Raw genomic sequence first — 67,975 nt, 5'->3', positions numbered from 1 at the left:
TTAGTAGCCCCCAGGACTGTTGTGTGTGGTCCATCTTTCTACTTACTGAGCTAGTGAGCTCATCCCACGTGTACACCCCCTTTTTAGATGATTTTGCAGGTCATACATCTGAGGAGCATGGGGTGGGTCCCACGGTTGAGTTTCCTGAAGAGGACTGGTGGACCCCTGAGGAGTTAGAGCACGCGCGACTGCTCGTGGGCCGTGCTGAGCTCCACTTCTGAGGCCGAGCTGAGCTCTTCTTATGATGCCTTGAGCTGAGCTCCAGCCTTGATACCGAGCCGAGCTGCGTACTCTGATGGTTTTGATGATTTTCTGTATATACTTGGTATTTGAATCATATTCTTTTTGTGTATATATCATGCCTTCGGGCCCAAATGTATATAATTATTGTATCACAATTTGGGTATCAAGTATATGGGACTTATTCACAGGTAAAACTTAGTCTTCCGCTGATCTGATGAACTTATGTTAGTGTGTGTATGCTGTGGTGGAATACAGTATCTGATGATCCTGGCAGGTTTGGGTTAACCGGTGTTAACTCGTCACCCTCCGGTTCATGTGAACGGGGTGTGACTTTGATCCTATAAATTCTACTTATTCTCTCTAGTTCTCTGTCTCCCTGTACCTCAAAGTAATCTTTGACATCAGTCCTTTGCTTAAAAAAAAAGTAAGTTAATTTTTAACCTCCTACACTATTTAAGGATTGCATGTTTAGATGTGAACATAATGCATTGGATATATCTGCACATCTTTTTTTTTTTTTTCTTTTTTTTAAACACAACTTTTATTTATATCATTGATAGAAGTTATATTGATGCAAGTATGATTCTTTATGTTCATCAAGTTTGTTTTGGATAAGCACAATTTATGTGAATACAACTAATTTACATATTTGGAATGTTTGCTAAATTACTTATGCATCTTCAGCGTTATGAGATCTCCAAGAACCCCCACCCCCAAAAGCAGTACTATTATATGGAATGAGGCTGAGATTAGAGCATTCATCAACCATATGGTTGAGAATGTCCAGAAATGTCAAAAGACCAATTCCACCTTCACAAAGGTGAGATGGGATAATATTACGAAAGGATTAAAACAGGAATTCAGTCGCCCGTTTGTGAGGGAGCAGCAGGGTAACAAAATGAACAAGTTACGAAGGTAGTACAACAGCTTCAGGCATTTGCTAGAAACGATGGGATTTGTTTGGGATGCAAATGCAAGGACTGCTACAGCGGAAGACTCTGTGAGGAAATTTGCAATTAATATATGAATACTTTATTTGATTTATAGATGTATGAAAATGTACTACTGATATTTTTCATGTTGATTACTTATACAAACCTCTTTGGATTGTAGGAAAACAAAGAGTGGGCGAAATACAGGAGAGATGGTCTACCATGGTGGCCAGAGTTGTTAGAGATATTCTCTGACTCCAGTGTCCGTGGGGATAGAGGGTTATCACAGACTACAGCAGTTACTCCTAGGTCCACTAATGTTGTTGTTGATGATGATGAATTTCAGGACACTAAACCAGATGTAAGTGAAGGTTGTAGTGGCAAATCCAACAATTCAGCTCCTCCTAAGCGGCACATTGACAGGACTCCTACGGATCGTAGGAGGAAGAGTCAGACAAGCACAGTCGCGAACTCTGCACAAGACTTCAGGGAGTTTATGAGATGGAGGATAGAGAAGGAAAACTTCTCTGCCACTTCAATCGTTGTCCGACCTCCAGATCCAATGTATGACAGGACATATAATATTATGAGTTGTCAGAAGCTCCTTGACACTTTAGAAGAGCTTCCATCAGATTTGTGTGTTGGCTCAGTGTAAGATACCTAGTGATGCTGGTTGGCGCTTGTCATTCGTGGAAGTTAGGCCTGACAGGAGGTTGTGGATGATCCAGCACTTGAAGGATATCTCATGAGCTGCTTGAGTTGGTTTTATTTCATAGTCTTTTCAGAAATTGAGCTGGTTGGGTTGGTGATTGTATGGATTTTTCAGAACTGATTTGAGCTGGTTGAGTTGGTTTTATTTCTGGGATTGTTATATTCCTCTTTCATACTGACATACGTTTGTTATGTTTGACTTGGATGTTGATACTTGCCTTATGTTGCTTGTGTTTTATGGTTTTATGTTAGATTGGTGCATGTTTTTTATTAACTTTTTAATATAGGATGTTACATATAACAGATTATGGACAGGTAATGATTATGGTTCATATTTATGATCATTTTCCATATTTGTTTGATGATATCATGTAACTACTTAATGCATGTTAATATTTATATTTTTGCATATATACATGAAAGGTAATGTGTGTGACTTATTAGGCATTTAGTATTGGAAGATGGTGTCTTTTAACTCATTAGTACATGATGGTAGGTATCTCAGCATATGGACATTAATGTGACTTATTAGGCTTTTAGTATTGTAGGATGTTATTTTATTTTATTTTTTTCAAGTAATACTAGTCATAGTACATATAGCCTAGTTAAGATTGTGGCACACTGAATTTGGTCATAATTACAGGGATGTCAAATGACCCTGAAACCAATGACATGTGGTCATCTAGTGATGATGACGACATGGTTATATTATATCAATTCCAAAATCTGCTAAGTACATATAGGATAAGAGAACCTTTGAATGATAGTAGTCACACTGGTGTTGTAATGGTAGCTGAGGTTACCGCAGGACATGCAGAAGTGTGCTACTGTGAGTTTAGAGTTGAAAGACATGTCTTCCTCAATCTACAAGATAGAATGGTAAATAGAGATTGGTTAAAAGACACCCATTACATTCGAGTAGATGAGCAGCTTGCAATGTTTCTCATGGTAGTAGACCAAAGATTGAGTAACATACAAACACAATGAAGATTTCAGAGGTTGGGACAAACGATTAGTACTATCTTTCACACAGTATTAGAAGCTATGCTTCATCTATCGCATGAAACAATTTGGCCACCAAATTTCCAAGTGGTGCCTCCAGAGATTGCCCAATCCAAAGTTCTATCCATATTTCAAAGTAACTTACTATATGGATTTAACAAATTTATTCTTGTGTGTTCCCTAAAATTTCATTGCACTTTAGGTGGATTTATTGGACTAACATATATGGACTGAAAACTAAAATTGCATTAGAACTATTGATGGCACCCATATCAATGCCATCATAGCTAGGTCGAAGGAAACACGGTATCGAAATCATAAGGGTCTGATCAAACAGAACGTTATATGTATATGTTCATTCGACATGCGATTAGCGTTTTTGTATGCGGGTAGGGAAGGTAGTGCACATGACGCCCGGGTTTTTGAAGAAGCAAGAACGAATGTTACTTTAGGGTTCCCTCATCCGCCACTAGGTACAAGTATATTATGAATTTATGTTTATCATTTTATAGATGTACGATATGGAGTATTATCTAATCCTGTACATGTTTCCATACTAATACAAGGCAAGAATTATGCGATTGACTAGGGGTACGCAAATCAACTGGGATATTTGGTGCCATTTCAAGGAGAAAGGTATCACTTACAGGATCACGATGAGGGTAGAAATGAGCCTAGAACAACAAATGAATTGTTCAATCATAGACACTCGTCACTGCAAAATGTTATTGAAAGAATGTTCAGTGTCTTGAAAAATAGATTCTATATTTTAAGGAATATGAAGGCCTACGATATAGAAGATCAGATAAAGATCATAGTTGCCTGTTGTGGGCTTCACAATTACATCAAGGAACAAGTAATTCAAGATCAATTATTTAATGGCTTTGGAAGTGAACAAGCTATTGATGACCCTATGAATCCTGATCCTGTGGTGTACCATGCTTCAATTTCTGATACGACCCAGAGACGCTCAACAAGAGAAATGTCATTAGTACGCCTCAATATAGCTAATTAATTAGTTAGATCGAGGAGAATGGCTACGATTCCGTTAGGTGGATTGTAAATTTTGTCGATAATAGTCGGGATGTGACATAATATCCATTTGTAAAAGTTGTTGATTAATGTAACATGCAAGTTATTGTGATTTCATACTTGATAATGTTGTTGTTTTTCACAATATTATTTATATTGAATGGGTGGTGTGCTGTCATATGTGTTGTTGAATGTAATTGTGAGATGCCTTTACTAATACTGTTTTTTTCATACACGATACTTTGATTTGATAAGTATAATTTGTGCTCTATAGATGTCTTCAAATGACACCATACTGGCTAGATGTGAATATTGTAATGGTTTGTGCGATAAATTCACAACAAAATAAGGGCCTAATAGTGGTAGAGCGTATTTCAAATGTCCAAGGCATAATGAATTTTTTATGTGGATAGATGAATTTCAATTATGTGAATGTCTTGAAGGACAGTGTAAGGTACACATCACGAAGACCTCAGCGAAATTTAATAGTCAATTCTGGTGTTGTCCTAAATCTACTGGGGTATAACTATTTTTCATATTTTAAACAACCTATTATATATGTTCTGCAAATTATTATTGTAATTCAATGCAATATAATTATAGGCCCAAGATCGAGGATGCACGTTTTTTCGATGGATTTATAGTGACTGCAATTCATCAACTGCAAGATCATCCGGATGTGGAACAAGAAATTCGACGGTTGAAGGCCACTCTTCTCCATCATCATCATCCTTTGAGTTTGTGCGGGGGTACTTGGAAAGAGCAATCAAAGTTGAAGAGGAGAAATATAAGTATTGAAAAACGAGATGGATGTTTCTGAGGAAAATAGTAGGATATATATTGATATTCTGGATGCAGTTAAGAATTTGGACATAAACAAAGATGGTAGTTAGATCATAACAAGATAACAAGCTGCTGAACTTGAAGTTAGACATTTGATATATTTTGACTAATTGCACTGTATAATATCTTGTTGGGTTAGGAGTATCTTTTAAAATTAACTTTCTTGGGTTAAGCATGATTAATGGGGAAAAAATTAAATGAAAAATAAAATAAAATAAAAGCGGGAAACGTTTCCAGAAACAAGATTTATCAAATACCTTTAAATCCATTTCTGTTCTTAAAAACAGGAATTTCTGTTACCGTTATCAAACGGTGCCTAAGTTATTCCACTTTAGCACTTATCCTCCTCTTCTTAGCGTAGAACTAGCCATTTTTCTTCCAAAATCATCGAGTCTTGGCCTCATAGGCCAAGACGATCACATTCTTAGCCTTGGGGTTATGTTGGAAGCCATCCTTTTGACATGAGTAGTTCTTGAAGAAGACTCAAAAGCGACAAGCATTACTCCAACTCAACAATGTAATTTTAGACAAGGTTACATCAACTAAAAGCTAGATTCAAACAAAGACCTTTCGACTAGATTACCTTTTGACTGAGAGTCACATTTTATTCGAGTCAATATCAATGGGACTTGATTCCCAAGCCACCCCCCCTCCAAAAAAAAAAAAAAGAAGGTTCATATGTGACAAAGTTTTCTTTCATCGGTGGCTGAAAAATGAGATGGTTCAAATGTGACCCTATCACTCCCCACCTCCCCCCTATACCATTACAGTGATTACACCTATACAAGATTAGCTAGATCTAGATACCAAAATGGACCGATCGACCCGGTAACAATTTATGATAGGGAAGTAGGAAAAGTTCCTAAGGCTGTGTTTGGTAGCCAAGAGAAGAAAAGCAAAAAGTATATAGGAAAATTATATTTTTTTCTTAGTCTATGAATTTTTCTTTGTGCTTAGCATGTCCTGATCTAAGAGAAGATTCAGTTTTAAAATTTCAAAATTCCCCTTAGGAGTTGTGTTGTTTTCTTTTGCTAAAAATAAAAAAAATAAAAAATCTTACCAAGTACACAAGAAAACATGTGAAAATACAAAAATTTTTCTTTTCATGATAAATATGCAGGAAAAGCTCCTTGATGAATGACCCTTGGATTGCTCTATTTCGACACTTTCTTATGTGTTGTGTGAAAAGAAGACTTTGAAATCTATTTGTCCACATCAGTTGCCAGATAATAATACTTAATAGCGATTTGAAGTTTAGACTTTAGAGTTTAGACAAATCTATGAGAAATAAAATAATAGGATGCTATATTAGAAACACCAGTTCCAAAAGGAAATCCCAAAGAAATACATAAAAAATATAACAATAATATCTTTTCTTTTTGGAGGTATGCCGTGATATCAAGTATGCTACGATAGCACCAATAGGAACACATGATAGAGCGTCACACCCTTTGTACATCTTCTATTAATCTAGCCCATGATTTGTGGATGGGACCTGGGACCTGGGATTGGGTGAGGAAGTGAGGAAAAAATGCGATGGAAAATCTGTTACTCCAAAATTGTAATAGGAAAGCCAAATTACGTTTGTTTTTTCAATGGGTCCCCGTAACTGTTGACTTGACGTCCACAGGACCCCACTCCTCCTCTCGACCCTCTAGGGTCTCAACTCCACTCAACTTAACAAACCCAATGGCCTAAGGCTAACAAGATTGCGACACTACCCGACCTGGCAGGCTGCGTCGTCAGCTCGTCCAGGTTAACTACTAATTTATAGGGGCGGCGTCGTCAATTGTCACATCAAAACTCAAACCCCAAAACCCCCACCATGGCTGCGGCTAACGTCACTCGTGATTTGATCTGCTCAACTCCGTTCTTTTGGGATACCAAATGGCTGCTGGCTTTACCTTACCGAAACGCACTCAAACCACTCAAGTGCGGATGAAGTCTTCGTATGAAAATCATTTTCTTTACCGTGTTTAGTCTATATTTTGACTCCATTTAAAATAAAAATCAATTAGAAGAAGAGAAAGATTAAGTAAAATTTAAATATAAATCAAAACACGGTAAATTAGGTAAACTCCAAGGACCAAGAAGAAGACCTCCCAACATCCTATTCTCTCTTAACCTCTCTTTTCTTATGTTTCCTTACCCTACAATTCTTCATATATATACTTTCTGTATAGCAGATTAGAATACACTCTAACTGTTACTGTACTCTGACCTACTCTACTCTTCAGATGGTCCACTATATTGTCTTCCGACTTAATTTTCTGGGTCTAGAGGTCCACCATTTGATATTATAACCCATCAACGACATTTACTTTTCTCTACAAGAGAGATTGGGTATGCCTCTCTCTCTCTCTCTCTCTCTCTCTCTCTCTCTCTCTTCAATAACTGACAGAATTGTAAGCCATTCATTGTGATCCTATTCTGTATTTATGCATATCGTGTTATACATTCACCTAATTTTGTCGAATATGGGTGCAAAATTTTATTCAAAGAAAAAAGGAGCCAAAATGCTCAGGCATGCAAGAATACGATAGTCAAACTAGCACTGCATGAACAATGAAGACCCAGATAAATTCTTTTACCAAGATAAGCATTTCAACACCAAAATAAGACAACAAATTCAAAGCAATAAGGATAAGATGAAACAAGCATAACAAAGATTGCTGCTAAATTCCACCACCATGCCCTTAGTTAATTCATAATCAACCCACCAAATTTAGATGTCTGTAAAGAGTGAACAGTCCTAGGGAAGAAGCTTTGCTTCCACACAAACTTATATTCCATTACGTGTTCAAGAAAGTAATTAATGAGTTCATAAGTTGGTTTCAACCATCTTGTAACTGTTGGGATGAATTTAGGCCTCAAGGAAGAGAAAGACAAGTTCATGATAGTGTAGAGTCATGGGAAAATCAAAAAATTGCCCCTTCTATCTGTCTTTGAGCTCCTGTTCAAACTGAAGCAATTTCGCACGTATGGGCTCTAGAAAACGCCTCAATTCCCCAGAAATTTGTGTCTTATCTTGCGGAACAAGATCCGTACTTTCACCAACTCTGACTTCCATCTGCACAAAAGGGAAAGATGATTTAATGTAACTGTAGTCAATAAAAGAATGTCTCTAGCACCATATACAGAAATGGCTGAAGAAGCCAAAAACTCAACATCTAGATTGTCAACCAGGATTTTACATCTAGTCCTAGGGCACATGCATTAGGATATCAAGAAATGATAAATGATGAACAGAATATCCAGTCCTTGACAGCCAGACCATCAGCCATACAGGTCACCCTGGAGAGACCAATACATTCCAACTTTCAGGGATTAACGAGGTCTGAATCTGCTCTGCTGCAGCAAAGACTACCACCAGAGACTAGATTGGCCAGATCCAGATCAGCTGGCTAATACAGTCAAATCCAGATTGAGATTGTGAGGAATGATCAGAACCTGGATCTCGATCTTTGAATCCATGACCTAGTATGGGTAAGAAAGCTTTGGCCTCAAATCCATTTTTAAGTGACTACATTATAAAGCAAATTGAACATGCACACCAAATTGGCTGATTGCCTGATCCAGACTGTCACAAAATATGATTCGGGTCCAAACAACAAAAAAAAAGCTTTAAATCCTTGTTAGCCATAGCTCCAACAACTTTGTTAATTGTTGACATCATTTGTTTGTGTACATGTGAGAGTGTGTTTTAGGGTAGGGTAGGGTAGGGTGGGGTGGGGTGGAAGGTTGCTACAACTTTGTAGGCATCACAAAAGAAACCACCTTCCGTAATCAACTAAGCCTTCAAAAATAATAAACTTATTGAAGATATCCATGCCAGCATGCTCTACAACCTTTGAGAACCATCACAAGTTCTATTTGAAAGGGGGGCACAAAATTCTGAATCTGAACCTTAAGCTTTTCCATCTTTATTACTTATTCACACCCACACCTTGATGCAGTTGCATCAGACAGTAATCCTGCATGGATGGCTATATCCAATCTTGGGAGGCTTATAAGGTGCTTATGGCAGTCACCCTCCTGCCCACTGCAACTCCCCTCCCAGGCGGCCACCACCCCTATCTCTTCATCCCTCCCCCTCCCCCTCCGCTGCTTGAAGATGACTTCAACACCAGGCTTCAATCAAAACAGACATGGAATCTCAGAAAAAGCTCGAAGATGACTTCAACGCCTTCACCACCACTAATGCTACCGATCATGATCTCAAACTTAAAGATGTACATCAGTGTCAATTGCCCTCCTACAACATGATCCAGCCATGATCCGGTTTCCCTACCACATCCTAAAAAAAAAAAGTGGAAAGTTTGTGATCAGCTAATCAGCAACCTAAGGACAAAATTGGCAAGTGCACGTCTCTTCTGCCATGTGGAAGAGTCGAAGAGTGATATGGCAGTTCTGATGATTGGATTCATGCACCCCCTTGTAATTCTTACATCCTGATTTTTTCCATACTTTGTTTTGACATGCGACCAACTTTGATTGGGTGAAACTTGATAATGAAAAACATGAAACCTTGAGGTCTACCTGTACATAAAATTTCAGCCCCCGATAATCTTCGAAATGAAAAATTTAGGCACCCACCCAACATATTATAGGTAATCATCCACCAAAACCATCAACCCCCCCCCCCCCCCTTCTCCCAAAAGATAAATAAATAAATAAATGAGAGAGGCTACAGAGTGTACCTGCAAATCATCCAGTTCACCAAAGGAGAACTCTGGTATGTCTATATCGCCCTTTATCTTCTTTTTCTCCTCTCTTACTAACCACTCACCTGAATCATTGTCAAGCATTCATAAAAATAATTAAGGCCAAATGGGAAATAATTTAAATATCTTCAAGATGAAACAAATAAAGAACCTTTTAAGCCAGCATAACTTGCCTTTGAATTTCAATGTTAATTCATAAGTATAGCCAGCACATTTCTTGTTCCGGACAGTAACCAAGAATGCCTGCTCAAAATTTGGGCAATCAAAATCAACCAGTTGTCAAAACCAAGGTCACTACTACTACTACCACCAGTGCCTTTTTTGGATGAATAAAATATATATTAACCCAAGAAGAAAAATATACAAGGTAAAAAGGCGAGAGGGGGGGGGGGGAAGAAGGCACACAGCCAGCTGTAGGAACAAGCCCAAACAAAAAAAGGAGAAAACCTCTAATGGATACAAGCCCTCAAGGGGAAAGGGGAGGAGAATAGAAGATGAAAGATTCTAAGTGTCAATAATAAGCCTGTTCCTAGGGGAGTCAGGGACCGGGTGGGGCAGGGCGGGAGGGTAGCAATTTTGGTGAGACCTCAAATGAGATGGCACTCCAAATCCTTTCAAATGAGCGGGAGCTGGACGTCCATCTACGAAGGTTCCTCTCCATCCAAATATGGTTGATGGTGGCACAAAAGGCAAGCTTCCCAACAGTGTCACAAATGGTGGGAGGTCATATCAATCCAAAGCCATTCCCTACTAAGAGGGAGAACTCTTCTACTAGAGGGCCAACAATGAGAAAGAACTTTCTTCCAGATTGAAGAGGAGAAAGTGCACTTCAATCTGAAAGAAAGGAAGATCACAGGACCACACACTCAAGTTCTATTCAATTCTTCATTCACTTCTCAGCTATAATCAATATTGTCTGTTGGTTACATATAAATAAGACAAAATACATCTCAAAAAGGGAAACTTGCTCTATAAGAAATAAACTGAAATTAAAAACTAAAATACCACTTCTACGTATCTACTCAAACTTAATAAATTAAATATTGCATCCCTCAACTACCAACCCCCTTCAGACCAGAAAACCGGTTTGGTCTGATTGCATCCCAGCTTAGTCCTCCAAAGAGGGTCTGCTCGGTCCGGGCGGTCCGGCCAAGCCAAGGCATCTGCATCAACACCCCCCCCCACACACACACATATCAATTAAGGATAAAATGAGCACAGAAATTTGAGCTTTTTCAAGAGTTGTGTTGTTGAGCAGTGCTTGTAGGATTGGTATCCCAAACTGGATTTCTTCTTTCTACTTCTGCTTTCATCAGGTGTGATCTTACCTCTCTTCTACCATTCTTGTTCTTCATACTTCTTATTTCTCTTGATTCCACTCCAAGTGGAACCCCTGTTTTTAGTTCAATTTTCAGATTGCTAGATTTGGTCATCTCCCGCATTCTGATTTTGTTTTATCCAATATCTATCCTTTGCTCTGTCCAACTGATTCTACATAGATCCTGTTATAATTGTAAATTTGTAGTACTTGCTTTTAGAATCTTTTCCTGAACCTGGAACTGCATTAACAGCACAACAGGTTCAAACCTAAAGAATTGAACCCATCATGCACAACAGAAAAAGGACACATCCACATGTACTACAATGAAGAAATTATAATTACTGCAGACAAATGTATGTCAAAAGAACTCACATCGCCTACACACTTGGTTACTTCTGAAATTTCAGCATTGCCACAAGAAAATTCTAAGGAACTCATAGAAGTAAGCAATTCCTGCAATTCAGGTCCATTGTTAGAATGCAAAAGCCAAGATAATAAAAGCATAAACAAACAAGAAGCAAACCATGATTCTTGCAGTCCCAAATCCTGCGATTCAGGTCCATTGTTAGAATGCAAAATCCAAGATGGTTAAAGCATAAACAAACAAGAGTCAAACCATGATTCTCGCAGTCCCAACAGAGTGGGCTCCATAGTTTGCAGTGCTTAAATTATGTTGACATGAGCAATAAGACACTATTGACTGCTTCCGTCAGTTCAATCACTGAACCCATGAAACCAATTAATAAAATGGTTACCAAGCTGTTTGATCCTCCACAGAAAATTAATTATACATCCTGCTCGAGCATGAGATCAATGAAAACCAATCTGAGCATCAGATCACCAAGAGTTCACAACACAAACCTTTATCCTATTGCTTGCCCATGTATTAAGATTTTTCTCTTCCCACGTTCCCGCCTGCATAAAAAATAAGAGCAGTTACTCAAGGAAAATGCAATCATGGAAAATTAGTGACAACCACAGAAGGACTTCAACCCAAAAGTCGAAAAATATTCCAATCGACCAAACTTTCCTATTCAAATTGGGTGAAATAGTTTCATATTCTATGTTTCAATATTAATGAAGATGCATCACACCTAGGTCCTCAAGCTGTTGCTTGATGAGTACATTGTATAACCTAATCCAAAAGCTTTCAGCTTTCAGGGAAGCACCACATAATGGGCTATAGCTTGGGACATAAACAGTACCCATGAACGGTAATCAAGACTACAAACACTGAAAACAGGTTAGGGTCAGTAAAACATAAGGAAAGGAAGAAAGAATTAGTTTAGATAGAAAATTTATAGGTGACACAACCAAAAGAAACAAAACAATAGAAGAGCAGAAAACAATTATAAAATAAAAAGAGAAAGAAAGGGAGAGAAGATACCCAAGCAAATTCTAGGAATTTTTTTATGCATAATATACAAAAAAAAAAAAAACCCAGGATCTTTTACTCCCAATCCACTCTTCATTCAACCTCTCGAAAACTGTTTCCACGTTAGGAAATTCAATAAAAACTCAAATACCTGGCTTGGAACCAGCGGGATTAACAACTAAGTTTTGCAATAATAAAGATAAAAAAGATCATACAGGACCTCTTCGCTTTCTTATTTTCCTTATCCAACTGGCAGTTACTAAGATACATGACATGGATACCCTAATCCAACACCATGGCCCCGTGGTCTTTTGGCTATCAGATAAGTGACTGATCCTTGAGTTCCAATGCTGTTGAATGGAGTCTAGCTGCAAGAAAGAAAATGGGCTGCGAGGCCAACGGGCCTTGAGGATCCATAAGTAATCTTGGAAAATTTCTTTTGACTGTGGACTATAATCATAGTTGCATGGGTTTCTGTTATATTTGCACTGTTGGCTAGGAGTAGGTCAGTTGTGATTCCACTTCGGCAGTCTTCTTTTTTCTTCATTTAATTTCATATTTTGATCAGAACTGCTGTTAGCAATAGAGCTGGACACCAGTTGTTTTAACTCAGTTTTCGCTCAACTTATAAAAATGTGAGATGCAAGATAGAGGTACTCGGTAGATTCTGTTTTGGATTAGGATAAATGTTCTATATTCCATATTTTTCCAAGAACCCTAGGCTATTCCACACAATCTTTAGTACTACTAGAACACGCATAATTCAAGTAAAACAACTTAGATAAGCATTAAGAATTAAAAGACAGACAAATTATAAACCATTAATAAATTAAGCATCATACATTGCTTTGTTAGTAATTGTTTATTAGAAAGAGTCACATATATTAAAGTAAACAATAGTTATATTATAGAATACAAGTGGATGACTCACTTTATACATCATATATTTTTGAAAAATAAAAATTTGAGAAGTTGGGCAGAAAATCTCCTTCAAATGTTGTTGAGAAACAAATCCACTTGTTTCAAGCTTCTCTGGGTAAGATTTGGCCAAAAGATGCAACAAAAAGCCAATTTGGGAGATAACAAGTCAAAACAGATCGAGATAACCGAGACTGAGTCGAAACAGATCAAGATAACTAAGACTGAATTGAAACAGGTCGAGATAACAGACCCAGTTTCGTCGAGTTAGGGTATTCATATAAAGGCCCATGTGACATTGACCAAGTGGCTGACTGGCTAACGAAACCAAGAAATTTTCAAGATCTTGTACTATAGATGTAAGGGTTAGCAACACCAAACATGGGACGAAATTTCGTGAGGTTTAATTTCAATTTCGATAGGTATTGACTATTGAGATGAAACGCATTGTGACATATAAAGTGTACAATGTTTCGACAGAAATTTCAGCATAACGCCCAAATTTCAGTAACATTTTTCATTTCGCCAAAGTTTCGGTCGAAATGCTACAAAACCTATGTTATAAATACATCGTTTCATTAGTTTCGCCTAGTTTTGACAGAATACCTCCAAAATCCATTTTTCTTCCTCTTTCTGCCAAATCAATGCCGTACAAGCTTGGAACAATGCTTGGGCGGTAGAGGAAACGACTATTTGCTGCCCAACAACAAGATTTGTGCAAGATCCAAAGTTGGAGGTAATTCACTTTTCCCCAAAACTATTTTTTGTGAAAAAAAAAAAAATAAGGCTAGATCCTTGGTTGTTCGTATTCAATAATTTATATGTTAAACATCGTAGCTCAATCTATGACTTCACAAAGCCAGATTTCATTTTCAATTTTCATAATATTTTTAAAATTTTCTGGAAAAAAAAAATTTCTTGTAACAAAATTGTTAAAAAAAATAGGGTTAATACTTAGTTTTGGAGGTCAATTTTATATATGTTGGACACAGTTGGGCCACAAACAACTGGAGCAATTGATGTGTGTGCATTATAACATAAGATTGAGGATGCAACACATACACCAAGGCATGGATAGTGGTGATCAAAATCCGATGAGCTTGCCACTTCTTTTCCCTCAGTGTCATGTGTGGGCACGCGCGTTTGTGTCACGTGCACGGTGCTAAAATGGCATGCAAATGTGGGGGAGTGTTGATGTATAAATTTATACTTCCCTTCCTTACAAGTTTGAGCTTTTAGGTGAAAGGATAGCAAACAAATCCCACAAAGGCAGCAAAGGATGGGGAGTGCATAGGGAGGTAGCAGGTGAAAACCCTCTAGGCAGTGAAGCTATGGTGAGGGATGTGGCTCTTCAACTAAACCAAACTGCACCAGACTTTAATGCAACCACGAGGCAAGAGCCCTGATGAGGCCCCAAGCAGACTTGGCATTGAAGGGACCCGATGATGTAGCAGACCAAGAGACAACGTCATCAGTAGGTCTCCTAGTGATGCTCGACAAGGTACTCCAAATGGAAGACAATGTGGTGGAGGGTGGGGCAGGCCAACCATCCTATTAAATAATGTCAGAAACCATGTCCAATCTGCTGAAACCTGATCTACAAATAGCTCCATCACCCACTGAGTGAAGGAGAACTCCATGAGGGTGCCAGTGCCAGTGGTTAAACCAAAATCTAGTAGTAGACCCGTCATCAATATGAGATCTAATGATCCCATAAGCAACGGGTTTGAGCTTATGGACCCTTCCCCACACCCAAAAAGCATCAAAAAATGATAGAGCTGTCCGGACAGAGTCATTGTGCAGGAGGTGAGAGAAGACCCAATCTACCCAAATACTCTTTTGCTTTGACACTAGCTTCCAAATTAACTTGAGGATACAAGCATGATTGACATTTTTTATTCTTCTCAAGCCAAGGCCCCCCTCCTCTTTAGGGAGATAGACTGATGCCCAACTGACAGGGTGGAGAAACCTAGCTAAATCACAGCCCTTCCAAAGAAACACTCACATGAGGGACTCCAAACTTGAAATAGTAGGTTAAGGGAGCCCAAAAATACCGGACCAATAAATGTAAGAAGAATGAACAAATTTTATTTAACTCTAAACATAATTTACTTACTTCATCTGGTATTAGCATAAAAAGAACTATTAAGGGTGAGAAATCTTCCAAATTGTCACACCAGAGAATAAGTCACTTCGCATCCAATAGACTCAAGAGGTTAGTAAATGACAGAATATTTGAGACTATGGACTTTAATAATTTGGTACTTGTGTGGAAAGGAAAGTAGACCAATAAGGTCAAAAGGGGTGCCAGAAGAAGTTCTAAGTCGCTATAGATCATACCTATGGATATTTGTTGGCTGTTTGCCACGCCCTGTATGAATGGCCAGATACATTCTATCTCATTCATAGATGATCATACGAGATTTAAGTATTTTCATCTTCTAGTACATAAAAATGATGCACTTGATGCTTTCAAGAACTATAAAACAGAAGAAGAGAAACAAGCTGGTAAAATAATAAAGATTGTCAGTTCAAACAGAGGAGCTAATATAATGGAAGGTACACAGAATCTGGACAAAAACTTGGCCCCAAGGCTTAAAGTATCAGCATCAGTATCGAGTATCGTATTGAAAGGGTGATTTTAAGAGATATATCATATCAAAGCGACACAAAAGACACTAAACATACATGTGAAAATGGTCAAGAAATGTATGGAGCTTAGCATGTATGCAAAATATAGTTTTGGCGCATAAAACACTATAAATGATATGTAAAATATATCACGTATAAAAAGGGGGGGAAAAAGTACAAAGAGACAAGTGCATTCAATTAAATATATATAAGGATGAGGTTTCTAATATGTACTAAATACTAACTTTTTTTGGGTGTCGTATTGGTACCATATTGTATCGTTACCTTAAAGATACAATACATATTGACCATTCGCTCAGTTCCCAACAAAGCAAGGTATTGTACCACATTAAACCATGCCTAGGTCACCACACCAAAATGGTGTTGCTAAAAGAAGGAACCAAACTCTTATGGACATGGTCAAGAGTACGATTAACAACTCTAGTCTTCCTTCGACCAACTGGAATAAAGCCCTAAATAATACAGTGTATATACTGAATAGAGTTCCATCAATGCTATTCCAAAAACCATTAACGCTATTCCAAAAACTCCATTTGAACTTTGGAATGATGGAAACCTAGCTAAAAAAATGCGTGTACGGTGCTGTCCAGCCTAAGCAAGGGTATACAATCCATAAGAGAGGAAGTTAGACCTTAGAATAGTGAATGAATATTTCACTGGTTGTCCTAATACTCCATTTAAACTGTGGAAAGGATGGAAACCTAGTTTAAAAAACACACGCATATGGGGTTGTCCAACCGAAGTAAGGGCATACAATAAGAAAGGAAGTTGGACCTTAGAACAGAGAGTAGATATTTCATTAGCCATTTGGTTAGGCCTGAGGGTTACAAGTTTTATGGTCCATCTCAAACACTTCCCATTGTGGAATCTAAGAATGCTAAATTCCAGGAGGAGGATGGCAGCAACAGAGGAAGTTTATGGTCACAGAACATAGAGTTCGATGAACAACTTGTTCCAAATACTCCTACCACATTTGGAAGTGAAGGGTTTGTTCCCTTACCTGTCCTTGGTGAGGGGTCATTAGACTCATTACATGAACTGTTACTTTACGAGAATGAAGTTGTTGTTGAACCGACTGTTCAGCATCAGTACATCGTTGATGAACAAATAGGTATAAGGAGATCCTTGAGAATCAGAAAGTTGACAATACCTTCAAACTACCATTTTACCTCCAAAATTGTGACGATGATATTGGAAATTAGTCGGATCCAACATCCGCACATGCCATCGCTTGCCAAGATTCTATTTTGTGGCATAACACCATGAAGGATGAAATGGTGTCTATGTTAAAGAATCAAGTACGGGAGCTTGTTGAACTACCAACGGGGGGCTACAAGCCTACAACTATTGGTTGTAGATGGGTTTTTAAAGCCAAAAAGGAACCTAGTGGCAAGATAAAGAAATACAAAGCCCAACTTAAGGCAAAGTGGAAAGGATTCCTTGAAAATCGTTATAGCCCTTTTAGCCCACTTTGATCTAGAGTAACATCAATAGATGTTAAAATGGCATTCCTAAATGGTGACATTATAGAGGACGTGTGCATGGATCAACCTGAAGATTTTTCATCAAGCAAAAGGAATCATTTGGTTTGTATGCTAAAAATATCCATATATGGATTGAAACATGTTCTTAGAACTGTACTCGAAATTTGACCACATCATATCTTTCAGCTTTGTGGAGAATTGTATGCCAAAAGAAGCAATTTCATCACCTTGGTTTTATGTGTGGATGATATTCTCTTAGCAAGCAATTATTTAAGGTTGTTGTATGAGACAAAACAATTTCAGACTCGTAAATTTGAGTGTGTCAAAACAAAACCAAAACCGTGAAACTATTTAGTAAATGGTTCAATTTTGGTTTTAAAACTGAGATTGTTTAGTTAAATGGATTAAACCAATAGTAAAGCATTTAAAACCGATTGATATATACATAGTACGTTAAGTCATTCAACATTATGTTTACATTCATTTCAATAAAAAAATTAAGTTCACATTAATCAATTATTTAAAAAAAAAAAAAAAAAAAAGACCTTAGGGTTGTCCTAAAGAGGTTATTTTGACAAAGTATTGGAACATTTGAAGATGAAGCATTGTTCGTCAAGCACACATAGTGAAAGGTGACAAATTTAGTCCAGAACATGCTTGGTGAATGGCTCCAAGAAACAAGAAATGCAGAAGATCCCATATGAACATGTTGTAGGCAGCTTGATGTATGCTTAGATCTACACAAGGCCTAACAACCTTCACAGTGGGGTTTTTGCCAAAGGTTTCGGAAGAATCTTGGTGATGAGGCAAAAGGTAGAAACCACCAATCAGGAGACTACACATGGCAGCACAGTCAAGGTGACCAGACATAAAGTCAAATCATGTCCTTGGACCTAAATTAGCAAATTACCCTTCTAAGGCACCAACCCGTGAGGTCGGTAGATGAACGATCATCATATTCAATACTGTACCGATCACAAAGCTCCAAACTTGGCAGATCAGTGCGCCACCATATCCTAACCAAGCACAGTACTGAATCTCCCTTCCAAGATTCCCTCCTCGCCAGCTGAACAAATCTTATCTGTTAATGCCCATGAAGGAAATTCGCAGAAGATCTGTCCAAACATTGATTCCTAACAGATCAAGGCAGCACTTGTCTAATAGGACTCCCATAAGGGATTTCCTACTAAAACTAGAAACCTAACAAATCAGGTGATGCAGATCCGGGTTCCAAAAGTCAAAATCGGATCGCTTATGGGCCCACAATTACAACTAAAACAGTTTACAAAGAAGTAGGGGCATTATTGTAATTTCTGGTACAATTTGAACCCCTTTTAGAGTGAAATAAGTGAATAGGGACTTAACAGGGATTAAATCTAAAGAGAAGGACCAATTCTGGAAATAAAGGAAGTAGTGGGGTTAACCTGAAATAACAATTGGAAGAGAAGGAGTATTCTGAAATTACCAAAGATAAAGGAAATATTAGAACACAGGTTTAAGAAAAGAAGGGGTTTACTGTAAATATAATTAACTAGGGAACTAAAGAATAAAAGGAGAAGGTCATCTTCTACCTTAGGTCACGTTAGGGAGCAAAAAACCAGCAGTAAGGCGAGGTTTCAGATTGATGGAGCTCCTTCAACAAGTCTCGGTTTGGGCTGATCTTCCAAATGAAGGCTTCCAACCCTGTGCCCTCTTGATTCCGGCGGACAAGTACCTCAAACCAGCAATCGACAAGGAACCATGGCACCTGCAACTCAGATCTACCGCAAGAACAAAATCAGGTCTTGAAAATCTGGTTAGAAACTTTCAATGGAGATCATGTCTTGACTGAATCTGTGTAGGTGGAGGCAGTTCTACCACATGAATGTCTTCTCACAATCTGCAACTGTTCCGAAGAGTAACCGTAGAGATCGACGACAAAACAAGAGCTGGAAATACCGCCCAGAACAGGGTATTCTCAAGTTTGAGAAGTAATCAACAAAGAAATAGGGAGTATATCAGAGAAAAGAAGAAGATAAAGAAGGAAAAAAGAGAAGAGTTCAGGGAGAGAACTTCAAAGTGGGAGAACAAGCTTCTCGGCAGCCATACCATTCATTCAAATCTAATTTCAGTTTCATTCAATTCTCAAAAACTGAGTTCTTCTCTATTACATGACTAATATAAAGGAAAAATCAAATAATTAATGGAAACTACTTGAAAATGGAAATTATTCTAAAATTAGAAACTAACTAATACAAAAGAAATTGTTTCTAAATCCAAAGAGAATCAAATCAAAAGATTTTTTTTTTCTCTAAGTCCATCGTGCAACTGCATCATCGGGACTCTCTCCAACTACCGCCATCCATCCATCACCTATAAATCCCAAGGTAAGACTCAATAAAAGGAGTTGAACACTTACACTCATATTCTTGAGTATCTATTGCGAAGGAGATCTTACTTAGGCATCGGAGAATCCCCCGCCAAGATAGTTCGACACTCTTCCCTATCTGTCTCTTTCTGCAGGTCATTTAAAGTGCCTATGACGGTTTCTTGCCCTATCATTGGGGGAGAAGGATCCTGGCCCGACGAACCAGCTAGCACAGGCTCCTCAGGGTTTAACCCCTTGGGAGCATAGTCCCCAAGACAGACCATTTTCAAGGTGATAGATTGCTCACTTAAGAACTCCACGAAGGGAGACTTAGGTTCCTTCGGAGGACTGTGCTCCCCCGAAAGCTCTGAGGCCTAGGACTCTATAAACGATGATGAACAATAATTGATTGTCTCGGTACTGCCTGAGCTACAACTGGACTCTTCCCTCATAGGGGCGACTTCAAGTTCTCCGACTCGAGAAGGACAGTACTCAAGGTCACTATCAGAAGGCATACCTAACAACTTATTAGGCCGAACTGAAGCGTGTTTTCCGAACCAAAGTCGAGGGTCGTGATCACTGAAGCTCAAGGCCGATTTGAGGCGTAGAGCAAACTTGACGAATGATGGAAATGAAAGAGACTTTCCAAATAGAAAATGACGACTAAGATTAAACCACTACAACAGTCTACATGATGCAACGATTATCGTTCCCGAAGCATAATTATGACGCCAGCGCCATGTGTCGTTTGGTGCGGAATTCCTGTCTAGTGGTTGGCGGACATTAAATGCGCTCAGAAGTCATGTCAAAGCCGATCCAAGTAACATGGGAATCGATCCGCCCATTAGTCAAGGCCGAATCAAACTCCCACAGACCAATCAATAGTCCTCGGCCTACAGGAGTGGGGGGCCTATGATGAGGCACAAGTAGCAACCACCAATTAGGAAACTGCATGTGGCAGCATAGTCAAGGTGACCGGACATACAGCCAGGTCATGCCCCCGGACCTAAATTAACTTTCTAAGGCACCGACATGTGAGTTCAATATATGAACAATCATCAAAGTTGGTATTCTACCGATCATGGAGCTCAGAACCTAGCTGATTAGTGAGAGACCATATCCTGACCGAGCACAAGACCGAATCTCCCTTTTGAGATTCCCTCCTTGCCAGCTCAGCAAATCTTATCTCTTGATGCCCACGAAGGCAATCTGCAGGAGATCTGTCCAAACATGGACTCTTAACCGAACAAGGCAGCACTTGCCTAATAGGACTCTCATAAGGGATTTCCTATTACAACTAGAACACCTACCAAATCGGGACTCTCTCCAACTGCCTCCATCCATCCCCTATAAATACTAAGGTAAGACTCCAAAAAAGGGGTTGAAAACCCTTACACTTGTATTCTTAAGTATATGTTGCGAAGGAGATCTGACTTAGGCATCAGAGAGTCCCTCACCGAGACAGTTCGACACTCCTCCCTATCTGTCTTTTTATGCAGGTCATGCAAAGCCCCTGTGACGCTTTCTAGACACAACACTTGGTATACCACACTGGAAAATAACAAAGAAAGTGTTGAGATATCTTCCAGGCACTGAGGATCACATGCTCACATATAAGCTTGTTGATAAATTGAAGCTCATTGGACAGTCAAATTCAGACTATGTTAGATGTGGAGATACAAGGAAATATACCTTAAGGAACAATTTTTCTGCTTGTTGAAGGAGCAATATCCTAGAGGATTATTAAGCAATCTAACATTGCATCCTCCACTATGGAAGCAAAAGTTGTGGCGAGTTGTGAGTTTGTCTCTCAGGCATCATGGTTACGGAATTTTGTCCCAGATCTTAAGGTTGTTCAGTCCATGGAGAAACCAATACAGATCTTCTATGACAATACTATTACAGTTCATTCTCTAACAACATGTGCTCTTTGAGTCGGTGTAGACACGTAAAGATAAAGCATTATGTTGTTAAAGAGGATGTTCGGGATCGTCGAATAGCAATTGAACATATTGGTATTTGAGGAAATGATTGCAAACCCTTTCACAACAGAGCTTCCACCCAAGGTATTTGTGGATCATATGGGTCATATCGGATTATGTAAATCACTTTGGAACTAATGTTTTATCATATATATTGTAATAAATAGTTTGAATCGTGAATTTAAGTTTTCTGTCATTTGTTGTATTTTACAAACAAAGTAAAAATGACAAACACTTGGTAAAAGTTTAACCCAAAAGTGACCATGGTTTTGGTTCTATAAGGATAAAAGCTGCCACGTAAGGATTCATTTTAAAAAAAGAACACTTACTGTAATACATGGAAAGGGGTGTTACAAATTATTAAACAAGAACCGCAATGATCAATAAGTAGGTTCATTTTGAACATAAAGGTTGCCCATAAGTTTTGAGCCTGGTTGCTATAGTATCGTCATACATCAAGTTTGCAACTCAGGAAAATTCTCCTCCTTGACATGTAGCAATATGGGCCAAGTGGGAGAACGTAAGATAATGTGCATAGATTGCCACATCAAGAGGGGCATATGTTCTCTGATCTGTTACCGTCCCCCTCCACCTCCATTGATGGTAGTAAGGGGAGGGTGGCAACATAAGAGCAAGGGGTCCTAGTCTGGGCAAGCATTGAGAGACAACGGTTCAACCTAATTGAGAGATTTGTCACAACCTCTGTGGAGCTATAGAACCACTACAGACCAGAAACAGGGTGCTCCCCAATCTTCAGTAGCAGCAGCTGTCATGGCACCACAGGAGACCTTCAAGAAGTTGATGAGGGCGTCTAATACCAGTGGTAGAGTTGAGCGAGACAATGGCCGGACTCTTGGCACCTAACAGAGGTAATACCTCTATCCAGTTTGTTTTTCAGCATTTGGTTCTGAAGTTTTCTTTCATTTCACTTATTAATTCTTTAGAGAACTGAATGCAGAAAAATATCAACCAACAATTGATAAAATCTAATAGAATACAAAGAAATCCAATAAATAAAATCAAAGCCTGAACTGCAACCACTTTTAGAAAATGTGTGTGCCAACCAAACCCGACCAAATCACTCCACCCTCTGTAAGCTACCATGTTCTGTTGTCAAGCTGCTCTAGAAGCTATGACTTGACCAGTGTCATCTATCGAAAAATAATAATTTTGGTAAAATTTGGAGCATTTTTTTCTCAGGAGAATAAAAACACTGACGCCATAGTTGTTGTGGAAACTATTACGACAGCAAAAGCAATTGCTTTGGTTTGATAGATCACGTCGACTAAGACAATGAGAGCACTTATATTGAGTAGCAATCAACTATGCCTCAATCGCTCGAAATTTCAACTGTAGCAACATCATAACCGCAACAAGAAAGGACTAGCTGCTAGTGCATTGATATTCAAACATGTGGAAGAACATAGAAAAACTTACAAACCCAAGGGAAAAATAATAAAAAAAAAAACAAGGAGACAGAGAAGGATGGCACCTACTCGATTCCATACAGATCCTAATGCGTTGGGCTGTGATTGCATAGATATGTCATTAGCAGAAAGCCTGCGTGGGACTGGTGGTGGAGCAGCGTCTTCTTTCGCTTGCCTGACCCAATACGTGTACGAAGACTGCTTCTCCGCAACCTCACTCTCCATTCCTGCCTAAACCTTCAAAAGCTGATCGAAAGCTCCAACCACAACAGACTGCGCCTTCCTATATCTATATAGATAGATCAAAAGGGCGTCTGTGCTGATGACAGTAAGGACCTTATCGATATAACAAATTCACAAGCCAGAGGAAAGAAGAGCTAAGATTTGCGAAGGACTTGGAAAATTGGTTCCTAGAGGGATCTCTGCGGCAGAGAGAGGGAAAGAGGTTGTGAGATCTGAATGGGCGAAAACCAGAGAGTTGAACTGCTTTTCTTCCGACTTTCGTGGCGAAGAAGGCCGAATGTGGTCGCGGAGACTTTGACTCTAATATATCGAAACTAGGGTCTATTAGACATTGGATGATGGAAGTCATGGAACCATGGATATGCTTCGCCAACATTCACACCAGGCAAAACCTAAAATTACAAACTACAAACTCCTAGTTTTAATTAATAAAAGGGTAATTTATAACGCCACCCTCTGGAGAATGTCACAATTATAAAAACACCTCATCTGTTTTATCAAATTAGACTCAGACCCCCTACCGTTAATCACTATTAAGTTAAAAGTTAAAATGACCATTATACCTTTTTCACTAAAACTCATTTTAACTCAATTCTTCTTCACTCCTACCTATTCTCACCTTCCCTACTCCCTCCAATCACCTCCACCTGTCCCATTCTTCCCATCTCCCTTTATGTATTCCCATTTCAACAACAAAAAAAAAGGGCCACTTTCATCTTTCTACATTATCCACCATTGCCATTTCCTCCTACTTTGTATGAATAGGAAGAGGACTTGCAAAAGCAATAAATGAATCAAATTGACAAAATGGTAGAAAGTGAGAGAAAGATTATTGTGATTCTGTGGATTTACCTTGTCGAGAGCTCTGAGGCACTTTGTGCAGCTAGAATAGGAAGAGTTTTGGCAATTCCACTCCAAGTTCTTCGCGGTAGCGGTAAGTGTCACGTTATGGTGAGAACAAAGGTTGAATGCAACGGGACAATTTTTTTTTTGTTTTTACCAAAAGATGCAAAACTCAAAAAAATATATCAATTGAGCATCCACTGCTTTCTGGTCGTCCTTCTTCTCCTCTGGAAGTGTCTTTTTTTCCTCTTTTTCTGCTTCAAAGAATTCAGCTTCCACCTTCTTTTTCTTTTTTTCACCTTCATTTCCAAAATAGTTATCATCATATTTCTCTGCATTTATACCGGAAATGTCTACCTTGGTGGAGATCCTAATCACATATGATTGGTTAACACAGTGTAGAGGAACACCATTGACCTTGAATGGCCCCATAACGAGAAGTAATCCAGACGGAAGTTGCTTAAGGAAAACACCTCTTTTCCCCTTAAACCTCCCAGCAAGGATAATCAAAATCGTTCTAGTAGTAATACTCTACCTGAGCTTAGTGGGCTTTGGCTTGCACTTGTTAACAAGCAGCTTCTTGACATCATCGCCGAGATAGAACTTGGGAGGCTTTTCTTCAGGTTTTGGTGCCATTGGTTTGGTGTCGTGTCGAGGGAAGACACCACCGTTATTGGCCTTGATGGGAGTCCCTTTTTGTATAAGTTCCTCAAACCCTTGACGTCCCACAGAAACACATATTACATCGTAAGTCGCATTTAGTTGAGGAATGTAGATGTTATGGCTCTCAAGCGACGTCTGTAGCGAATTCACACGTCTGTTCCGCCTGGTCACCGCAAGGTCCTGTGGGTTTCGTCCTTGTCGTCCGTTGTCGATGCCACTGCCGCTGCTTTGAATGATCGCCGGTGGTCCAAAAATTACAATTTGGGTGAAAGAAATATTAACTTATTGCAAGGGTATTTTAGGTACTTCATATTTAATAAGGGTATTTTGATATTTAAAATAAAATATAGTTGTTGACATCAACATATAATGTATATTCTTTAACAGTGACTAACGGTAGGGGGTTTAAGTCTAATTTGGTGAAATATAGGGGGTGTTCTTATAATTGTGGCATTCTCCAAGGGGTGGCGCTGTAAATTACCCTTAATAAAAATAAGGTGAGTGGTAGCTGGACGTGGATATTGTAATCTTATTTTCATTTTCTTTTAATATTAATCGTCTATTTAATATTAAATTAATCTAAATCATTGTTAGGATTTAAAATATAACCGCAAGCCTACGGATCAGTGTAGCTATGGGTCGAACACAGGGAGAGTAGCCACTTTATTTTTGGCTTCTTTTAATAATGCGAAAGTGAACCGATTAATGGTTGTGATCTAATTCTAACTGTCGTCCTAAACATATGTATCTAAAATAACGTCCTAACCATTCGTCATCTAAGAATTTAAATACATAAGCCACGTAATTAAAATTAAATAAATAAATAACTAAAAATAAACAACCCATATAATTAAAAAACAATGAAGGAAAAAAATGCTGAAATAAAAATAAAGTAAAATAAAGAGAATAAAGCTAGAGAGAGGCTCATAAGTAGGTTTCTCTACTTAGCCCGAGGGATGCATTATAATATGAGCTTCCCTACTTGACCAGAGAGTCACTCTTACAAGGGTTACTCTACTTGGCTTTAGGGAAAGGGAGGTAATTAAAATAAAAACAACAAAATTATGGTTCTATGGCTAGGAGGGGCAAAGCCAACACATACACTAGCCATGAACCTTGGGGGAAAGGGAAAGCAATAATGTAACGACTGAAATTAAAATCCTAAATTAAGAAAGAAAGGGTAGTCTGAAAAGGAAATGAGAGGGGGGGAGAGAAGACTATTAAAGAAGCCTCCCTACCTGAATCAATACTTGAACTTGAAAGCTTGGGTGATTTGAGATACTACCAACCCTAAAAACTAGATCTGGAATTAATCAAATCTGAAATTTCTAGATCTGGAGAAAACAAATCTTGAAAAAAAAAAAAAAAAAAAAACTAAACTTAAAAAAGAGATGCTTCACGGCTCGTGATCTTATCACCTAGATCTAAGCCTAGAACTATAACTTAAAAATTACAACTTAATTGCATAAATCATAAACATAAAAGCCTGAATAAAAATAAAAAAGTACTTGTATTAATTGAAATAAAAAAAAAAATATTACATAAGTGATTAAAACAAAAACAAAGAAGAACTAAAACTAAAGAGAGTGAGAGAGGGACAAAGAGAGCAACTAAAAAAAAACCTAGAAGAAGAATGAAGTGTCCCCCCTCCTCTTACATGAGTTATATTTATAGAGAATAGAGAGGTAGGGTAACAAATTTATCTTTCCTAAAAGGGGAAAACCCACAATTGGTAGATGAGATATTTTGAGACCAAAAGTGCTAAGGTAGAGGAGAGAGAAGAGAGAAATAAACTTAGAGAATTTTCTATAATTTTTTTGCTTATTTTCTTTCCTTTTTTATTTATTTTTCTCTTTTTTTTTCTCTCTCTTCAAATCTTGTGCACAATCTTGTTGGCCGATTTTTTTTTTCCCTTGGACGATTTTCCTTTTTGCTTTGTGTGATTTGGACAATATTTTGGTGATGATGTGGAGGAGAGAGAAGATTTGGACAAGATTTATTTTTTCCTTATTTTTTTTTCTTGCGCAAGAGACCCCTCCCACGATTTTCCTTGCTTTGAAGATTTGAACAATCTTCTAATTTGATGTGGAAATCCCCTCCATACCCTTAGTGTTTTAAGTGAGTGAAAAGCTCACCAACTACACTAGGTAGTTGTTGTTGGAGAGATATGACACCTGATAATTCTTAAGGCCTTTAAAATACAAAACCTACAAAAAGAGAGTAAAACTCAAAGTAGCTATATTCTATATATGTAAAAATGCATGCTTTACTACTTAGATTTCACACGTAAATGTGCTTATCAATCATCTATTAGTTTTTTATATTGTAATTGATTCCCAGTTGTTAGGGTGGAGAGATGACTGTCACTTATCTTTACCTTATTATGATGGTCACTAACTGTTCCAACTTCTTCCCTTCCAAAGGGCGATCAGGGAGAGTAAGATAATGATAACCTATTTCTCTCTCTCTCTCTCTCTCTCTCTCTATAGAATTTTCTCTTTCTTTACATCATTCTTGTACAGTTAAATAGGAAAACATCTACAAGACTCCAACCCTCTAAAGAAGAAGTGAAAACAGAATTTCGTTGTGCGAGAGGTTTTGTAGAGGATGAATCCTTGTGTGACAAAGGATTTCAGTTAAACGGAGAGGAAAAAGATTAACACTTAAATCTCACCTGGCAATATCGACAGTTATTAATAAAGAACGTTATTCATTCCTATTTTCCTGCACGTACCGCAACCATTTAACTAAAAAAATATATTATTTTGGGTTGAAATTTACAAAACTATCCAAAACAATATTACTCCCTCAATTAATAATTGTTTTTTACAGTTATACCCTCACCCCCCCTTTCTCATTCGTCCCCTACACGGCCTCCCTGGCCACACCTTGATTACCCTGATCACCACGCTTGACATCTTCACCCATATTGTCGATCAACTCTCCGATTCTATTAATGGGGATGAACTCTATTCCATCATCGGCCACTGCCTCGAAGGTCTCAACCTCTAGACCCTCAATCCTTAAACCACGCATGGAATTGAATGAATGATCCAACAAAGCCTTATTCCAAACAGAGGATTGAATGAATGATCCAACAAACCCTTATCAGGCATAGAATTAAAGGAATGATCCAACAAACTACTTTCAAGTCTAAATAATCATTTCCTCCCACGCCATTTCATCTCCAAACTAGCAAAGCAAGATCCTTACTTTGATTTCGATTTCTTTTCACTCTAATCCAAACCGAGGAATTTTCCCCATGAAAACTCCATGGATGAGATAGGCACATTATAATGGGTAGTTTTGTAAATCCAAACCCAAACAGTTAGTGGGTAGTTTAGTAAAAGGAAACCCAATAGTGATTAATCTTATAGTTTTCCCAAAAAAATTTATGGACATAGTTGTCTCCAGTGACTCTCCACTCTCCACTCCCCACTCCATCCTAAGGTTCACAAACCCCCTATAGGATTTTTTAGTATTTTTCTCAAAAATCCCTCATGATACCCCATGTGTGCATTTAAATAAGCATGGCCTTATTATAGACTATTTAAATTTATTATTACTACATTTTCAAACATAAAGATGGAAACTTTTGTATTCATTACTAAGCATTTTTCCTAATCTAAAGGCCAAAAAGCCGCTAGCATTCCTAATTCCATTGTAACCCCCTAGCATTCCTGTCTTTTTCCCCCATTAGTATAAACTACTTAAATTTCTTATCATATTTAGTTTTGATATATTTATATATAATTTTTAGGTAAAAGATTGGGTATGGTCTCTGCATACGTAAACTAGTACCATTGTGTCTATCTCTCTCTCTTCACCTTTTGATATAACCCCCTACCCCTCTTGTATGATACCTCATCCGGCATATACTAGCAGCATACCTCTCCCTCTCTCTAATTTTTATTTTACTTTTTAAACCCAAGGGATTTGAATAAAAAATGAAATGATTTTCGATAACAATGTGGAATGATTCGGAATTAGTGATAATCATGTGGGATAATTATATCAAAAGCTTATTTTTTAGATTTGAAAATTTCACTTCGTTGTACTATAACTTCCTTTATGGTTCCGTTTGGTTGGAAAAGGAATCAAAAGGAAGAAAAATGAAATTTTCAAACTTAAAAAATAAATTTTTGTAATCATTATTATATTCTATTTGTTGGCAAAACACAATTTTATTGCATAAAAGAGGACCTATTGAAACACAAGTCGGATACAAGAGAAATGGTTACAATGAAGACGGTGGGATTAACCACCAAACATGGGAAAGCTTTAGCTTTTAGAGCTCTAGAGGCTAAAAAATCCGACAATGAGTTTTGCTCTCGTTAGATTTAGCGAAACATTACAGATTGAAAGGACTGTGAAAGGTGCAAGATATCCAATGCAATGGCGAGAGCCGCCCAATCGGGTGAGGAAGCTTGTGCATGTCTATTCAGGAAGCCTATTGTTGGGAGGCAGTCCAAATTGATGATAATTTGTTGTAATCCAAGGGTGCGGGTAAGAAACATACTGCCATGGACAGCTTTCAACTCAGTAGCACAAGCATAGAAAGAAAAAGTCTATTTGCACTTCCACGGCCCATCAGTGGAGTTGTTGAAGTGAGAAACCATGGATGAATGCCTGCTTTCCAAAGGTTGAGGGATTGGATCATATGGGATTGAAGATGTGGTATGAGTCGACAAACCTTCAGCAATCATGAGGTAGGAAGTTGTAAATTAAGGAAGAGCTAATGCAATGGAGGGTGAACTAAAAAGTTGTTGCCCTGTTTCCAGCATTCCAAATTCGCCAAATGATAGAACTCTATATGAGATCCAACGAGGGGGCGACTGTAGAACCCTTGAAACGGGTGTGGATGAAAGAGTACCGTCAATCAGGAGTCAACGTCTCTTGAAAAATCTGATTCACAGATGCGTGAAGGTAAAATCTTCCAGCAGGTTGCTGCATGCTCGCTCGCTCGCTCGCTCGCATTTGACAAGGGCATGGATGGGATCTTCCGCTTCCAAACGACATAGAGGGAACAAAGAATTGAGCCCAATACACCTCTCTTTGCCAAGCGTGCATTAGTCATTGAACTTTTGGTTTGATATTCATTTTCCAGATTGCACTCCAATGAGACTGTGAGAGACAGATGTCGATGAGGAAGAAGAGGCAATGAAGCTCAGCAAAGCTATAAAGCTAGCGTAGTATGCAAATCGAAAAGGGAAAGAGCCCACTTCAATTGCATGAGTTTCAGTTGGCCTGAACAGAGAAAGAAGCAAGTTGGTCTTTGTCTTACGATTGCACTACGTACCCAAGTGTCTATATCACTAATCGCGATATTTGGTAATTAACTGTCTACTTTGCATCCTAAATTTATTGTTTAAATTTTTTTTTTTTCATTCTTAAATTATCATTTTTTTATATTTAAATAAAAAAAAAATTCCTTCCCTTTAAATTTCCCATGCAATCAAACGGGCTCATCAATGGTAGGCCCGGCCTATGACAACATAAGAAGCTTTTTTGAAACGTCTCCTAAGTACTACCCCAATAGGAATTTAAAAAGGGAATCTTTAAACCATTTACCACCGTTTTAGCATATATCATTACTGGTTGAGACCAAACAACCACGTGGTACATTTCACATCCGAACATAAATGTATTAAGCTATTTATTATTAATCTAGTTTTTTTCTTTCGTTTCTATTAAAAATAAATAAATAAATAAATACCAACCCCAAAAGGCTATACGACAACAAGTCAATAAGGCGTACGAGTTTATACATCGAATGAGAAGGCAAAATGACTCCTAAATCGTAATCATCCTCTATTATTATTATTATTTTGTCTTGTCGCCTGGTCGTTCCTGCAACAACTTCTTCTTCGTCGTTTCCCCTCTTCTTTCATCTTCAATCAATTCCTAAGGAATTCTTCCGATCAGGTTGGTACTTAAATCTTATATACGTTTCTATCGCCCTATCTGTTCCTTTATGATCGTAGCGTTAAAGAAGTCCATACTCCATATAGTTGCCATTCTGTTACTATTATATAATTCATGGGTTCTAAACTTCAAATTCTTTTGAGCTTTGGGCACTTAATTGCTGCTGATGATGCCAAGGAAGGGGCTTGTCTCATATATTATTACTTTAAAAAGTCTTAAAACTCCCTTTTTCTATGGTGAATTTCTGTGTTTTGGGTTCGGATTTCTTCAGCTACTGTGAGGGTTGGGATGGCGTGGTTGAGGAAGTGTTTTGCATCTCTAGTTGTCGCTTATTTAATTTCATGAGTTCTTAAAATCTTGTTGCACAGCAGAGAGCACCTAACTGACTTGCAGGTACTAAAAAAGTGGTGGAATATCCTAATGGTGATGTTACATAAATTTGTGGCTGAACAGAGCCATATGCTTTTCAAGCAATACTATTATTGAATTAAGGGTATCCCATGGTGTACTCCCTCTCTCTCTAAAAGGGAATACATTCGATGGTAACTATTATGATCAACACTGCTGCTTTCCACACTAAATTGCAGTAACTTGATCTCTATTAACAAAACGTGAACATTATAATCCTATGTTTTTTAAGTATCAATAGTGTGTCACATCCATAATAGGAATCTCTTCACAACAAGAAACCATGAATTATTGTTTAACTACTATGCCAAGACAATTGAGCAAACTGTCTATAAAATGAATAAATTTACAGTATGGGACTAAAAGTTCAGGAAATAACTATTTCTTTTCAGTTTACATTCAATATATAATCTCAAAGAAGTGAGGTTGCGTATTTAGAATTAACCTAATAATTTCTATGGATTTATAAGAAGAATATTGACACCAAAACAAATATATTTCCTTTTGGTGGGAAATTGGGGCGTAGTTTCCTGCTAAATAGGTGGGTGAATACAGGTTTTGAACCAATTCTGGGTTTCTATCAATGTGCACATTTACCAAATCAGCAAGCTGGCATCTTCCAATGCACTTACAGAATATACAACCATTGTCATCAAACCAAGTGTCTCAAAGTTGGCCATGACAGATCTGATGCAAAACTAATCCTGAACCAGGAGAATTCCTGCAGGAGATTAGCTTGTGACAGGATCACTGGAAAAAGGAAGAAGAACCAGAATCAGAGAAAAGTTAATAATCTGAACAAAACCAATCTGATTGACCTCAAATTTTAACTGTAGGTTCTGTTTAATAGGTAGAGAGGTCCTGCAAATGCTGATTCAATTCTGATGTCTGGATTGTATTTATGAATAAAACTTACCTCAAGTAGGAAAGCTTCAAACATTCAGAACCGATGGAAAGTTTCAGATGATTGATAACAAGATTTGATTCATGATGAAGTCAAAGATATTTCAGTGAACTGAAATCAGATTAGTAAAACAGATTTTGAAATCGAGTGGAAATTTACTTGAACTAGGAAACTAAAACTTGATTAAACTTTTGGGTTATAATTCATAAATTGGAATCAAAGAGCAAGTATGAAAATCGATCCCAAGAACAGCAGAGTTTTATCAAGAATCAATTCGGCAACTTGAACTTGAATTAAAGCACAAACATGAAACTGAAATTGATTTCCGAATAGTAAATCACAGCGCATAAGACGAACCAGAATAGGAATCCCTCCAATCTTCAGGCTTGGAATCCACCAAAGCCTACACTTGGAATCCACTAGGTAAATATTGAATCAACAGAAGCATAAGTTTCAGAAAAAATGAAAACTGTAAATTTGTTTCTGACTAGGAATAGGATTCTCAGAGATAATAAGAATAGAATTCATAGACAGACCAGGATTCTGGCCTTGTCTGATACTGTAACTTGTATTTAGCTGTTGCATCAATTCTCCTCCGGCTTGAAAAAACTTGTCCATGAGTTTTGAAGTGACATAGAATTAACACCCTGTGAGTAGCATCCATGTTCAGCCCAAAACAAAATTCTAGCCGCTCACAAACAATAAAATGAAAATTTGTATTCAAGGACCTTTCTTGTCAAGGAAGTGAAGCAGTATCACAAACTATATAAATTCTTCAACCACAATAACAGAAACTTTAATAGTCACCATTTCATGTTAATCTTTCGTTATGTCTCTCTTATTCACGCTCTCTTCTTTTGCCATTGCTTCAACCTTATCTTTGCTATATTCTTTGAGTTCTGCAATGCTGTCTTTAACAGCAGAATTTTCTGCATGTTGATTATTTTTCTTAAAATATTCAAGCATTGCCTCCTTCATAGGCCTTTTTTGATTTCTTCATGCTCCTTAAGTAGTGCCTTTAAAACTAACCCAGCGAGCTGTCTGAAAGTCTCGTTGCAGGTGTTGTTTTCAGATGTAATCCCTCTTTGATGCTTCATAACAGAAACGTCTTCTGAAAATTCCTAACCATCTCAGCTAGCTGGTTTAAAGAGGCAATAATCTCGTCAATGCTTGCAATGGCTCTGATACGAATTGATGCAGGACTAATCCCGAACTGGGAGAATTCTAATTCTAGTAGGGGATTAGCTTGCGAGACAGTTACTGGAACAACAGTAGTTCGATTGTTACAAAAGAGTACAATCTTTATCTGTCAGTATATGGCAAATACACTAATTCATATGGATTGAAGAATTTCCTATAATTAAAGGAAGTGAAAAGTTTTTCCATGAACCACAAAAGATTTAAGAAACAGAAAAAGGAATAGTAATATAGAGATGTTCTAGCATACATCAAGGGGCTGGCCCTTGAATTTTATACCTCTTTTCTTGTCAATGATGTGAAAATAATTTTTTTTTATTTTTCATTGCGAAGCTGGGGTTAGAAAATGATGTGGGCTCCTGAGCTATGCATGTTTTAACCATGTCCTGCTATATTCCACAATGAAAATCATGCTTCATGTTTTTTGAGTACATTTCTATGTGCATTTCCAGAATAAGTAGTCCATCTCTCTTTGGTCTTGCAGATGGAAAGTGGGAGCCCAGTGTACACTGTGGATGAAGCACTAGTGTCCTTGGGGTTTGGGAAATTTCAATGTCTTTTGCTTGCTTATGCTGGGATGGGTTGGGTTGCAGAAGCTATGGAAATGATGATTCTCTCTTTTGTGGGACCTACAGTTCAAGCTAAGTGGGACCTTTCTTCTCAGCAAGAGAGCCTGATCACCAGTATTGTCTTTGCTGGCATGCTAGTGGGAGCATATTCATGGGGCATTGTTTCAGATAACTATGGAAGGAGGTATGCCTTTTCCATTTTATTTTATTACATATGTTGTCTTTTTTACTAAACCAGCTTCTTTAAACTGTATTTGTCCTTGCTGTTTTATCCTTTTATGCATTACATTTGAGAGGATCAACTTTTATGTTCTAGCCCTGAGTAGAGACATCCTACTTTCTATCCCACTGGAACTTGTGAATCACATTAAAATTTACCTGATAACTCAATAAGATATTTTCTAAAATATAGGAAATATATATGTTATAGCCTTTTATCCTTCATTCCTCAATGTACATTTCCTTTTTGCCCCTTTTAGTCCTGGATGTATATTGTTGACTGCATCTAATTGTTAATCTAGTTCCTGTAATTTGTCCTGTTGATACCTTCTGATAAATTTATCAGCAGATTGTTAACACAATATTGGAAAGAATCTTGCAAAAATATGTTAAGCAGTTTGGTCTCAGCTTCTTCACCTGTTGGTGATGGATTTCCAAGATAGATTATTCATGAGCTTACATGGATGGGACTAACATATTAAATGTTAATATGCGTTGTGTCAAAAGGATACCATCATGGTTGCTAAGGCAAGGCAAACTTGATATTGTGAATTTGTGATATTTCTCTGATCATGGATATAGCTTACTCATGTGGTCCCTGGCCTGGCCTACCTTGTCCAATGAAAGCACTAATATGCCTAAGATAGAAATAAGAAAGGTCATGTAAAGAAACATTTGAGTCAAAATTTATGTAAAGGAATTCTATTAGTTTTTCCATAGCAGCCAGCACAACGCATCCCTAAATAGCACCCAGACTAGGAAGACTAGAATCAGAGATGAGTTCATTTGAGGATCTTTAGGGCCCCCAAATAAGTAATCAGATAGAAAAAAATCAAATGAAATGGCTCTCTTGGGATAATAAAAGTTGAGCCAACCAATTAAATACTCTACACTGAGTTTATTTTGTGCACAAAGCCCTATAACTGGACCAATGACAGTGGTATTATGCAAGTTTAAGGCTTCAAAAGGTCAAGAAGAAGGCCCAAACCTATGTTGGTTAAGGTAGCAAGAAAAGAAAGGTCATGTAAAGAAACATTTGGATAATAAAAGTTGAGGTAACCAATTAAACACTCTACACGGAGTTTATTTTATGTGTACAAAGCCCTATAACTGGACCAATGACAGTTGTATTATGCAAGTTGAAGGCTTCAAAACGTCAAGAAGAAGGCCCAAAACTATATTGGTTAAGGTAGCATGAAAAGACCTGATAAATTATGATTTAGCAACAAATATACAATGGATGGGGTCAAATGTCAAAATAAGCATCCTGTTGCCACAGGATACAGTTGCGAAGAAGCTTTTCGATTTGAGTTGAGTTGATCTGTATATAGTCACGACGCTGTGCAACAAAAAAATATATAATATGGCATGCTTTGAGAGTGGATAAATTTCTCTTTTACAGTTCAATGGCAGTTGGGGACAGATGCACTAGACAGTAGACACACATGGGTGCTGGTCAGACAGTTTCAATGGCTAAGCTAAAACGGTAAAAACTAAAGGGAAATTCTAGAAACCCTTGAAACTTTAAAGGTCAAAGGTAAATTATACCTCTAACGAAACTCAACTCAACTCAACTCAAATCAGCCTTATCCCAACTAAATGGGGTATGTTAAATGGATCATTTTTCTCCAGGCAGCTCTATTTGAAGCCATACTCGTTACTAGTCCTAAGCTATGCATGTATTTCTTTATCATTTCTGATAGAATTATTTTAGGCCTACCTCTAGCTCTTTTAGTTTCTTCAATCTGAATCAAATCACCCCTCAATACTGGAGCATTCTTTAGGCCTCCATTGCATATGTCCATGCCACCTCAAACGACTTTCTAGCAGCTTATCATGTAAAAGGTAAAGTTAATAGGATTAAAATGGGACAGTTAAATCTGTGCTTGTGTTTACACAATGTGTTTCTATAGACTTATTTTTCAACATTCTCGTGGTATTAGACAAGGAAATACCTTCCCTCTTCTTCACTCCTCCCCTCTCAAAGTTAGGTGGGAAGCATTTAGTGTGTTGATGGTATTTCCTGCTTTGGCAGGGTTCTGGAGGGGTGGATAGGAGTCTGTCCTAGCCTTTGGCACTTTTGCTCCGAGTAGTTGCTAAGGCTTTCTGTCTAGATCAAGTGATGGCCCATAAATTTCTTCAATTTATATACACAAAGATATGGTACAGTTTTTCTCTCCTAAACTATAAAATCACTCACCCGGTGATCGTAGACGACCCTTGCTCCAGTCAATCTTTCATCTTTATTGATATATGATATAAAACAAATAAGCTTACTAGTCACGCTCTTGATTTCGCGCTGGGTGTAATTCAAATCTCGAAAGGTTTCTTGCTTGACTTTGAGAATATTGTGCTACATTTGTTGATTGTTGCAAGTCTTTTGCCCTTTCTCAGAGTGCATCTTTTGGCTTGCTTGTATTCTTCTCCATTCTCAATAACTCTTTGCGTTTGTTGCTTAAAAAAATATATATACTAGGGTGGACTTGCATCTATGTAAAAAAATTTTCTTTTGGGTGAATAAAGAATTCATTATTAAAAGAAGAAAGAGATACAAGGAGCCTCTATAACAAGGGAAAGGGAAGAAATGAGAGCCAATATTACTCATAAAAATAAAAATAAAAAATATTTTTGATTGCAATTTAGAACTTTCCTTTAAGATTTAAAGGAATTGTCTAGCTCATTCCACTATGAAAATTTGTTTTTTCCATATATGCTTTTGTCAACTTCTTCCACGAAAATTATTCTTCCATATGTGCTTTTGTCAACATCTCCCACTGGAGAGAGGCCAATTAGCATTTGAACTTAACGTGCTTTCAGAGTTCCCTGGGGTTCTGCTGTCAGCGGTTACTGTGGACAGGATTGGTCGCAAGGCTTCAATGTCATTGATGTTCTTCATATCTTGCATTTTCCTTCTACCGTTGATGTTCCATCAACCTGAGGCCTTAACAACTTCTCTTCTCTTTGGAGCTCGAATATGTATCACCGGAACCTTCACAATTATTTACATTTATGCTCCAGAGGTTAGTTAGAGGAATTTATTACTCTTGAAAGGATTTTTTATTTTTTATTTTTTATTTTTTTCTTTCATTTTTTCCTTTTTTTTTTGGGTGAGGGGGTGTAGAGGGGCATCTCTAGAAATAAAAAGTCAAGAAATATAATATGGGGAAGGCATCTTATGAATTGAGCAAAATCATCACATATATTTATATCAAAATTTCCGGGTTTCAAAGAAAGTTGAATCCTCATGTTGCTGTGAACTTTTAAGCATACTGTCATTATATGTTTGTTTTTAAATACGTACTGTATTACTTTACCTTACAAAGTATGGGTTCTTTTCTGTTTTCTTTCTTTCAATAGAACTTTTTTTCCCCTTTCTAAAGAGTAGAATATTATATAAAAACTTTTAATTCAGATCATTATGTGATTTTCTCGTAGAACTCTACCTAAAAAATGATTTCAGAAGGTATGTATTCATGGTTATCTTGATGGGTTCTATTCTAGTTAAAAAATGTCCTTTTTTCCTCCCACTGTCCTTTCACATTTTTGACATTTCCTAAATATTTTGTTTGTAATTCTCTTTTAAAAAATATAGTCTGAGTGACCACATTCTTTCAATGGAAATTGCCTTGCTCAGATCTGCTTTCACTACCATATTTATGTACTTTGACATGAAATTAATAATGATATTGTTCGGCACTCAAAGCTGTAGTAAAATTAATGCTGTAAATGCTTGAGAATGATCCAACCCAATGGCCATGACGTGACAGTATGGACCAATGTTGTAAAAACCAGACTGGAGTTGGAATGATTCTGTCTGTCTGGTCCAAGCATAAGTAAATACAAGCTAGAAAATGATAATAATTTATAATAATGATCTAATCGACTTGGGGACGCATGAATGATGGCAATGGAGATGGTCATAAAGGACTGCTTGCTAATTTGCGGGAAGTCTGGGTTTGAGATTCATGTGGTAATTTGAACCTGGGCAATGAATTGTCATACCTTGGAGTGGGTTGCTCTCGGCCCAGCACAGATGGTCCGAACAGTCAGGAATCAGGATGGTTGACGAAAATAACTTGATAAGTGCATGGCATTCACATCTTTGATTTGTTCATGTGCATATTACACTGAAGCATTTTGCTTTTCCTATGCCAAATAACTGATATATGCATGCTTTGATTCATTCCTGTAGGTCTACCCAACTTCAGTCCGGTCGACAGGTTTTGGAGTTGCGAGCTCAGTGGCAAGAATTGGTGGAATGATATGCCCGCTTGTGGCGGTGGGATTGGTAGATGGCTGTCATCAAACTGCTGCTATTGTTCTATTTCTAATTGTAATGTTTGTTTCAGGGGTTTGCTGTATGCTTTTCCCATTTGAAACCAAGGGCTGTGAATTAAGTGACACTGTATCTCAATCAAGCAAAGTTGTCACTTGTATTACACGAAGAAATTGATGCACGGTAATCAGTACTATCTAGCCATTGTTGGATTGTTGGATTGCCAAAATATGAAAACGCTGAGCCACGTAGGCATTCCTTTCATGTGAATATAATCAATTTGCTCAATGGGGGAATAGTGCAGCAGCTAATGCTGCCATTTTTGACAACTAATAATGATGATGCCGAAGACAATGCACATTTGCCCAACCCAAAAGCATAGCATCTTTTTCAGACTCAGATCTTCCCCATCGTGCATCCAATGGGTCATGGGATGCATGCCAATTGCTCTCAACTGTCGAATGCACTCTGGAGAGGATCTAGATCCATTTTTTTCTTACTCTTATTGAGGAATCTTTTGGATCGCAAGTATATAGACTTGAAGAATTGATCCTGTTTTACATTATTTCAGTTGATGATCCGCATGCTTTAATCTCCTAAATTCAATTCCTGGGTTCCTCGGAGTTGAACATTTGTCAAATTTTGTAGGGTTTCAACTTCCATAAAGCAGTTAAATCATCATTATAATGGGAATATTCAACTACCAATGAAGGAGGCATAGTATATAAGATAATTCGAGAGTTTAGATAAAAGCAAGCAAGCAATCCCTCACCCATGGTGAAGGCCTTACCAAGGCCATCTTTACCATTGGATTAGGCATGCTAGCGGGCAGCACCAATGGAGGTGTGGGAAGGGACATCATACAAGAATGGTATGGGAGTCATTTCAAAGATAAAATAAGAGAGACAGACACAGCCCAGTTAGGGAGAAGTTTCTACAAGCAACCTGTTACACTTCTCCTCATGAATTATTATATTAATTCTTTGAAAAGAGAAACAATAATTAAAAAAATCAGTGTGAGGTAATCTTGCTTGCTCAGATAACCCTCTTTCACGTTCATACAAACAAGGTCAGGCTGGGCCGGCTCAGCCCGAGGCCTCAGTCCATGTCTGACCCAGAGTACCCTGATATGGAAATCTCAATTCTGGCCCAATTCATAGGCAGAATACCCAGCCCAGGCCCTGACGGGCTCGGGCTCGGGCTCGGGCTCGGGCTTTGGGTCGATCTCGGGCTTGTGAGGCCAGGCCAACTTGCTCCACTGCGTACCACCCATCCAAAACGGAATCTTGCTTCATGGAAGATTTTATTTTTATTTGGAAAAATTATGCCCCCTCCCCTGCAGTTTGCAGAAATTATATGTGAATCCAAAGGTTTGAACGATTTATGCCCCCTCCCCTATAGTTTGAAAGATTCTTACACTTAGATCCAATCCGTTAGTTATTGTGAATTTGAATCTATTAATTGGTGACATCATAATTTTAATGCCGAAAATACCCTTATAATAAAATGGACTTGCCAGAACACCTTTCAGTTAAAGGTTGTCTTGACTCTGGAAAAAAATCGTCTGCAATTCCGATCTCGTACAATTCCGTGAAATACCACCTTCAAGGGGTGACACATGTATTGATACCAATGCAATGGTCCAGGTCTGATTTAAATGACTATTTACTGATTTAAGGTTTATTAGTTGTACTAGATCTGGACCATTGTATTGGTATCAATACACGTGTCACTCCTTGAAGATGATATTTCACGAAATTGTATGAGATCGGAATTGCAGACGATTTCAACCCCTTGACTCTTGACTGGGGAGATCACTGACTCACCGCCGTCAGCCATATTGATCCTACACTTCTCAATCGGAGTCAGAGTTCGGACTTTGCAGAGGATTTTTTTTTTGGTTTTATTGGTTTGCTGTTTGGCAGTTATAGACTGTCTTGACCGGAGAAAGCACCGACTCACCACCGTCGGATATGTTGATCCTACACTTCTCAGTCGCAGTCAGAGTTTGGACTTTGTAGACTCCTAATGTTGCCAAGCTCCTTATCAACCCGTGCAAACTAGATGAGTTGAAGGCCAAGAAAATAGGACCAATTAGCAGTCCTGTATTTCAGTCATTATTCAATTGTCCTGCTGTAGAGTCCTTTATCCTACACGCACAGATGGCTAGCTTCAATTATCCAAATAGTCCTACCATGGATAATATTCAACCATAAAATCAGTCAATCGGAACCGGAATGCTATTATAGATTCCAACATTAGGACCATTTGATGCAATAACTTAGCAAAGCTTTCCACTCTTGCATACATTTATGGGTTTCTTCCTTTACTTTCCTTTATTATTTTTTTTTTCCAGATCCAAACCCAAACTGATAAATTCTGCAGAAAATCAATGTAAGTGACCTCTGGTAGCTATATCTACCAGACTTTCGAACCATAAACTCCAAAAACCAAAGATCTTTGGAAATCCATGACTCTTCGTCTTGATTCCATCTTCTAGGTTTTGGCCAACTCTGATCAATTTCATCCGATCCTTGGCTGATTTCAATCCGATCCGATTCATAATCAAAGGAGGTTGAACCCGTATACAATCCAGAGTTTCTAAACCTTGCAGCAGTTTGATAATCTCTATATTGTACAATTATTAGCTTGAATGTTATTCAGCAATTTCGAACATCGCTAATGAAGACGGAGAGACCTCTCATTCCAGATAAGGCCATCTCCTCTCAGATTCAGTGAGGGATCAAACACGAAAAGCTTCATCAGACAAAAATCCTGGATTCTCCTCTCCATCCTCTCATGTCTCAGCTCAGGTCCAATTGAAGACAACCGAGATCTCCGGAATAGACTCCTCCAATTCCACTCTGCCTTGGAATGTGTTACGCCAAAATCACCGAAAGAGAAGAAGATGAGAGATAAAGAAAGAAGACTAATATGATCACTTGAGCGAGAGAGAGAGAGAGAGAGGAAGAGAGTTGAACCTAGAAATTTGGAAAAAGCTGTCGCTCGCTACCCTTCACTCCATCAATGCTCGTATAGAAGAGAAAAAAAAAACAAAAAGCTTGGGTTCTATCCTAGGGTAATACGGTCTTTTAGTGTATCAAATTAGCAGCATAATGATACCGTTAGTGTTAGGGGAGGGGGTGTAAATCGCTCAACTCCTTGGATCCACACGTTATTTCGGTGAACTATAGGAGAGGGGATATAATTATCCCACTGTTTACTTTTCCTTTTTATTAAGTTTTGGATTTTGGTAAGGTAATAAAAGCTTCAAGTTTTTGGGAGCTGAAGAACTGTGCTGACAATAAAATAAAAAGCAAGATTTTGCACCACTGTATCTGCAATCCTTATTCCTATCTGCATCAATAAACTGAAGCCATTAGATCCAGGCAGAGAGGGCAATTTCTCTTCTTGTTCTCTCTCTTTCTCTGTATATACACTTCGCAGGTGGAGTCGAAACATGGCTTGCGGTTGTGGAGGAGAGTGCCCTTTGTCTAGTTCGACTTCTCCTTTCCATACTCAATCTCCTCCTACCAATCGAAGGTAATTTTCATTTTTTTTTTTTGGTCATTGAATGTATCAAATGACGGATATCTGATGTTGCTATGTTTTTTGCTTTCTGGAATTTGAATTTTTCTATAGATTACTGTAGTGTTTTCTGTTTGCACTTTCTTATTTTCTTCTTCTTTCACATAAACAGAGTAGACAAGAAGCTTCATTTGCTACTAACAAGCAAATTAAGCTTAATTTGGCTCCGAAGGGTTCTTAACCCAATTATGTATTTGAATGATGCAAAATGCTTTTCTTTGCTGATTACTGTTGGAGTGTGAAGTTACTGCTTTTCTACACAGCCACTCATACGCTGAGACTCTAAAATCGAATGCAGGGGAGGACATTCTGTGGCTTTCTCATCCCTGGCTTTCCAGAAGAAGATGAAAAGGTCAATTTACTGTATTCCGCACACTCTTGACCTGTTTCCACTATGTAGGGAATAGAGATTCTTATGGGAATGTTAAGAATTGATAGTATGAGTATCTCAGTTATTGTTTCTGTTCTTTTTTCTATTTATTCCTGGATGTTCTATCTTCTAGTGGCCGGGCTGGTTTCAGGAGGAAAAACTCAAGTCATCCAACTACCTTATTGGAGTTGTCAGAGCCAACTACTAAAAAGGCAAATCTATCTGCCAGAAGGAAGAAAAGTATCAAGCTGCCAAATTATGTTGATGATCATGGGAGGATTTATCCTATCAGTGAATTTTTAAGTCATCCATCTGGAGTTGAAGCTATTTTGAACACGAGGGCCTTGCAAAGTTTTGAATCCTTGGATTCAAAGACTTACAGGTTCTCTTCCCTCCTACTAGTTAGCCACTACCTTAAGCAGCTGGTTTTTTTATTCTTGAGAAATGCTGCATATGCAGGTGCTCTCTGCCAAAAATTCAACTTCTAAAATTTGAAGTAGCACCTGTGCTGGATTTGCGGGTGACTGCAACGGGTGAGGATTGCATAGTTGAAATGTTGTCCTGCAAGGTGACTCTTTCATCCTTTCATTTCAGTTAGGAGGAGGATGGTGTGGGCTGTTGTGGTCTTAAAACAAATAATAAATAAATTGAATCATCCTGCAAAACCATTTTGAGCATTGGGAAGCCAATAGATTTTGTTAAGTTTGTTTCTAATATAAGTTAGCCCCTGTGCTGGGCAGTCTAGTGAATAAAACCATTGTTTGTCAAAATCCTTATACTCATCAATGAGCAGTAAGTGAATAAATGGGAGCACTACCTGAAAATTGTTTTCAACAGCCTTGAAGCTAAGAAGAACACCGGATCTGAAATTTCAGGATGAAATCTCAATATCAAAAGCATATTCCAAGATAAGACGATTTCATGCATCTAATGGTGTTCAGGTTCTGTACAACCATTCTCCTGAATGTCCATTTGGGAACGGAAATCTATGTTCCGAGAACACAAGTCCATGCAAAATACGTCCTTACTGTATCCGTCTTTTATGATTTTCTGTTAAGAAATCAGATAATACAGTATCTGTTTGGTTTTTAACTAGCACTGCTGCCATTTTCCTACCTCTATCCTCATTCAACTCTCCTATATTTTCACTATTTATTCTCTCCTCTTGGGTTGGGGATGGTATGATGATTTTTGGTAATGAATTTAAATCATTTTGCAACAAAGCTTCAAGAGAGTGAGAAACATTGTTCAATCCTTTGTTACTTCTCTCAACACAAATACGAATATGCTATTGTCCTTTCTTAAAAATAGACCTTTTATATTTTGTGAAGCTTTCATATTTTGTGAAGTTTTCATATGACTCATACATGTGAGGGCAGAGGGCTTGAGCATCGAGCGCACTTATTAAGAACCCAAGACTACTGTAATAGTACCAAATATTGAGAGATTAGCAAATATGAAAGCAAGGAAGAGAAGAAGAAGGAGAATCGACGAGAGAGGGGTAAGCCATGAACAGTACCAAACTATCCATAAACATAAATAGAATACCCAGAACACCCTTAATAGAGGTAAGCCTTGTTAACACTCCTCAAGTCGGAGCATGTAGATCACCCATGCCCAGCTTGGAACAACCTTTCCGGAAAGCGGGACTAAATAGAGGGTTGGTAAACATATCACCCAACTGATCTGTAGAAGAAACAAAGTGTCAATCGAAATTATGGTACCAGGAAGTTGGACTTATTATTTTGATTTAGTCAAGTAATATTATATCCAGTTGTTGAAACTCTTTTAAACTTTGATTGAAGTACTCCTGGTTGCCCCCAGTTGATGGGTTGTTAAGGGGCCTATATTCAAGTAATTCTTGTGGAAATTTGATTTAATTTATTTTGCAACAAAGCTTCAAGAAAGTGTGAGACATTGTTCAATCCTTTGTTACTTGTCTCAATACAAATACGAATATGCTATTGTCCTTCTTAAAAATAGACCTTTCATATTTTGTGAAGCTTTCATATGACTCATACATGTGAGGGCAGAGGGCCTGAGCATCGAGCCCACTTATTAAGAACCCAAGACTACTGTAATTGTTCCAAATATTGAGAGATTAGCACATATGAAAGCAAGGAAGAGAAGAATAAGGAGAATCAACGAGAGAGAGAGAGAGAGGTAAGCCATGAACAGTACCAAACTATCCAATAATAAACAGTTACAAACTATCCATAAACATAAATAGGAATACCCAAAACACCCTTAAATAGAGGTAAGCCTTGTTAACACTCCTCAAGTCAGAGCATGTAGATCACCCATGCCCAGCTTGGAACAACCTTTCCGAAAAGCGGGACTAAACAAAGGGTTGGTAAACATATCACTCAATTGATTTGTAGAATACCCACATAAACAGAATACCCAAAACACCCTCTTTTCCCCCCCCCCCCGGTCTCCTTGTTACACATATTCTTATTTAAGCTTCTGGAAGTCAATATGCATATCTGTAACTTATTATAGCATAGGTTGAAAAGTAGGAATTTGTACTGGAATTAACTGCTAGCAGATTTCTTGTCCTTGTGCATAACCGATGTGTTGAGAGTGCAATTATTTACTGTTTTCATTTTCATAATCTAGCAGTCATAACCTTTGGTGAGTTGAATACAATTGTGTATTGTTTTGGTTTCAGGAACTAGCATTCTTTCCTTCATCAGATGAAAACTATGACTTCACCCTTTATCTAAAATGTTGTAGCTAGAGAAGGAAAATATCTGAAAGACTGTTCAGAGAATCTAGTCAACATTCTTATATAATGGTTTTAAATAACGCTCCTCTCCTAATTATCTACTGCTTCGTTTTCTTTTTTCTGTAACTTGTAGAGGAATCTAAACTATTCTAAGTGGTGCGGCTGAGTTTACTGCTCCATCATTCTTGCTTCCATGTTCTAACCTATTATCGCATTTTTTAAACTCAACTTTGACTCAGGGAGATTTCTATAAATTAAATGGAATTGAAACTTAAAGCAGCATAACTGCTTTGCTAGAGGTAGAGTTAAAGGAACTTTTTAGCTGATCTCTGGGAATTCAATCTATAGCTGACATGTTAAAAGTTCTTTACTGTTTGGTTCAATTCTACCTGTTATTATGTGTATTGTTTCTAACCATTAATCAGTCTTAGCAGTATATGAAGGATGGCAGTTTATTTTACTGCTTGTTCATCCTTGTTTTTCTAACGTCTCCAACTCGAGAAATACCTATATCGCTTGAAATTGTTTGTCAACTCCAACTAGAGGATATTTCCATAGTTCAAATAGAATTGAAACTAAACGCGGTATATCAACGTCTCCCGATTGAAAGAAACTTTTTATCTGAACTGTAGCTTAACCTACTCAGTCACGCCACTTACAATCTAGGAGATCTTATTCTTTTATTAGCCCACCGATTCAACCATTAGGCTGAAAAAAAACCTGTTTCGCTATTCCTTCTTCATTCTCTATTTCTCAATCCTATTTCTAGTAATTAGAATGGGGAAGTTCCTTTCCTACATGAGGTCTACTACAGACTACAATAACAAAGCAATACATTATTATGATTGAAAATACAGTTTAAATTCCTATGTATTTACCTCATAAAATGCTGTTTTCTATGCTATTATATCTCAATTAAGTATTTTTTATGATTAAATTATAAAAGTATTATTTTATATAAAAAATATCAAAGGCAGCCATATGAGCAATTGTCGATATTTTTTGTATTAACATTCTTATAACATGCATTTTTTTGTTAAAACTTTATGTTGTTATCTTAATAATTTTGATGAACTAATTATAATTTTTTTGGGGGGTAAAATATATCTAATCTACCAAAAATGATATGGCAGTTTTAAAATTCTGCAAGACAAGGTTAAATATTTCACAGCAATTTCTGCAATATGGGAGAATCATGTGAAAAATAGAAAAATGGGGAAAGCTAGGTCTTTTGTGATGGAATAAATGTTATACTCAAAAGAAAACCATTCAATATGTTTGATTTTGAAACCTCGTTTGTCTGTAGCACATAGGTTTGAGCTGTACAGAGTATTCTAGACAATTACAGGAGGCATATCAAGCATAGAGTGGTGACCTTACATTGGCTACCAAGCATAGAATACCTTACTTTTGCCACTAACTCCATCTATGTTTCTATATCAATTATCTCTCTTAATTTTCTGTGCATGATGTTCTGCTCCAAATGAAAGAGAAATCTTTAGCTGGGTCATTGTTGGACAACCTTATGAATACTCCTTTCATGTTATTGTATCTTGCTCCTTTGTGCACAGATAAACACGCGGCCATTTACGTTGCTTCCAATATCTGCTGTTGAAAACCCTGGAAATTTGTAAGTAACTCAAAACTCTTTACATGTAGATGAGGAATGGAAATTTAGTTGTTGCCAGGTTTCATGAAATATGCGAACTTTTTTTGTCGGGCTTAGTTCTTCTATTTCTTTTGCCCCTTTATTTTGGAATAGAAGTTGAAAAGATTTTCTCTTGCCATAAACACCTACTGTTGAAGTTTCATAGAATTTCTGAAGTAAAATATTGATTAGTGGTAATCTATGACCTGCTCTTGGAAATCGTTTATCAAAAGAAGGGATTTTTGAAGATTAAATTATACATGCCAAAATGTTCCTGGTGCCTTATCATATGTCCAAAACTGTCCTCAACCGAAGATAGTGTGCTTCTGTTTTATGGATATCGTTTTCTAGTTTTCTACAGAGCTTATATCATTGGCTTTATTTGTTTTTACCACATAGACGACATTCAGACTATTGCGATATGGTTACATGCAGAATCATGCAAACTCTGGTGGATAAACTTGTTCCAATGCTTCTTGAGCAGCTAGTCGAAGATTATGAGAAGTGGGTTCAAGAGCAATGTGAAATATCTCCATGAAATTTCCCACCTGGTCTTGCATTGAATGGTAATTTTGAACTGATGACATGCAATTGCTGTAAGTATTATATTTACATATTTTTCCATCCATTTTTTTCGTGGACCTTTGTCGATATCTAAATTCAGAAAATCTGAATATTGGTGGTTACTTTTCCTGTTGGATGAGCTTTTATATTATGGAATATTGTTAAAAGCACAAGCTACAAATTTCTGAAAACCGAAACATCTGACGATCCAGAGGTGCTAGCTCCAATAATTCATTTTTCAGGGAGATTCGATTATTGGGGGATTGTTCTGGGGAAAAAAAGTTCTTCTATCTCATATTGTTCCCATTGAAATATTTTGTACTTAAAATTTTCATTGTATTCATGAGTGATATGAGCAGTTAGTTTCCTTTCTGCCGCAAGTCAAGTTAATTTCAGACTATGATGGCAGGTGCTCAAGAAAGGCTTAATGAATGGATGGTCCATAAGTTATTGTAGCAAGCAGTCAGCTCGGGGATATATGTCAGGGTTGAGAGATGTTCAAATTACAGGAGTGCATGAATATCATAGAAGTATATTAAAAGATTCCTGTGACTGACTAGTGCAGTGCCATTATTAAATATATTTGGCAAAAATACGTGGATACACCAAGGGCACGTTTGATAACGTTTCTGCCGTTTCTTGAATAGAAACGGCAAAAACATAAATTTCCGTTTCTAGAAACAGAAACGGAATTGAAGGTGTTTGATAAGTCATGTTTCTGGAATTCGATAGTAACCAGTGAAAGAATGGCCACAAGTCGTTTTCATAACTTGTTTCGCCTGGGTCGTTTCTTGAACCATAAATAGGTAGAAATTTCTATTTCTATTTCTAAAAAACAAAACAGTTTTATCAAACGGACCCCAAGTATATATGAAAAAAAAAAACCTTAATGGATCGAACCAAAGCATCAGTCTTGTTTACTTGTACTACAACCTAATGTGATACACCAAGTCGTCAACTTCTTGCAAATGCAACCATCATCATCATTATCGAACTCGATTTGTTTTCAAGGAATAAATGCATGTCCTGATTTACGTTGCTTAAAAAATTTTTTTTTTTTTTTTTAAATTGGTATATTTTATGGGCAAATGTTTTGGACATCTAAAATATATGTCACATTGAAGTAGGGGTGTCAAAAATCTTGGTTAGCCCGAACTCGTCCTACCATACTTTGAGCGTGGGCAAATCCTAGGCTGAACTGTTAAACCTGTAAAATGGGCTTGGGTTGAGATTTTGAAGCCTGAGGCCGGGTTAGGCTTGCCATGGGTTGAGGCATCGGCCTGAGCCCGGCCTAACCCAACCCTATATATATATTATGTCTATCTCAATTTATGTATGTAAAAATGAAAATACATATCATTATTGAAATATCAAATTCATTATAATTTATACCATTCACACCATCAAACTTACTTTTTTTTTTAATCCACAAATATTTTTACTTAACATGTATATGTCACCTACCCTCATTATGATTTTTGACATTAGTTTATTTATTTTATTTTTTCTTATTTATTTATTTTCTAACAACTGGTATCCAGACCTTTGGCCTAACTAGTCCCGCTGGCTTTTAATTCATTATACTAAACCATTTATTAATTTATCACTGTTCTAGTTCTAGGGTTAGTCAGAGTCAACTGTGCCATTAGGATAGGATTAAGCCCAATAGAATTGGGCTGGGTTGGGCTGGGCCTAGGTTGAGTTAAGAGACTTGGTTGAGATAGAGTTTGAAAAAACCCATCCCATTGACATCCCCATGTAGAAGTGTTGTTAGTTCTCGAATCTTACACAAATGTTGTATGCTGGGAATTTAACACGTGGTGTGCAATGCCCAAATCTTTGGAAGATTGGATTAATCTCATTTTAAATGCAAATTAAAAAAAAAAATTGTGAATCTTGTGCAAGACGGCAAGAGGTAGGGGTGTCAAACAATGTGGTTTTGGTTATTCGATTCTGTTTACATTTTGATAAGGTGAAACCAAAACCGTACCATATAGGAATAAGGTGAAATCATAATCGTTTTTAATTGGTTTTTGTTATTAGGTTCACAACTGTTTACATGCGGTTAATAGTGTCCTTTTAGAAATCAATATACTTTCTATGTAAAAGACTATACATATGATAACTAATTAACTATGATCCTAGAAATTAGGAAATCAATAAGTGTGAAAGTGAAGCTCCCTTCTCGATTAGTACTTTGGTTTTTTTTGTAGAGACTAGAGACTGATTGAAATTCAAAACACTTTAAGTCTTTAATACTAGGTGCTGGTTAATTGTCAGTTTTTTTGGTTCTGAACCGAACCAAACCGAAATTATGGCCTATAAAACCAAAATCGGATCAATTTACTACGATGCGGTTTGATTCGGTTATAACCAGTTGGTTTCGATTTTGGTTATATTTTGACACCCTTAGCAAGAGTTTTCCGCCATTGTGGGGTTTGGGAAAGGTCATAATGTAAGCAATTTTACCTTTGCTTTGGTGAGCAGCTATTTTTTATGGACCTGGATCTTTTCAAGTGTGCTAGCCTCTCTAGTGTACATCAGACGCTTGGCAGCGCCGAGATATGCACCCTAAGTGTTTCCTATATCATCGGATGTGGGCTGGAGTGGTTGGCACACTTGAGACGATCTCGTTCCGTTTTTTACTCCGACTTGTGATTACTTGGTCACAATTGAACAATCTTATTGCATGGAACTTTAATGGGGAGAAACGAGTTACCTTTTGAACCGCAAGTATAGTTCTTCTATGCGAACGTAGCTCTTCCACACTTGAACAATGCAAAGAATCTTTGCATTTGTCTGGAATGCACACAATGACATTCTCTCACCTAGAGTTCAAAAAGAACTTAATCCTCACTAGAGATAGAGAGAGAGAGAGAGAGGTCAAAATTGTGGACTGCTCCATCCCCCTCCTCTTTTATAATGTAAGACAATACAATTAGAGTGCTTATGGGATTCTAAATCCTAATGTCAAGTGACTTTGTCAACCTATAGTGCCCTTATATGCTACAAAGTGGGAAGAGGTAGGATCCAATTGGGTACATTATCTAATTTTTATTTTTTATTTTTGGTACAAAGTATATTATCTTGTCCAAAGACCTTATAGTACTATTGTTTAATCTCATTGACAAAGTTTTGTGGATATTGATAGGTAAGTTAGTATCATTATCTCTCAACAAAATAGAATTTCACAACTTAATTAAATTAATTGTATATCCATATTTTCACTAAAATAATATCACATAATAAAATATAAGCAATGCATTTCAGTTACTACTAAGATTCTAATCCATCGAATATGCCAATGTAGTGATTCTGTGTTAGTGATTGAATGAACAAAAAATTTCAAAATATTTAATAAAAAATATTAATTTATAAAAACATTTGTAAACAATTTACAACACTTTTATTGGATTTAAAATATTGTCAAATCATACACATACATTTTCTTTCCTCGATATTTTCTAATAGGACAATGGATTCCACATTCAACAACCCCTTTCATTCACGATTAAACAACATAAATTTAATACATTGATATATAGTCAAAAAGATTAATCATTAATCTGCAAAATGCCATGATGCGTAATCGCAACGATAAGGATTTCTCATGTCAAGGGACCAATTGAATTCCTTAAATGAGAATCTTGTTTTCAATCAACTAGTAGTGACATATGAAAGATCCTCATGTGAGATAATGTACTATATACACACCACATATCCGCTCACACATGTCTTGAAATCACCATTCTACATAACACATGGTGTGACAACTATATGAATACGATGTCAAATCCTATCCTTAGTTAAGCACAAAATTAGGTGAAAACCTAAAGACAACCATAGCTTGTTAATGATAGAGAAAATTAAATGAAATTAATATTAATAAAAAAAAATATGAGTTTGATGGACACATATCCAATAGTTGCCCATGTCACAATTTACACATATTGTAGGTTTCATGAGCTATTATGATACTTTGAAAAAAGAATTAAAAGTCAAATTTCTCACAAATTTATTTTACAGCTTAAACATAAGTAAGAAATATCAAACATAGGAAGTGTTTTTTTTTTTGATATAAGTTAAATTTTATTATTTTTTATTTATTTTAGTAATAATATTATTATAATCTATTAATATAATGGTAGGATTGATAGATCACCATTCCATATGTTCTAAATAAGTGAACTATCCAAGGCCTATATACATTTCCAAATGAGGAAGAATTATATTGAAAATCTCTCTCGATTGTCAGTCTTAAAAAGATTATGATACACAAGATAACAAAGAGGGTTTGAACTAAGAGAATCCCCAATCGTGTTATTCTTCTTCTTTATTTATTTATATTTTATTTTTAAAGAACTTCATGAACCTACTCAATTTTACAGTTCAGCCTCACCGATAAGCCTTAGTTACATGGAGCCACACCTAACTTATATAACAGAGCATGTTTGAGTACCATAGTTAGTAAATCTGTGTATAAGATATGTATTGAATGTTTTAATAAAAAAATCATATTTACCTATATAGAACCAAATATACGGATTTATCCACATATTTTAAGAGTTGAAATATTATACACAAATAATATGTATAAAAAAAACGTTTAGGGGGTGTTTGGTTCGATTTTTTCATCGGATTACATTCTATGGAATCATGTTTTTCATTAAAAAAAAACTATTTGGTTCACGTTAATGAAAAAGTGATCCAGACTCATGATGTTCATTGGAATCATTTATGCTAAAGTTGAGGATTCAATTGGATTAGTCACCTAATTGCAGGGTTCATATAAAAACCCCAAAATCAGGGTGACTCCACTTATGGGGTTTTCCAATATGACCTTTCCTATCCTTCGACGAGAGATGACACAGCCAAGGTGAGATTTCTGAAAAACTAACGCAGGCGAGGTGAGATTTCCCCTTCTTCTTCTTCTTCTTCATCCTTCGACGAGAGATGAACGCAGCGAAGGTGAGATTTCTTCAGATTATGGAGTTGTTGGTTGTTATCTTTCTGGTTCTTAACTTTATATCTAGGTTTTCAACTCATGTTTCTTCCTCATTATGCAAGATTTATTTGTTGGCTTCGTCGATTGACTGAAGAAGGGGGTGTTTTCTAGATTGTTTGAGATATGGTTCTTCCTCTTCTTTAAACCTAGAGTGAAACCCTAGGTTTTTTTTTTAGTTTTGTTGAAATTGGAATGAAGAAATCTTTGCCGTGGTTTATTACGTTCTGAATTTGTTATATGAACCCTAGAATTCGGTGAGGAGTAATTTATGTTTTACTATACTAAAACAGCCCAAGCGAGCCAAGGATTCCGCCCTCTCTCTCTCTCTCTCTCTCTCTCTCTCTCGCACTTTCTATTTCTGCTGTGTTGTCATCGTCGATGCTCTCTTTCTCTCTTCAGCTATCAAGTCTGCAACAAATTATGGCTATTTGGCTTCTTGACCATGATGGAATCGTTGAATTAATGAAACGAATTAATCCGAATAATTCTTCATCCGAATAATTCCCGAATCCAAATTTAATAACTATGGGTAGAAAGGGTTTCCACAGTGCTAGTGATCTGTCAAAAAAGGGCAACTCTCAAGTTCCATATTAGGTCTTTGCTATTTGGACATGGTACTGTTAACTGTAGTGATCTTAAGTACTTCATAGTAATTGATGGATTTTAGGATTAAGACACTTATATTGTACAGGAACTGTAGTGATCTTAATAACTAGTGAGGATGGGTTCTTGATCCAACATCACAAATATTAATTCCATGTCAGTAAGGAGTGAAGACTGTGGAGATAATAAGTGGGTGCCAATGTGTTGGGTGCATGCTAAAATCCTCCCAACCATGGTTCTAAGTATAATGAATTAAACTGATCATATCCATCAAATTGTTCCGATTTAGTATATCTCCAAACTAAATAGTTGGCATTTATAAATAACGTAAAAAATAAAATACAAAAATACTCAATACCTACCTAAAATCATTAGACAAACAAATCAAAACATGTTTTTAAGAAAAAATTAACGATTCAATACTATATATATATATTTTAGATGCATGATACCTATTTCGATACCATGCACTAAAATCATGCCTTTTAATTTTCTTCTTATTTTCCTCTTCAATTTAATATATTTATTTATTAAAAAAAATACAAAAAAAAAAAATTTTTTTTTTTTTTTATTATTCTAACAGAACATAGTTCATAGACTCGTAGGTAATCAAATAGTTTTTCACTCAGAATCAACTGACAGAATCAGTGTAACCAAATAGTTTTCCACTCAGATTCAACTAATAGAATCAGGTAACCAAACAGTTTTTCACTAAGAAGAAAATTGTTCCAAAGAAACTCAACCATATGAGTTACATCCAGAATTTAGAATCCCGAACCCCTAGAATGTGGTTCGATGGAAAATTCGAACCATGTGGGTTCGGGAAGTGTCTTTAGGGAGAGAGAGAAAAAAAAAAAAGAGATAACCCATTAACCCCAAATCCGACCCTTGTCACCCCCTAATCCCTTCGATGGAGAAAGCCCAAAATCCTTGATTGAGCAGCTTTCGTTCTTCGATTCTTTTCCGTCTCTGTTCCCGGTGGTCATCGATCAAGGGCGAGCATCGAAGGAGAAAACCCCAAATCCTCCCCTTGCTCCCTTCCTCTTCTCTGTTTCTCTTCCTATTGAGGGCGATTGTAGCGGCGGGAGGGCATTTGCAGCGGCCTTCTTCTTCTTCTCCGTTCGGCCATCTAGTGGTATATTGATCTCTCTATCTCTCTCCTATGTGAATGGAGATTTGTGACCTAGGCTCCATCAATTCTTTCAACGGAGTAACTATTATTTTATTGAAAATTTGTCTTATTCTTCTCACTTGTCGATCTAAAAAATCTTAAGGACATCATCTCTTCTGGTTTCTGTCTTTTGAACTGATTATAATGGCTCTATATAAGTAGTATTATTTAACTCTTTCATTTTTCTTTCAAATTGGTTGTCTGACAATGAAGTGATTTTTACACGATTTCAGTTCAAAATTTGTGAGTCATGCCAGACACGCAGACCATTGTCAATGACTTAGTCGTCAAGCTCAAACGACGGTAAAATTTCCTGCTCTTTTTTTTTTTTGGGGGGGGGGGGGCTTCTAAGCGGCTGAAGTTTTGTGGGAATGCTTTCTGAGATTGAATTTTGTGATGATGCAAATGATGGCAGTAAGGTTGAGGGATCACAGGCGACAGCGAAACAGACTGCAGAACTGCTCCGGTCTGTGATTTCTCAGCAGAGGGTGCCACATACAAACCAGGCGGGGGCTTTGATCGAGGCTGTCAAGGCAGTTGGTGAGCAGCTGATTGCTGCAAATCCTGTGGGTATGCTCTCCTACACTTGTGATGGTTTTATTTCTTATACAACATTGTTTACTTTCTTTCTTCCCAGCCCTTCCCCACTCTTTTGGGGAACTTGGACTTGGGTTTAATTGATATTAATGTATGCACACTTATTTCATCCCTTGTTGACTAACTGCCACAGTTTTCACGATGTATTAGAATGAGGTCCCATTTTTATGTGAAATTGTTGTGCTGGAGTTGGATGGTACTACTACTACCGCAACAAAACTTAATGTCATTTTAACCATTGGGATTTTGGATTTTTTCTCTATTGATGTCACAAAAAATGGTAAACTCGGAGTTGGGGGCGGGTTTCAATTATCAAAACTGGTTTGGTCAATTTGTGCCCCATTGTTAATGTGTTTGTGAGACCTCAAAATGGGCTGCATGTCAACTTCTTTTCTCCATTGTGTGTGTGTGTGAGCGAGAGAGATCTATGGCTATTGCTGGTGGTGCTGTGATTGTGAGACCCTTGAATCTTGATGAAGGCTATAATTCACCACCAGAGAGTAACAAGGGTGACTAAGAGATGGCATATGCTTGTGGAACAAGCAGTTATGTGACCAATGGATTAGGGTTGTCAAGGGGGGGTTGGGCTTGAACACGTGATGAATGTCCCTAACCTTCAGGGCTTTCTCGGCCCCTCTGAATCTGACTTGGTTTTGTTGCAGTGATGATGAGATAAAAGGGGTGTCGGGGGGTGGAGGGTGGTGGGTATTTGAAGTTGGTAGATTTGACTACTATGAGAATCTTGCTTTTCTTTTTGCAAGTCCCGCTGTAAATCGAGCTATTTCAACTGGTTAAATGTTTCCATTTTTGGAGGATCAGTGATCGGTTTAATCCTGATAGTGTGGATTGAGTCCAGCAAAGGATGGGTTGAAGGTTCTTTAACTTCAGGTGTTATGTTACTAGGGATCATAGTATTTGCATTTGGTATTAAATTCTACAGGCATCAAATCCCAAGTGGAAGCCCTCTTACTAGAATGTTGCAGGTAGGAATTAATTAAGGTCTACTTGATCTTCCAAATTAGATTTTTTAATCTCTTTATGTTTAATATCTGTTTAGATTGCTAATTTTCTTCTGTATCTTCAGGTTTTGGTGGCTGCATTTAAGAAGAGAAATCTTCCCTTGCCAGAAAATGGAGCAGAATTATTATACCAAGGATCTCTTGATGAAGAGGTGATAGGGGAGATACTCCCACACACACAGAGTCTCCGGTAAGTCTAGAAATCATCAATGTAAGTAAACAATACAGGAAAGATAAACTAGTTTGCCACATGGCATTAAATGGGTTTGAAAAGCGTCTCATTAGTGCAATTTCAGCTTAAAATGAGTAGAGGAAGCACTATACTTCATTAGGCAAAGATGCAGGAAAGATAACCTAGTTTGGGCCCTTATAGGTGTCATTATGCCCATGAATTATAACGCCTCACTATTTTCTAGTTGGCAGTACAAGGGTTTAGTAAATAACCAAAATACCATAAAACGGAGTTGAATATACCGAACGACTTCATGTATGTGTCCACCTCCTTTGGTTCGATACAAAATGACATCTTTTGAAATTTTAGCTATTTCCTCTAATCATTTTAAGCTCAAATTGCACTAAATAAATCATTAAGTGTGGATTATTAAGCATTAAACATAAAGATCTAACTTAAGAAAGATAGAATCATTTTAATTCCAATCAGAATTAAAGAATAATCAAGTCCATTTTTTCCCTTGCAGATTCCTGGACAAAGCTGCAATTCTGAATGGACCAAAAGGGAGTTGGTCTCTTTGCAGTGTGACCCAAGTAGAGGAGACTAAAATTGTCATCCGAATGCTCCCAATATTCCTAAGTGCTTTATTTGCTTACATTCCCATACCACAACTCTTGACATTTACCATTCAACAAGGAGGTACAATGAACACTAAGATAGGGAAGATCAATGTCTCTGTTGTGTCTCTTGTAACTATCCCCATATTTCTTCAAGCAGTAATCTTAATCTTCTATGATCGGTTATTTGTGCCGCTCGCAAGCAAGATCACCGGGCGTAGAACCGGCATTACCCATTTGCAACGAATCGCCGTTGGCTACATAATAGTCTCATTAGCAGGTGTTGCAGCTGCCTTGATAGAGAGGAAAAGGAAAAGCATTGCAGAAGAACATGGACTAATTAAATCAGGAGGTCATGTCCCCATGTCTGTGTTATGGCTTGGGCTGCAATTCTTTGGCATTGTCATCATAGATGTGTTTACCTATGTTGGATTGCTTGAGTTCTTCAATAGTGAAGCATCAAGGGGGATGAAATCGCTTGGAACTGCCTTCTTCTGGTGTATCCTTGGGTTAGCATCCTTGTTGGGATCTACTCTTGTGGAACTAGTTAACAAGTACACCAGACATGGAAATGGTATAGGAGAACAAGGGTGGTTGGGAGGAAACAATTTGAACCAGAATCATCTTGATCGTTTCTATTGGTTGCTAGCCATCCTTGGCTTTGTGGGGTTCTTGAACTATTTGTTTTGGGCTACCAAATATGTGCATAGGAAAACTAATGCAGATCTGAATGATGAAACTTGAAAAAAATACTCAAATGGGTAGGGATATGTACACAGCTATGGTCTTATTAGCTACTACTTAATCATAAATCATTCATGGCATATGCTTAAACATCTTAATTGAACCCATCTTAGTGTTAATTCCTAAACGAAAGTACCCATTGGAGGTTGGACATCTCATGCCAATCAGTTTGTGTAATGTAAAAGACCAATCCAGTGCATGAGGCTCCTGCTACTGCATAGGGGAGAAGAAGAAGATCAGTGCTAAGTTCAAGGCTTGGGCCTATCGGCCCAATGCTCTACTTCCATCACAGATCTCAGAAAACTTCTATTCGGATCATTACCAAAATATATCAGAGCGGATCAATCTTTAAAATGAGTCAAGAATTCGAGACAAACTTAACAATCACCCTAATCCGCATAATTACTGATAATGCTTACATTGCCATGAGATGCTCTATTATATGCACTTTTCAACGGTTTTTACTTTGGATGGGCTTTGCGGCTAAATGGGTCAATTAAATTTAAATCATGCAAGGCGTTGGTACAGTGGAATTTCTTATTAAAGTAAATGGCAATATACTTGGAGCTGTCTCTAAACCTCAACTGGGGGTCCGCGAGGGATCCCCTTTGGGTTTGTATTTCTTTATATTGTATCAAACATAAAGTTTTAACTCATTACGTACCGTGCTGAGATTTCTAAGGGGTTTCTCTACTTTTATAATTACTCATTTTAGCCCTTCGATCTCTCACCTTCTTTTTACGGATGATTAAATTTTGTTTCTCAAGGCGGGTGTTTTTGAGGCCCTTGGTCTATTGTGGTATACTATAACAAAATACACTTGTAACTACTAATATTTAATTGTGGTTTTTAATACCACAACTATGCTATAATTGTGTTTTCTTCATGTGCGATAATATGAAATACTTATTATTATGGTATTTAAAAACATAGTGATAGAGGACCCTATAGCTTTAGGAGCCTCATGTACTGAGATACTCTTTTTTGTAACAAAGGACCATGTAGCTGTGAAAACAAAACCCATAGCAAAAAATTACAATAACAGAGAATCTCGTAACTGCAGAAACAACTGGTAGTTAAATACCGCATTAATACAGAAAACTTATTGCTATAGTATTTAAAATCGCGATAACAGAAGATCATGTAGCTACAGGAATAAATCTAACATTTTGTTTATACCTTTTGTTCACGATCCTTATGGCCTCAATTTCCTCTCTTCTTGGTCTCCCTACAAAGCCTAATCATAGTAAGTATCAGCCTTCCTACGATGTTAGCTAGGTCTAAGAAGGAAGCCTTCTCTGGCATACTTGAACGAGTTCAGGCCAACCTAGCTGGTTAGAAGGCCCATATTCTATCCATTGCAGGGAAGGAAATCCTTATCAAAATTGTTGCTACAAGCATCCCTTCCTATGCAATGCCGATGTTTCTTCTCTCCTCTCTTTGTAAGGCCTTAATCCGTATGGTTAGGAACTTTTGGTGGAAAAATGACACTCAAAAGGGGGTTCAGTGGATAGAGTTTTTAAAATTAGAGCTCTCTCTCTCTCTCTCTCCTCTTTTACTACACACTGCTGTGGCCTTTGACCTGTTTACTCCACACACTTGTCAGTGGGATCTTTCACTTTTATGTCGTCTTTTTTCTTGCAAAAGCCTAGACTATTATTATGATTCCTATCTTATCTTTTGATTGCATGGACGGTTGGTTTTGGATCTTCTCTAATAGTGGAAGCTTCACTATAAGATCTGCTTATTACTCAGCGTTGAAAAAGTCTCCAGCATTTTCGTGACTGGCTGGGTTTCCTTCATTTTAAGTGTAAAGAGATTCCAAATCATCATGACATTGATGCTCCGTGAGATGCCATCTTTTGGCAGATTTGGAGAACTCGAACTGTTTGGTCTTTTGTTATATTGAGCCTACGAGTTGCCAAGATGTAAAGGTCAGTCCAGCCATCATCAAGCCCAACGTTTGTTGCTGCCTAGCTCTGTTGACAATTGGTCACAACAAATCCAAGTCTCATAAATGAGCCTACCTTTTGACAAATTTATTGAAATTTCAATTATGTTTCATATGGGACAATGACCTATTGTACTTATCCTATTAAAGATGTTGTGATATATTATTTTTATCTATGACAATGACTCATTATATATATATATATATATATATATATTGATTGATATACTTTTTTAAAATGACAAAAAAACCATTTATATTTACCAAAAAAATTCCTAAAGACTAAAAAACACCCATATTAAAAATGCATATAATTACAAACCCTAAACCAACTCATCCTCTCACTCTAAAAATAGAAGATAAATCAAGTAATAATAATAAATTCTATAATTCTCACTCTCTCCCTCTCTAAACGTGGAGGAGAAAGGGGGAGATGAAGGAGAAATAGAGAGAATTATGGTGAATGGGGATAGAATGAACAATTATGGAGAGAGATATACCAACAAAAAAGGAAATTAATAATAATAAACTCTCCATAATTCTCTCTCTCTCTCTCTCTCTCTCTCTCTCTCAGTGTGGAGAAGGGGGGAGAGTGGAGTATTAAAAAGACATATAATTATAATTATTAACTATTAAAAATTCATATAATTATAAACCAAACAAATGCACTATTATTCCTCCTTAAATCTCTCTCTCTTTCACTCATCGTCTTTGGAAAAAACGTGGAGCACAATGGGGGAGATTCTCTATAGAGACAATAAATAATTATGGAGACATTAAAATGATAAGTATGGAAAGAAATATACCAAAAAAATGGCTCCTAAAATCTCTCCTTCCATTCCTTACAAAATCTTAACGTGGAAGAAGGGGTATATTCTCTCTATAATTCTCTTTCTCTCACTCATTTCTCTAAACGTGGAGGAGAGAGGGGTGGAGTAATTATTAATTAAATTATTACATATTAAAAGGATAAAAAAATATCAATGCACTATTATTCCTCCTTAAATCTCTCTCTCTCTCTCTCTCTCTCTCTCTCTCATCATTTTTGGAAAAAACATTGAACACAATTGGGAGAGATTCTCTAGAGAATTATGGATATATATATATATATATTGTATTTAAGAAGTTGTGAACATGAATGAATAACAGTAAAATCATAACTTTTATATGGTATCAAGAGTCACACACTCTACTGATCACCCCTCTGCCTAAGATCACTCTTTTTTTCCCATATCCAACGAGTGGAAATTCTTCTTCTCCAATGGCCAACACCGACAACTCTATAATCCACACTCCTCAAGCATCTTCTCCAAACCCCCCACCTCTCAATTACTCATTGCTCACCATTTTCTATCCCCCAATTTTATTCTAAAAACTATTTTTTTTGGAAAACACAAATTGCCCCATACCTCATAGGCCAATGTCTCCATGATAATGTATCTGGCAACAAACTGAGCTCTCAAGATTCAGTCAAGCTACAAGTTCGTGTGAATATGATGCCTCCATTATGAGCCTCTTAATTGCCTCTCTTCGAAGATTCCCTTCCTTAGCAGTAGATCGCAGCAACAACATAGAAATATGGGATGCTCTCCATGCTACATTCAGTTCCCCCTCCACCATACACATATTGTCTCTCAATGTTGCTCTTCAAAACTTAATTCACAAGCCTGATGAATTATCACTCAATTTCTTCACTACGCCAAGGCTCTCTCTGATGAATTAGTGACTATTAGGAAACCTCTTCCCCTTGAAGACTTCTTTGTTTGCTAAGAGTCAGTGAGTGTATTGCATTAATTTAGGAGAAAGAAAATATATGCAATGAATAAATTGAAAACAATGAACCTCTATTCCACCTTTGGCATTTCCATCAGCAGAGAAGAAATCCAATCAATAAAAGCTAATTAACCTAGTTTTAGAGTTGAAATACTATTCCACCTTGGGCATTGCCATTAGCAGAGTAGAAATTCAATCTAAAACCAGCACTGTTATGAAAACTTGTATCTCGGTCTCAATTGAGCATCCCATGTTATATCATCCACTGTGAAAGAGGGGGAAGAATTCCATGTTGATGTTGCTTATGCAAGAGCCACATGTTTTGCTAGCTTATCTGCAATATTGTTTGCCTCTCTAAAGCAATGGTAATTGACCATATAGTGGTATCCAAGTAACCCTTGTAACTCCACTAGTGTTGCGAAAAGAACCATGGAATGGTGCTATTTTGGATGCAAGTTACCATCGCCTGTGAATTACATTCCACTTATAAGTTCATCTAATTCCTAGCTTTTGCAAGCCGCATACCCATGAAGAAAGCCTCAAACTCTGCGACAAAATTTGTTGTAACTCCTAGACCACCTGAGAAGCTTAGGATATGATTCCCAATGTGGTGGCGGAAAATACCACCTGCTCCTAACTGACCCGGATTTCCCAAAAAACAGCCATCTATGTTTAGTTTAATGAATCCTTCCCTGGGTAGTTTCCAAACTACCTCACTGATTTTTTGTGTCCTCTTTGGTGTTATTCTGAGGTGCAATTGTCTTGATAAAATAAATATGGAACTCAAAGTTGAAAAATCTACTAGATCATCAAATATTCTCTTAACGACTATTTGAGTAGTGCAGTTTCCATTATCATGTCTTCTCTAGTTCCTTTCCCTCCAGAGATGGAAATGAATGATGATTAGTAAGGTTGACCAAGCAGGGCGCAGTAGTACAGCATTAGGTTTCCTTTTCCACTATGAAAAAAGCTCATCTATTGTAGGAAAACTCCTCCATTGAACCTGAAAAAAGTACAGGGTCTATCTACACATTATTACTAAAATTGCAGCCAAGAAATAGATGGGTTAGAGATTCCTAACTCATCTGGCATAGATCACATTTTGAGGCAATTGGCACACCTCTTCTACGACTTGATCAGCAGTGGCGAGTCGATTATGATACAATTTCCAGCCAAACATGGAAAACCGAGGATGCATATTTTTCTGCCACACCTAGGATGCCCATCCTTGAAGAGGGCGAGCAACCTTGATACCTTCTCATGCCGACTTAACTATGAACCTTTCCGATTCATAAAGGGACCATACCCTTTTATGTGGTTCATCTGTCGACGAGAGATCAATATTTTTTATACACGCATATATGTCCTTCAGAGCATGGTTTGAGACCTCAGGGAGAGATCATTGCCCATTTTCAATAAAATCCGTTACTGAGGCTGATAGATCAGTACTAGATAAAGAGGGCGCATCTAGCATATAAGTGATTTTGGCATTCTTCAACTGCCGCGAGGACCAAGAAGTATCGATGAGGAAATAGCATTTTTTAAAGTCCCCTTCTTAGTAACCAAGCGACCCATAAGGAATTTTCCAAACAAAGATTGATCGGTCTTTATAAACCATCCCATCTTTGCTAATAAGGCAATGTTGATGTCGCTTAATCGTCTAACACCGAATCCACTTTCCTTCTTTGGTTTCCACAGAAAATCCCATTTGACAGTTATTGCTCTGGTGGTTGAAGTTTCTCAATTCCATATAAAATTACGGATCCATGTTTCCATAGTGACTATCAAAGAAGAGGGCCACAGATAAATAGAGAAATTATGAACAAGAATGCTGCTCATAACTGTCATCATCAACTCAACCCTACCTGCCATAGAGAGCAAGTGACCATTCCATCCAGACAGTTGCTCCTCGAATTTATCCATTAGAGGCAGAATTAGACTATTTCTGACCCTTCCTTTGAAAATCTGAACTCCTAAATACCGTGTTGGGAACCGGCACTCAGGGATGCATAACACCTACTTGATCTGAAGCTTTCTAGCAGTAGGGATGGGGCCAAAATACATATGACTTTTATCTAAATTAAAAACTTCACTAGAATACGCTTGATACTTATCTAAGAAGCTTCTCAAATATTTCAATCCACGCATGTCAACTTTAATAAAAATAAAAAAATCATCTGCTAAGAGCAGATGCAAGGGTGTAAACGCATTTCTTGGTCCTTGCAAACCCTTCACTAGACCTTTTAGCCTCAATGCTTTAAGACCACGACAAAGCACTTCCTCTGCAAGAATGAACAACATTGGTGAGAGTGAATCCCCTTGCCTGAGACCATTTTCCACTCTAAAAAACCCAATTGGACCCCCTTAATTAATCATAATCGACAGCCTTGCTGACACTGGGATTTGTCGAATCCAATCAATCCATTTGGCATGAAAGCCAAACTTTTCCAGAACATCAAACAAGAATTGCCATTCCAACGTGTCAAAAGCTTTTTGGATGTCCAACTTAAGGCCCATGCTATCACTGGAACTCCTTTTAGCTATTAGATTTGTAAGCTCAGAAGCAACATCAATGGAAGAGAAAATTACTTTCCCCTTTTGAAACGTCCCTTGTTCTTCAGAAATTAGACGGGGAAGCAGAGAAGATAGGTGTATAGCTAGGATTTTTGGTATTAACTTAAAAAAAAAGGTTCCTAAGGCAGATTGGTCTGAACTGACCCACCTTCCTTGCATTATCAACTTTTGGAATCAAGGTTAGGAAGTTGCAATTTACTCCCTTAGTCACCATACCTTCCCTAAAAAATTTTGGACAGCCGTACAGACATTTGTACCAACAATATCCCAACACACTCTAAAAAATGCACCAGGGAATCCATTTGGACCTGGAGCACTATTAGGATCTAAATTAGCTATGGCCAGCCTGATTTCTTCTCTACCTAGAATCTCCATTAATCTCTTATTGTCCACCCCTTGAAGACTTCAACATCCATATCTTTTGTTCCTTTTGGAATGAATACCAGTCACTAGTTCCTACCATTATGGCATAGGCTGACCCATTCGCTACACTGAGCTTTGTGGACTCCTCATGAGTCACGAGTTTCTTCTTCAATATTGTCGCATAAATATAGGTCCATCGATTGATGCTTCTGTCGACTTCTCCCAACAGGGTTATTTTAATGGCTCCTAAAATTGTGGCCATAGTGCTCCTTGGGTTCGTGGTCGTGGTCATGGCCATGGCTTTGGTAATTCTGATGCTTTTTTTTCATAGTCCCTCCATAGTTTGTAGTCACCCCAACCATCAACATACACTTTTTATTATTGTCATCAATAATCGGATCCACAGTACAAGTCCCCGCCCACCACTACTACTTATTCCATCATAATTTCAACCTTACCAATGCAACAACCTTTCCCCCCACAACTAAACCACCCACGCAACTTTGTTTCCACCAATCATCCACCCCCTTCGCTCACCAAACCATCCATTCTCCTCACCAACCTTTTGCCACCACCAATTCCTGGATACTTGATATTGTGGCAACCCACCATAACACTCTAACCTTTTCCACTTTTGATCCATACACAAGTAATAATCAGCTTCAGGGCAATGGTGATGGTCTCTCTATTTCTAATACTGGGATTGTCTCCTTGCCTTCTCCATCTCGTGCTTTTCTTCTTTCTAATGAACTGCATATCCCTTCCCTTAAAAATTCTTTTCTCTATATTCAAATTTTTTTTCATGGTAACAATGTCTAGTTTGAATTTTACTCTTCTCATTTTCTTGTGAAGGAACTGATGGGCAAACAAACTCTTCTTTCCAAAGTTGAGTAGGAATAGGCTCTGCTACATGTCTTTTGTGCATCCTTTATTTTCCAATCAAGTTATTGCATCTTCCTACAATCGTTGGCACCATCGTATAGGTCACTCTCACGATCGGCTCCTTTGACCCCATGGCATTATCTCTTCTGGAGACAGTTGTTATTTTATTATTTTTGCTAATGACTTCAATAAATACATTTGGTTTTATCACTAAGATTTCTCTGTTTTAAGACATTTCAAGTTTTAATGGAAAGAAAATTTTCCATCAAATCTATACAAACTGACTAGGGAGGCAAATTTTGTTCCCTCTCTTCCTTCTTTCTTATCCTTGGCATTCAACACTGTGTTTCCTGCCCTATCATGCACGAGTAACAAAGGACGGTTGAGTGCCATCACCGGAACATCTTTGAAATTTGACTCACCCTTATTCTGATGGCATTGGACTATGGTTTTGAGATACGGTTTACCTCATCATTCGAATGCCATCCGCTATTACTGGAAATATCTCTCCCTATCAACTTGTAACTCTCAGAATCCCTGATTATTCCTTTCTCAAGGTCTTTGGCTATTTATGCTTTCACTAGCTTTGTCTATATAATCATCAAAAAATGGATTTGTGATCCTCTCCTTGTGTTTTCTTCGGGTATAATCCCTCAAATGTTGGTTATCAGTATATGGATCTGGCCACCCATCACATTTAAATTTCTCATCACGTCTGGTTCAATGAATATACATTTCCTTTTCATAGCACTCTTATTACCCCTACGCCTAAAATTCTCATACCTAGCCCACTCCTTGGGCCTTGGGCATATCTAACCTCAACACCTTACATGTCTCAACCACCATCCCAAGTAGCACATATTGCCCCCACCCTCTCATCCAGGCTCGATTACCCATCAACACCACCCTTATGTACCTACTCTTTTACTGACATTTATAATAACCCTTAGTCTCTTCCTCATCGCCATCAAGCCCACAACACTCTCCATAACACTTCCACCACCATTTTCTCCCCCACTAAACCAACTTGTTTCTCTAAAGAGAACAAGGTAACCCATTACGTTTACTTATGACTGACGAATTAAATGCTCTATTGTGAAATAATACTTTGTCCTGTGCCTTATGATGATTCTATGAATTTAGTTGGGAGCAAGTGGGTGTACAATATTAAACACCATTAAACGCTATAAAGATTGACCGGTTGCAAAGGGTTCCATCAATAACCTGGTTTGGATTATAATGAGACCTCTAACCCCAGCCTATCATTAAACTGACCAATATTCTCATTGTTCTCTCTCTCTCTCTCTCTCTCTCCCAATTTCTGATAGTTGGTGCGTTTGCCAACTTGATATGCAAAATGCGTCTCTATAGTATTCTTCATGAGAAGGTTTATATGGTTTAACCACATGGCATCCTTATCATGTCTGCCATCTTCACATATCTCTTTATGGCTTGAACAAGCTCCACAGGCCTCATTTCACAAGCTCTCTGAGTTTCTACTTCGTCTCTAGTTTTTTATCCTCTTAAACTGACCGATCTGTGTTTCATCTATGTGCACGACCTTGTCTGTATGTATGTACTAGTTTATGTTGATGATTGTTTCCTCACAAGAAATCAAAGTTCTCATGTGATGGTTCTCCTCAATTAGTTGGCTACTAAATTTTCTATCAAGGATCTCAATCCTCTTAGTTTCTCACTTTGTGTTGAGGCTCTATGTGATCCCACTGGTGTCCTATTCTCTCAATCTCGTTATATTACATATTTACTTCAGCACCGACATGTTTGACTGAAAACCAGTCCACACCCCCATAGCTACCAAATCTCATCATCCCCAGCAAGGGATTCACTGCTTTCAGATCCTACCAAGTACTAGTCCATTATTGGTGCACTACAGTATATTACTTTAACTAGTCCTTATGTTGCTTATTTTGTCAATTGTGCATAGCAATTTATGCATGCTCTCACAGAGGACCACTGTTCGATGATCAAATGCATCCTTCATTATCTCAAGGTGACTCGGGATTATGGCTTATTGTTTTCCAAGTCTAACTCCCTCCTATTGTAGGTTTTCTCTGATTATCGACTGGGTTGGTGATAGTATTGACCGCAAATCTACTGGTGGCTATGCAATTTATAAGGGTTCCAATCTTATATCGTGGGCCTCTAAAAACAAAAGACAATGGTCAGATCTTCCACTGATTCTGAATATGAAGCCATTGCTGATGCTTGTGCCGAACTATCATGGTTACGCTCTCTATTTGGTGAACTTGGGATTCTTATCACTGCTACTCCTATCTTGTGGTGTGATAACATTAGAACTATCTACCTCTGTGCAAATAATGTTTCCCGTGTGCATACCAAGCATATGGATACTGATTTTTATTTTTTTCATGACAAGGTTGCGGCCCATGAGTTACAAGTGCAGTTCATTCCACCAAGGACAAAATAGCCGATATTCTCACCAAAGGTCTCAGCACAGCTTCATTTTCATTCCTTCGTGATAAGTTGTGAATCCAGCCAGTTAGATCCACATCTTGAGTGTGTGTATCAATTGAGATTCTCTCTGCCTATTTTCTATCCTCCTCGAGTTTTCAAGATTGATGGATAAGTTCAGTCGTCATCGAGCCCAGCATTGCTGCTACCTAGCTCTATTGATAATTGGCCACAACAAACCCAACTCTTACGAATGAGCCTACTTTTGTTGACAAATTTATTGAAGTTTCAATTATGTTCCATACGATACAATGACTCATTGTATTTATCATATTAAAAATGTTGTGATATTTATCTATGATAGTTGTGTCATATATACTCTACTTAAGAAGTTGTGAACATAAATCAATAATAGTGAAATCATAACTTTTACACTATCATATAGTGTTAGATCTCCACTGTTTGCTCAGACAAGGCCGAGAACCCCCCCCCCAAAGAAAAAAAAAACTATTCCTCTAACTTTTGGGGGGGGGGGAGGGGGGCTATCTGTCGTCATCAAGGATTGGTATGGATCGTTTATTGCTGCCTTATGTAAATGTTTTAGGGGCTTTTCTCCTTCCACCGTGGAAGTTCTATTCCTTGCTTATCAGCTTAGGCTTCGTTGGTTGGTCATTCATTCTAATTTCCTTGTGGTGGTTTTGGCTCTTCATAGTTCGTGCTTGAGCATTGATTGGGCCAATGATTGTATTGTTTCTAGTATTTTTAGTTTACTGCCTCTATTTGAATCTATTTATGTGTTGTTCATCCTTTGATTGGGCTGTTAATACTGAGGCTTACTTTATTGGTTCACAGCGGCAGTGAAATGCCCATCCCACCCCTCCCCTTGCTGCCCGTGAGCGCACCCATTCACCCCTCACTAGCGTAGAGGCACCA

The 67,975-nt window shown here is 37.6% G+C and overlaps 5 protein-coding genes, 1 long non-coding RNA gene and 1 pseudogene across 6 annotated transcripts; 5 read left to right on the top strand and 2 right to left on the bottom strand.

The window, feature by feature from the left end:
• The first annotated feature begins 523 nt into the window (after nucleotides 1-523).
• On the top strand, nucleotides 524-2,091 carry LOC122071039. Its single transcript, XM_042635305.1, has 2 exons — nucleotides 524-1,243; nucleotides 1,357-2,091. Exons 1-2 carry the CDS (start codon nucleotides 1,193-1,195, stop codon nucleotides 1,828-1,830), a joined length of 525 nt encoding a protein of 174 aa, XP_042491239.1. The 5' UTR covers nucleotides 524-1,192; the 3' UTR covers nucleotides 1,831-2,091.
• Nucleotides 2,092-7,432: 5,341 nt separating this feature from the next.
• LOC122071040 lies at nucleotides 7,433-23,534 on the bottom strand. Its single transcript, XM_042635306.1, has 6 exons — nucleotides 23,063-23,534; nucleotides 11,670-11,723; nucleotides 11,181-11,261; nucleotides 9,661-9,730; nucleotides 9,464-9,552; nucleotides 7,433-7,833 (listed from the first exon to the last, which is right to left on the bottom strand). Exons 1-6 carry the CDS (start codon nucleotides 23,216-23,218, stop codon nucleotides 7,699-7,701), a joined length of 585 nt encoding a protein of 194 aa, XP_042491240.1. The 5' UTR covers nucleotides 23,219-23,534; the 3' UTR covers nucleotides 7,433-7,698.
• On the bottom strand, nucleotides 23,225-27,778 carry LOC122071035 (annotated as a pseudogene).
• Nucleotides 27,779-30,499: 2,721 nt separating this feature from the next.
• On the top strand, nucleotides 30,500-38,528 carry LOC122071034 (organic cation/carnitine transporter 7-like). Its single transcript, XM_042635300.1, has 5 exons — nucleotides 30,500-30,667; nucleotides 33,661-33,961; nucleotides 35,878-35,950; nucleotides 36,630-36,984; nucleotides 38,157-38,528. Exons 2-5 carry the CDS (start codon nucleotides 33,661-33,663, stop codon nucleotides 38,415-38,417), a joined length of 990 nt encoding a protein of 329 aa, XP_042491234.1. The 5' UTR covers nucleotides 30,500-30,667; the 3' UTR covers nucleotides 38,418-38,528.
• Nucleotides 38,529-40,319: 1,791 nt separating this feature from the next.
• LOC122071032 lies at nucleotides 40,320-47,311 on the top strand. The gene is made up of 6 exons (XM_042635299.1): nucleotides 40,320-41,783; nucleotides 42,127-42,180; nucleotides 42,332-42,580; nucleotides 42,658-42,795; nucleotides 46,470-46,556; nucleotides 47,010-47,311. The coding sequence occupies exons 1-6, from the start codon at nucleotides 41,701-41,703 to the stop codon at nucleotides 47,110-47,112; spliced, it is 714 nt and encodes a 237-aa protein (XP_042491233.1). The 5' UTR covers nucleotides 40,320-41,700; the 3' UTR covers nucleotides 47,113-47,311.
• A 6,278-nt stretch (nucleotides 47,312-53,589) lies between these two features.
• Nucleotides 53,590-54,481, top strand: LOC122071042. The gene is made up of 3 exons (XR_006138038.1): nucleotides 53,590-53,881; nucleotides 54,151-54,220; nucleotides 54,333-54,481. It is a non-coding gene; the product is annotated as an uncharacterized LOC122071042 (long non-coding RNA).
• A 915-nt stretch (nucleotides 54,482-55,396) lies between these two features.
• Nucleotides 55,397-57,169, top strand: LOC122071038 (protein NRT1/ PTR FAMILY 4.6-like). Its single transcript, XM_042635304.1, has 3 exons — nucleotides 55,397-55,497; nucleotides 55,599-55,723; nucleotides 56,232-57,169. Exons 1-3 carry the CDS (start codon nucleotides 55,408-55,410, stop codon nucleotides 57,064-57,066), a joined length of 1,050 nt encoding a protein of 349 aa, XP_042491238.1. The 5' UTR covers nucleotides 55,397-55,407; the 3' UTR covers nucleotides 57,067-57,169.
• Nucleotides 57,170-67,975: the final 10,806 nt, after the last annotated feature.

This window comes from Macadamia integrifolia, unplaced genomic scaffold (genome assembly GCF_013358625.1).
Source record: "Macadamia integrifolia cultivar HAES 741 unplaced genomic scaffold, SCU_Mint_v3 scaffold_176A, whole genome shotgun sequence".
NCBI classification, from domain to species: domain Eukaryota; kingdom Viridiplantae; phylum Streptophyta; class Magnoliopsida; order Proteales; family Proteaceae; genus Macadamia; species Macadamia integrifolia.
Note: the sequence above shows the minus strand (reverse complement) of the source record. Positions and strands in the feature narration are given on the sequence as shown.

Excerpts from the sequence above, each read along its gene's own strand:
- LOC122071039 (XM_042635305.1), top strand. The coding sequence starts at position 1,193 with ATGGGATTTGTTTGGGATGCAAATGCAAGGACTGCTACAGCGGAAGAC. Across the intron at positions 1,244-1,356 it reads CTGCTACAGCGGAAGACTCT|GAAAACAAAGAGTGGGCGAA; the intron begins GTGAGGAAATTT and ends TTTGGATTGTAG.
- LOC122071040 (XM_042635306.1), bottom strand. The coding sequence starts at position 23,218 with ATGGAGAGTGAGGTTGCGGAGAAGCAGTCTTCGTACACGTATTGGGTC. Across the intron at positions 11,724-23,062 it reads TAGGATCTGTATGGAATCGA|GCGGGAACGTGGGAAGAGAA; the intron begins GTAGGTGCCATC and ends TTTTTTATGCAG. Across the intron at positions 9,731-11,180 it reads TAACCAAGTGTGTAGGCGAT|GCATTCTTGGTTACTGTCCG; the intron begins GTGAGTTCTTTT and ends AATTTTGAGCAG.
- LOC122071034 (XM_042635300.1), top strand. The coding sequence starts at position 33,661 with ATGGAAAGTGGGAGCCCAGTGTACACTGTGGATGAAGCACTAGTGTCC. Across the intron at positions 33,962-35,877 it reads CATTTTATTTTATTACATAT|ACTTATTTTTCAACATTCTC; the intron begins GTTGTCTTTTTT and ends GTGTTTCTATAG. Across the intron at positions 35,951-36,629 it reads TTCACTCCTCCCCTCTCAAA|GAATTGTCTAGCTCATTCCA; the intron begins GTTAGGTGGGAA and ends TAAGATTTAAAG.
- LOC122071032 (XM_042635299.1), top strand. The coding sequence starts at position 41,701 with ATGGCTTGCGGTTGTGGAGGAGAGTGCCCTTTGTCTAGTTCGACTTCT. Across the intron at positions 42,181-42,331 it reads TTCCAGAAGAAGATGAAAAG|TGGCCGGGCTGGTTTCAGGA; the intron begins GTCAATTTACTG and ends TCTATCTTCTAG. Across the intron at positions 42,581-42,657 it reads TTGGATTCAAAGACTTACAG|GTGCTCTCTGCCAAAAATTC; the intron begins GTTCTCTTCCCT and ends CTGCATATGCAG.
- LOC122071038 (XM_042635304.1), top strand. The coding sequence starts at position 55,408 with ATGTTACTAGGGATCATAGTATTTGCATTTGGTATTAAATTCTACAGG. Across the intron at positions 55,498-55,598 it reads CTCTTACTAGAATGTTGCAG|GTTTTGGTGGCTGCATTTAA; the intron begins GTAGGAATTAAT and ends CTGTATCTTCAG. Across the intron at positions 55,724-56,231 it reads CCACACACACAGAGTCTCCG|ATTCCTGGACAAAGCTGCAA; the intron begins GTAAGTCTAGAA and ends TTTCCCTTGCAG.